This window comes from Podarcis melisellensis (genome assembly GCF_964234715.1).
Source record: "Podarcis melisellensis genome assembly, chromosome: 4".
NCBI classification, from domain to species: Eukaryota; Metazoa; Chordata; class Lepidosauria; order Squamata; family Lacertidae; genus Podarcis; species Podarcis melisellensis.
The window spans coordinates 88249975-88310922 of NC_138531.1; the positions used below are offsets into that span (position 1 = coordinate 88249975).

Genomic DNA, 60948 nt, shown 5'->3' on the forward strand with positions numbered 1-60948 from the left:
TTATTTGTACCCCGCCCATCTGGCTGGGTTTCCCCAGCCACTCTGGGCGGCTTCCATAGAAACCAGAAAACACTAAAATATCATACATTAAAAACTTCCCTGAATAGGGCTGCCTTAAGATGTCTTCTGAATGTCAGGTAGTTGTTTATCGTTTTGACATCTGATGGGAGGGCGTTCCACAGGGCGGGCGCCACTACCAAGAAGGCCCTCTGCCTGGTTCCCTGTAGCTTTGCTTCTCGCAATGAGGGAACCGCCAGAAGGCCCTCGGCGCTGGACCTCAGCGTCCGGGCAGAATGATGGGGGTGGAGATGCTCCTTCAGGTATACTGGGCTGAGGCCGTTTAGGGCTTTAAAGGTCAACACCAACACTTTGAATTGTGCTCGGAAACGTACTGGGAGCCATGTAGGTCTTTCAAGACCGGTGTTATGTGGTCTCGGCGGCCGCCCCCAGTCACCAGTCTAGCTGCCGCATTCTGGATTAGCTGTAGTTTCCGAGTCACCTTCAAAGGTAGCCCCACGTAGAGCGCATTGCAGTAGTCCAAGCGGGAGATAACTAGAGCCTGCACCACTCTGGCAAGACAGTCTGCGGGCAGGTAGGGTCTCAGCCTGCGTACCAGGTGGAGTTGGTAGACAGCTGCCCTGGATACAGAATTGACCTGCACCTCCATGGACAGCTGTGAGTCCAAAATGACTCCCAGGCTACGCACCTGGTCCTTCAGGGGCACAGTTACCCTATTCAGGACCAGGGAGTCCTCCACACCAGCCCGCCCCCTGTCCCCCCAAAACAGTACTTCTGTCTTGTCAGAATTCAGCCTCAATCCATTAGCCGCCATCCATCCTCCAACCGCCTCCAGGCACTCACACAGGACCTTCACCGCCTTCACTGGTTCTGATTTGAAAGAGAGGTAGAGCTGGGTATCATCTGCATATTGATGGACACCCAGTCCAAACCCCCTGATGATCTCTCCCAGCGGCTTCATATAGATGTTAAAAAGCATGGGGGAGAGGACGGAACCCTGAGGTACCCCACAAGTGAGGGCCCAAGGGTCTGAACACTCATCCCCCCCCCACCACTTTCTGAACACGGCCCAGGAGGAAGGAGCAAAACCACTGTATAACAGTGCCCCCAGCTCCCAACCCCTCTAGACGGTCCAGAAGGATGTTATGGTTGATTGTATCAAACGCCGCTGAGAGATCCAGCAGAACTAGGAAACAACTCTCACCTTTGTCCCCAGCTCGCCGGAGATCATCAACCAGTGCGACCAAGGCAGTTTCAGTCCCATGATGAGGCCTGAACCCCGATTGGAAGGGATCCAAATGGTCCGCATCCTCCAGGCGTGCCTGGAGTTGTTCACAACCACACGCTCAATCACCTTGCCCAAGAATGGAAGATTCGAGACTGGGCGATAGTTGGCCATACTGGCCGGGTCTAAAGATGGTTTTTTAAGAAGCAGTTTAACGACCGCCTCTTTCAGCGGATCTGGGAATGTTCCCTCACAGAGGGAAGCATTCACCACCCCGCAGAGCCCATCGCCCAGCCCTTCCCGGCTTGCTTTTATTAGCCAGGATGGGCAAGGATCAAGGAGACAGGTGGTTGGTTTCACGCATCCAAGCAGCCTGTCCACATCCTCGGGGGTAACGGATTGAAATTGATTCCATGCAACTTGACCAGACAGGGCTCCAGCACTCTCCCGCCCCAGCCCTGCTCCCACGGTGGTGTCTAGCTCCTTCCGAATATGAGCAATTTTATCTGCAAAAAACTTTGCAAAATCGTTGCAGGAGATCTTGGGGTCTTTACAAGGCCCCGGTGGTAAAGGTGGTTCCGTTAAATTGCGGACCACCTGAAAGAGTCTCCTGCTACTATTTTCTGCAGATGCAATAGAGGCGGTGAAGAAAGTCTTCTTCGCCGTCGCTATTGCCACTTGGTAGGCTCGACGTTGAGCTCTAACCTGTGTCCGGTCAGATTCGGAGTGAGTTATCTGCCACCGACGCTCTAGCCGTCTCAGCGATTGTTTCATCGCCCTCAGCTCCGAAGAAAACCACGGGGCTGTCCGGGTTCCATGCAATCGGAGAGGGCGCTTCGGAGCCAGACAGTCAATAGCCCTGGTTAACTCCGCATTCCAGCGGGCCACCAGGGAATCAGCTGAAAGGCCATCAACATGGGATAAAGCATCCCCTACCACTCTCTGGAAACCATTTGGATCCATTAAGTGGCGGGGGCGGACCATCCGAATTGGTCCCACCTCCCTGCAGAGGGGAAGGGTCGTGGAGAAGTCCAGTTGCACCAGGAAGTGATCTGACCATGGCACTTATTTGGTTTCACTTTTACTTAGTGTCAGATCACCCACGTCACTAGAGGTGAATACCAGGTCTAAGGCATGTCCATGACTATGAGTTGGGCCCAACTTATTCATGGACAGCCCCATGGAGGCCATGCTTTCCACGAAGTCCCGAGCGGCCCCTTGTAAGGTCGTGTCGGCATGGATGTTAAAGTCCCCTAGGACAACCAAGCTAGGTGTCTCCAGGAGAACATCCGCCACGACCTGAAGCAGCTCAGACAGGGAATCCTTGGTGCAGCGGGGAGGTCGGTACATCAAAAGGAATCCTGTACTGCCCCTATTGCCCAACTTCCAGAACATGCACTCAGAAAACTGGGTCTTCCCAGTAGGACGCCTTTTTGAAATTTTATCAGCTGTGGTGTATATATATTCTGAGAAATCTCTGAGTCCAAAAGGACTCGAAACTTGCATACAAACAACGTGTGTGAGAAAACAGGTTCTCCGAGTGAGGAATTTAGGAGAAGGAAAACTCTGATCTTAAACCTCTGCCTTATCGATACAGTGGTAACTCTGGTTACAAACACTTCAGGTTACAGACTCCGCTAACCCAGAAATAGTACCTCAGGTTAAGAACTTTACCTCAGGATGAGAACAGAAATCACGCGGCAGCAACGGAAGGCCCCATTAGCTAAAGTGGTACCTCAGGTTAAGAACAGTTTCAGGTTAAGAATGGACCTCCAGAACGAATTAAGTTCTTAACCGGAGGTACCACTGTATACTCATTCATGAGAAACGCTTTGGGAATAAACCCTGAGGAAAAACCCACACCCTCTGCCTTGCGGGACATCTTCAGGATAAGAAAAGGCCAAGGAGTAAACCCTACAGAAATGCAGAGTGGAGTCCCTAAGACAGTTGGATGGCACCTTGCACACCTCCTTCCAGCAACTCCTGCAGCCAAGCTGGTGCCAAATGTCTTGCTCTGCTTTCCTTTGGACAATATCAGCAAGGTGGTCTTGTCATCTGAGCAGCCCAGGACCTCCACACACACTGCCCAGGTTTGCACCCCGGGGAGGTCATTTTGGTGCGGTTTGCCTTCACCTCCAGAGGAGCACTCTCAAGGCAGATGTATGCCAACAACATACAGTCAAACCTCAGGTTTGCCAAAACCCGGAAGTACTGGAACGGGTTACTTCTGGGTTTCAGGGGTTGCACATGCGCAGAAGCACAAAATCGCGCTTTGTGCATGCGCCGAATCGCTGAATCACAACCAGTACGTGTGCAGACACGCCGCTGCGGGTTGCGAACGTGTATGCCGCACAGATCACATTCACAACTCGAGCGTCTACTGTACACACATACACCAACGTACAGAATACTTCCCTTCAGAAAATGTGCTGCTGATGCCCCCCCCCCCGGTGTCTGGTATCAGGGAGATAAAGGATGCAGTACAGTCGTTTTTAAGGCTGTTGGCTTATTACAATTAATGAACTCACTCGCTCTTGATGAACTCCTCACTGAAAGACAGTGAACTCAGTGGGACACCAGTTTAGGATCAGGTGGTTCACAGTGTGTCTATTCAGAGGCAAGACCCATTGTCTCCAATGGGGGTTGTTCCCAGGCAATTGGGTACAGGACTGTGGCAGCCAAGAAAAACCAAACTCTTACATGGGGGAGAAAAGGCAACAGTCAGCTCCAGTGCTGAAGACCCAAAATAGAGAAAAGAGGATGAGAGATGTCCTGTGATTTAATCCTCAGCATAAAGTGAGTCCAAACAGAGCCTCTGTGTTTTACAAATACAGGTTGGCTACCCTTCAACCCCCCCCCTTCTTTTTTCCATTTTTATTGACAGTACAATTATATCTGTATAGCTCATTCAAGTTTTCCATGACAACAGCCTGCACTTCACCATATCTAGCCAGTGGTGTTCCAGAAAACAAAAAGTATAAGAATACAAAGAAACTCTCATAGCAACAGCACAACAGTAAGAATTTTAAGGAGGCAAAATTAGGTAACACACAGAGCTGTTCACGTAGGTAATTGTATTAGCATCAACCGAGCGCAACAATAATATCTCCTCCATAAACACAAATCCCTTGCATGGCTGCTTCCCCCCCGCAGGTTAAATGCCTTGAATTTTGCCGTTCCTGCTGTTGGGTTTCTGAAGAGGCAACACCTACATGAATATATGCAGAGAACATAGAGAGATGCCTTACACAGAGTCAGGCCATGGTCCATCTACCTCCATATTGTCTGCACTGACTGGCAGAAACTCTCCAGGGTTGCAGACGGGAGGAGGGATAGAATCATAGAACTGTAGAGTCAGAAGGCGCCCCCAAGATTCATTCTAGTCCAACCCCCTGCAGTGCAGGAATCACAGCTAAAGGCAGCTGGCCATCCAAGCTCTGTTTAAAAAACCTCTAATGAAGGGGCATAGGGACGTGGGTGGCGCTGTGGGTTAAACCACAGAGCCTAGGGCTTGCTGATCAGAAGGTCGGCGGTTCGAATCCCTGCGACGGGGTGAGCCCCCATTGCTCGGTCCCTGCTCCTGCCAACCTAGCAGTTCGAAAGCACGTCAAAGTGCATGTAGATAAATAGGTACCGCTCCGGCGGGAAGGTAAACAGCGTTTCTGTGCACTGCTCTGGTTCGCCAAAAGCGGCTTAGTCATGCTGGCCACATGACCCGGAAGCTGTACGCCAGCTCCCTCGGGCAATAAAGCGAGATGAGCGCCACAACCCCAGAGTCGGTCACGACTGGACCTAATGGTCAGGGATCCCTTTACCTTTAATGAAGGGGCAAGTCTCAATTGTTTTAAGTTGCATGATACTGCTTTAAATGTATATTACAGTCATACCTCATGTTATGTCTGCTTCATGTTACGTTCTTTCAGGTTGCGCCCCGTGGCGACCTGGAAGTACTGGAAAGGGTTACTTCCGGGTTCCACTGCTCGCGCAAGCGCAGAAGCGCAAAATGACGCCACGCGCATGCGCAGAAGTGGCGAATTGCAACATGCACATGCACAGACGCGCCGCTGCAGGTTGTGCTCTTTTCATGTTGCGAATGGGCCTCCGGAATGGATCCCGTTCGCAACCAGAGGTACCACTGTATTATTATTATTATTATTATTATTATTATTATTATTATTAATTGAATTTATATACCGCCCTATACCTGGAGGTCTCAGGGCGGTTCACAGAACAAAAGTGCAGATGGGACTCAAATTAGGCATTGCAAAACAAAATATACATTTTTAAGAGAGATGGTAGGCTTCTGATGGCAGTGCGCCTTCGGGGGTGAAGTCGAACCACTGCGCTAGCAGCACCAAAGTGATCTCCCCAGGGTGCAAGCCAGGGCAGTGTTCATGGAGGTCCTGGGCTGCCCAGACAATGAGACACCCCTCACAACCTCGCTGGCGTGGTCCAAAGCACAGCTATGCATTTGGCATGAGTAGCCAGAAGGAGGCATACAAGACGCCATCCCACTGTCTTAGGGACTCCACTGTGGATTTCTTTACCCCTTAGTCTTTTCTTTTCCTGAAGGTATCCACGAGGGAGAAAAGGTATGGCTCAGAGTTTTCCTTCTCCTAGATTGGCTACTTTCCCAGGTTGATGAACCCCATCTGCCCCTCATTTCCCTCTACAGCATTTGCAGAAATCATCATCATCATCATTTATTTGTATCCCGCCCCTCTGGCTGGGTTTCCCTAGCCACTCTGGGTGGCTTCCAACAAAGATTAAAAATACATTAAAATGTCACACATTAAAAACTTTCCTAAACATAGTTGTTTATTTCCTTGACATCTGATGGGTGGGTGTTCCACAGGGCAGGTGCCACTACCGAGAAGGCCCTCTACCTGGTTCCCTAAAACTTTGCTTCTCGCAGTGAGGGAACCGGCAGAAGGCCCTCGGAGCTGGACCTCAGTGTCCAGGGTAAACAATGGGGGTGGAGACACAGTCATGGTTCCTCCAAAGCATTCTGGGAGTCGTAGTTTGTGAAGGGTTCTGAGAGTTGTTAGGAGACCATCTCTCTTCTTTGGCGATCACTCGTAGCTGAGTAAGATTGTCTTCCATGAACACGGTCTTAACGGTGTGTCCGTAAGTGACTGTGGAGGCCAATTCTGGATCTGCACGTCCTTCCACAGTGGGGACAGAGGTTTCCGGGCAGAGATCTACAATGACCTGAGTTCCCTGAGAAGAGGGATGACTGTTAATTTGCTCTGAACATTGTCTGAAACAGACAAAGCAGCAAAGTGAGGAAGGGAGTTCACAAACCCACATCTTGTTCCTGAACCTTGTTGCCAGGTTCTTCTAAGGACACCAGACACCAGACTGAACTGCATTCTTGTGCTTTACCCAGGAAGGTCTTCAGTGGCGACACAGCACTCTTAGAGATGCAGCTGCAAAGAAGGTGGAGAAAATCCATCAGGCACTGTCTGGAGAAGCATTACTTGCGGACCTCAACTCTGTGGCCCCCTGAGGGGTCCGTGGCTCGCAGGCTGGGAGTCAATACTCCACAACACCAAATAATGCAAACAGCTCAGCAGGCATCCCAGAGAAGCCAGGAGAATTAAGTCTTTAATAGTCTATTTATTGCATCTAGGCAGAGACGGGGAAAATCTAAGTTGACCCCGTGGAGAATGTTCGCTTATTAAAGGCCAGACGCGGCTCTGTTTATGTTTCATAATTGAAGATTGCCCTAGTGCCGCACAGACGTGTTGACACAAAATCTATGCAATCTTCACCTGAATGTTCAATCCGCCATGATAAGAGCGAAAAGTCATCATAACAGCCCAAGTAAGAGATCTTTTCTCTCTCTCTCTTTCCTGGGCGGCTTCAGCTGCAGTTAAAAGAACTGCCACCCATTTTAAGAACACGGGAAGCTATCTCATACAGAGTCAGAGCACTGGTCAGTCTAGCTCGGTCCTGTTGTGTTGTCACATGCATAAAAACATTGGCCATTTTCTCCAGAATGACCACCCCTAATCTCACTATGAGAAGAAAGAACTAGCAGCTTTCAAAAAGAAACCAGCCTGTAAATTGTGGGCCTGCTTCCTTGAGAGAGAGGCACAATAAATGTGATAGGACTTGATTTTGAATAGAGATATATATAAGGGACGCGGGTGGTGCAGTGGGCTAAACCACAGAGCCTAGGGCTGCCGATCAGAAGGTCGGTGGTTCGAATCCCCGTGACAGGGTGAGCACCCGTTGCTCAGTCCCTGCTCCTGCCAACCTAGCAGTTCAAAAGCACGTCAAGGTGCAAGTAGATAAATAGGTACCACTCCAGCAGGAAGGTAAACGGCGTTTCCATGTGCTGCTCTGGTTCGCCAAAAGCGGCTTAGTCATGCTGGCCACATGACCTGGAAGCTGTAAGCTGGCTTCCTCGGCCAGTAAAGCGAGATGAGCCCTGCAATCCCAGAGTCAGTCACGACTGGACCTAATGGTCAGGGGTCCCTTTACCTTTTATACCAGTATATAGGTCTGCCGTGTTAACCCCTAGAAACAAGGACTACCTGCTATGTTCTCTTTGGATTTTGATATAAAAAGAAGGGTTGTGTTGATAGATGATAGATAGATATAGATGATAGAAGATAGAATAAAAACGTACCTGGCCAACTAAATGATGGAGGGGGATGGTTAGGATACTGAGATAAAGATGTTGGCTGCACAGCCTACTCTTATCACTTGGGCTGTTTTTCCCAAGCTTCTGAAGGAATATAACAAGGAACTGCTATGCACCACTGTCACGCATGTGAACCTTTAAAAAAAAAATTGACATTTTATTGAAAAAATTCAGTGAGAAATAAAAAAAGAAGAAAAAGAAAACAGATACATTACAAAATATGGGTATAGAAGTAATACTGTTATTCCAACTAATAAAAATCAGTAAAACGTTTTAAATTTTATAAATGCATTCCAAATATCATTGTATTTATCAACAAACAATCTGTGCCGAAAAGCAATCTGTCCATATGTTGTGAGAGCTGTCATATCCTATGCAGTGCTCAAAGGGGGGGGGCATAATATTATCTTTCCAATGAATCATAGAATCATAGAGCTGGATGACCCAAGGGTCATCTAGTCCAACCCCTTCAACACATCTTTTGCCCAATGCAGGGCTTAAATCCATGACCCTGAGCCACTATCAAACCCCATATAGTTGGTATGGGGTTTAAGATAACATTATCAATTGAAAATTTCAATCCCCTACCCCAGCAAGTAGTGTTTTTTTTTTTAGAAAATCTTTATTAATTTTCACATAGACAAATATACATAACATATAATACAAAATACAAAAGAATTGATGCTTTTGAATAATGGTGCTGGAGGAGTCCCATGGACTGCAAGAAGATCAAACCTATCTTCTGAATAAAATCAGCCCTGAGTGCTCACTGGAAGGACAGATCCTGAAGCTGAGGCTCCAATACTTTGGCCACCTCATGAGAAGAGAAGACTCCCTGGAAAAGGCCCTGATGTTGGGAAAGATGGAGGGCACAAGGAGAAGGGGACGACAGAGGACGAGATGGTTGGACAGTGTTCTCGAAGCTACCAACATGAGTTTGACCAAACTGCAGGAGGCAGTGGAAGACAGGAGTGCCTGGCGTGCTCAGGTCCATGGGGTCACAAAGAGTCGGAAACAGCTAAACGACTAAACAACAACAACAGTGGTACCTCGGGTTACAGATGCTTCAGGTTACAGACGCTTCAGGTTACAGACTCCACTAACCCAGAAATAGTACCTTGGGTTAAGAACTTTACCTCAGGATGAGAACAGAAATCACGCGCTGGCAGCACGAGGCCCCATTAGCTAAAGTGGTACCTCAGGTTAAGAACAGTTTCAGGTTAAGAATGGACCTCCAGAATGAATTAAGTTCTTAACCTGAGGTACCACTGTAGAAGCATGCCCATCACCTTGACTTTTGGGAAGAATGCTGGGATGTAAATAAAATAAATGTGAGGTACCAGCAAGAGAGGATACTTAAAGGTGACTTCTCTTCCCAGTAAGGTCTAACAAGCTCCCATTCTTCCCAGTTTTTGATTCATGTTGCACCTACTGGACACACCACTAAGACTGTGTTCATCTTACTTGGCTATGAGCGTTCGGCAAAGAAGATGAAGAAGCTCGTTTTATTACAGTGAGCATTTTATAAGCAATTTCTGTGGTTTTAACAGGCTTCCCCCCCCCCTTGGCTGGTTTTTAGTGCAGCTGTGGGTGGCTCTCCCCCCCGCAAAAAAAACCTCGCTATATTTTTTAATATGTTTATTACTAGTATATTTTTATTTGGATGTGCCATGCTGCTTTGATTGCTTGGGCAAAACGCGGGATATAAATAATTCGAAAGGAACAGAAGTATTTTTAGATCCCGCGTTTGATTTCCTCTGCTCACAGGTTCCTTTTTGAAGTTGGTTCTGTGTTCAAATGTGCGGGGTGGACTTCAAAAAACAAATAAATCTATTCCTCCGCTTTAACATTTCACGCGAAATGCCTTAATAAAGACCAGTGGGTGAGAGGAGACTAGAGATGGGTCAGGAATCTAAAAAAATCAAATCAAATCCCTGCGTGTTTCTTCTTCTTCATCATCATACCCCTCTGCCTAACACACCGCGATCGATCGCCTGCAAGTTTAAATCTTGGTGGGGAGCGCAAACGCGCTTTCCGCCGGAGGCTTTCCAGTAAAAGAGACTTGGCGATCGTGCGCTTGGAGCAACAAGGAAACCAGGAGGAGGCGAAGCTTGCCAGACCAGAGCAAGGCGGCAGCTCAACGCAGCGCTTGGCCAGGGGGCGCAGGCGGCGCTCGCTCGGCAGAGGGCGTCCCGCTTGCGGCTTCGAGCGGAGCCGGGAGGAGCCTCGTGCCTTGCGCGCTTGGGCCGGGGAGGAGCTGCGCCACCGCCGCCGCCGCTTGTGCCACGTCCATCGGGCTGAGCCGAGCCGGGAAGCGGCTGGAGCGCCCGCACGTGCGCGCCGGTGGTGAGTCCAGGCGGGGTGGCGGGGCGGCCAAGTTGCAGGAGCGCGGCGATCTCCGTTCTTCTCTCCTCCTCCAAAAATTTAAAAAGGAGCCAAAGACCCGCAGCCCCGATCGCTGCCTGCCCGGGACTTTCTTTCCCAGCTGTAGATTCCGCAGGCGGCGTAAGTCGTGGGCTGGGGGGGGGGGAGGAGCGCGTGTGCATGCTGGTTACTCACGAGTAGGAGCCGCCCCGAGCCCGGCAGGCCACTTTGCGCCCTGCGTAAAAACAACCCGATTGCAAGCCTCCCCAAAGCCTTTGCGCCGAAGGAGGGCCAAGTCCGGGCCCGGGGAGGAGGGTGGGGGGAAGAAAGCGCTGCCTGGGTTTGTAGCCCGAGACTGCGTGGCGCGCTTTACTCGAGAGTAGAAGGTCGTCTGAACTCGTGCATAGGGCGCGCGCGTGGGAGTTCACCCGGGTGTTTACTCGGCGGGGAGTTCCGCGGTGCCGGCGAAGGGGGGGGAGCCTTCCAAGAAAAGCGTGCGTTAGGTAGGATTGAAGCTCCTTTTTTTGGAGGGGGGGAGCCTAGGGGGAGCAGGAAAAGTGGCGCGAGGTTTCAAAACGCGTGGAAATCGGAGGGCAGAGAAAGAGTTGAGTGTGTTTGGGCGGGATGAGGCCTCTTTCGGGTTGCGAGGAAGGCGAGAGGCGGGAGTCCCGTTGGAAACTTTGCAAAGCAAAGGGAAGAGGCGTGTTTAAAGCTGGGAGGGGAGGTGGGTGGAGGGGAGGAGAGGGTTAAAAGGGGGTCGCGGATCAAATTGCTGCCCTGATCGCGACCCGGAGACTAGTCCCTCCCTCCAACCCCCCCCCCTTTAAGTCACTTTCCAGACGCGCAGCTGCTCGGCTTTGTAAGCGCCCTAGTAAGCGGATCTCCAAGAGACTAGTTGCTGTGTGGATCGAAATGGGGAGTCGTGCAGGCTGCAACTTCCTGCGCAACTTGGCCAGGACTTCCCCAGCCCGGATTGGGGGAGAGAGGAGGATCCGTACACGTAACGCCGCTTTGCTGCTGATCCAAGAAGGCGCCGTCCCTCTCTCCTTTTTCCCCCCGCCAGCGTGTTTTGGACTTTGCGCTGTTGCATGTCTGGGACGATTTTCCCGGTCCCTTTTAAAGGCTGCGTTTTGGGGGAGCGGAGATCAGGACTGCAGTTTGCTTAGGCAGGGGCGTCTCATGGATGTTTTCCTCGGATGTAAGCCCAGCTATCTTCAGCGACATATGTTACGCCTAGTCGCGTTGCAAATCCTAAACACCGTTAAGATTTAGTGCAGTTTTGGGGAGCAGAACTTGAAACAAGAGACTTGATGAATATAGCAGCGCTGCATGAGACTCTGGGAACTGTAGTTCTTTTAAAATCAAATTTAGCCTGGCCCTAAGAAATATGAGTAAAGGGGAAGAAGTCGTAGCGTAACAGCCCAATAAGTTGAGGTTAGTGGGACACCAAAGGCTGCTTTATCATTTTCGCTCCAGTAGCTGTGAAACTGGCGACTGCTTTTGATCTTTGGACACAGTGACATTCGTCAGGCACACATTTCTTTGGTTAATATTATGCTCAAAGTGTATGATTTTCTTTATTGCATTTATATCCTGCCCTTTCTTCCGAGGAGGTCAAGGGAATGCACATGGTTCCTACTGTTTTATCCAAGCAACAGCCCTGTGAGGTAGGCTCTGCTGGGAAAGAGCGACTGGTCTGAACTCTCGCAGTGAGCTTTGTGGTTTAGGATGCGATCCTATAGCAAAATCCACTGGCATGAGTGGGTTTGGGATTGAGCCAGGAAGTTCCTGGCACAGCTGGGCTTTATCTTCCCCCATCCCAGCTCAGCTTAAGCCAGCCCTGAAAAACGGGGGTGTTTGGGGATGTGAGGTGGTGGCAGGAACAGAGAGGGATCTTAGGCAGGATCTCACGCCACTTCATCTTGGTCACATGACCTGGCAACCCCGGCTACCTTTGAAGGTGACTCAGAAACTACAAGTAATCCAGAATACGGCTGCCAGACTGGTGACAGGGCGTGGCTGCTAGGACCGTATAATGCCAGTCCTGAAAGACCTATGCTGCCTGCCGGTACGTTTCTGAGCACAATTCAAAGCCTTTAAAGCCCTAAATGGCCTCAGTCCAGTATACCTGAAGGAATGTCGCCACCCCCATTGTTTGGCCTAGATACTGAGGTCCAGCTCCGAAGGCCTTCTGGTGGTTCCCTCCCTGCGAGAATTGAGGTTACAGGAAACTAGGCAGAGGGCCTTCTCGGTAGTGGCGCCCACCCTGTGAAATGCCCTCCCATCAGATGTCAAGGAAATAAACAACTATCTGCCCTCCCATCAGATGTCAAGGAAATAAACAACTATCTGACTTTTAGAAGACATCTGGAGGCAGCCCTGTTTAGGGAAGTTTTTAATGTTTGATGTTTAGTTGTGTTTTTATATTATGATGGAAACTATCCAGAGTGGCTGAGGCAACTCAGTCAGAGGTAGTAGTATTAGTAATAATAATAATAATAATTTTAAGTCGGCAGAAAAGGGCAGTGTTACTCAAACACTATTTTAAAGGATTGTTTTGCCTCTGCCAGGCTCTGCCACCCTAAAGCAAGCCCGTTGCTGAACAGAGTTTGGATCTGCCAGCTTAACTTTCACCAACTTGATTTACATCAACTTATTATGCGAAAGGTATTGTTCCCGTGGTGTGGATTTGAATTCGGGCATTGCCACCCTTTTTTGGCCCATGGGCACATTTGCACACCAGAGAATCTGTTGTGGATGCGCCCCACTTCTCTTGCACACCTAGACAGGCGCTGCAACCTGTTCTATTGCCTATGCAGTAATGTAATGCTACTTTCAAAACTTTCCTGGTCAACTGGTGGGGTGAGAGCGGGGGTACCAGGAGGGCATTAGGGATGGCCTTAGTGGGCACATAGGTGCTATGTTGGCAATAATAATAATAATAATAATAATAATAATAATAATAATAATAATAATTTATTATTTGTACCCTGCCCATCTGGCTGGGTTTCCCCAGCCACTCTGGGCGGCTTCCAACAAAGATTAAAAATACATTAAAATGTCACACATTAAACACTTCCCTGAACAGGACTGCCTTCAAATTTCTTCTAAATGTCAGGTAGTTGTTTATCTCTTTGACATCTGATGGGAGGGCGTTCCACAGGGTGGGTGCCTATACCAAGAAGGCCCTCTGCCTGGTTCCCTGTAACCTCACTTCTCTCAGGGAGGGAACTGCCAGAAGGCCCTCAGAGCTGGGCCTCACCATCCGGGCAGAACGATGGGGGTGAAGACGCTCCTTCAGGTATACTGGGCCGAGGCCATTTAGGGCTTCAAAGGTCAACACCAACACTTTGAATTGTGCTCGGAAACGTACTGGGAGCCAATGTAGAGAAGGCAACCCCTTCTCTGAGCATTGCCTCATTCTGGTTTGAAGGAGGGGAGCCTGCAGCAGGAAAAGAGAAGGAAATTTGTGCGTTCCCATTGACCTAAGAGTTATTTTTAACCTCCCGCCTGTGTTTTTGCACCAACGTTGTGTTTTTCAGTTGGGGAACCTGTATTGCATTGTGCTCGGGACTGGTTTCGTTTGGGGAGGTTGCAGCAGGCCCCCCCATCCCTCTTCGCACACCCATGATGGAAGTTCCACCTGCTTCCTCTCCCTATAGGCCAGGTGTGAGGAACCTTTGGCCTTCCAGGTGCTGCTGAACTACAACTCCCATCAGCCTCAGCTAAGCTTGACCAACCAAACAGTCAGGGATGGAGGGCGTATCACTTCCTTTTGCAACCGTGCTTTAAGCTTCCAATAAAACAAATGCAAGCTTCAAGGGGGGGGGGGGGAATCAGCACCTGGAAGGCCGAACGTTCTCCATCCTTTGCTGAAAGTGTGATGGGACGTTGCATCTCCAGGTCCCTGTTTTTCAGGCTGTGTGTGGGAAAGGTGTGGGAGGCAGGCAAAGAGAATGTAAACCTGGCACCGAATACTTTACAAAGCCTTAAGTACAGGCAGGGCTCTGAGCTGGCAGCAGGAAGGTAGCTGATGAGTAGGGGTTGTTTCAGAGATCTGGGAATGATTGGCCAAGGAGCCAATCTTTTCAACATCTGAAGGGCAGAAGGCAGAGCAGACTATTGCTTCCTGTTGTTTGAGAGGGCAGGGCCAGGATCAGACGGCTAGAAAGTCGTGTTTTTCAAGGTGAATTTGGGTTCCTGAAATTCGTTCTGATTGTGCAAATAAAATACAACAGATACAGTGGTACCTCGGGTTACATACGCTTCAGGTTACATACGCTTCAGGTTACACACTCTGCTAACCCAGAAATAGTGTTTTGGGTTAAGAACTTTGCTTCAAGATAAGAACAGAAATCATGCTGCGCAGCAGGAGGCCCCATTAGCTAAAGTGGTGCTTCAGGTTAAGAACAGTTTCAGGTTAAGTACAGACCTTCGGAACGAATTAAGTACTTAACCTGAGGTTGTTGTTGTTGTTGTTGTTTAGTCGTTTAGTCGTGTCCGACTCTTCGTGACCCCATGGACCAGAGAACGCCAGGCACCTCTGTCCTCCACTGCCTCCCGCAGTTTGGTCAAACTCATGCTGGTAACCTCGAAAACACTATCCAACCATCTCGTCCTCTGCCGTCCCCTTCTCCTTGTGCCCTCCATCTTTCCCAACATCAGGGTCTTCTCCAGGGAGTCTTCTCTTCTCATGAGGTGGCCAAAGTACTGGAGCCTCAGCTTTACAATCTGTCCTTCCAGTGAGCACTCAGGGTTGATTTCCTTCAGTATGGAGAGGTTTGATCTTCTTGCAGTCCATGGGACTCTCAAGAGTCTCCTCCAGCACCATAATTCAAAATAATTCATAATTCATAATTCAGGTTATAATTTGAATTATAACCTGAGGTACCACTGTAGAATTCTACAGGCTGTGTTGCTCTAGCCTGTGGAAACAGTCCGGGTCCAAGGATCTCCAGGCATACACCTCCAATGGTGGAGACGTCAGCCACCATACTGGGCATCCTCACTTGGTCGCAAGCAGCCGACAACCAGGTGCAAAGGACGCCTGTCACCGGGGGAATTACAATCGCTGCTCCAGATGTTTTGAACTTGCCGTGGCTGGTGCTGATGGGAACCGTAGTCCAAAACATCTGGAGGGTGCCACATTGCCGATGTTCTAGAGCTGATGATGTGGCCGTGGTGCCTTTAAGACCAGTGTGAGTCTAAGGTTCTTGGCTCCCTTGCCCTGGTTTTATTGGACGCTGGGCAGCTTGACAACAGCACGTTAACCATGATCCAGGATTTAATCAAACCCTCTTTTCTCACTTCCTTTTTTAATTTCAGTCATTCGGCTAGCACCCCGTGGGGCTCCGCATTAGGGAACGTGGGGAAAACAGTAGCCTCGGATTCTTGGCTGCCATCACTAACACAGATTAAAAACCCCACAATTTGCTAATGAGAATGTGTGTGTGGGGGGGGAGTGGGTAAATCTAAAAGGCAGGCAGGTACTCCCTCCCAAAGACATTTACCTGGCTGCTGAATCCAGCACCCATAGATATTTGGCAACCCGGGCAGCTGCACAGTTGGCCCATGTGGTTGGTTTCACTCTTTAAATATTGCGTATAAGGGGAACTCTGTTTCTTCTATACATTTATTGAAGCATTGTGATCCTAAGCAGCTAATTATGACCTGGAAGCGGAAGAGAATTTCACATACAGTGGTACCTCGGTTTGCAACCATTTTGGATTACAACTGCGTCAAACCCTGAAGTGTGTGTCCCCCTTTTTTTGGATTACAACCCATTTTTTTTTGGAGGCCCCATTGGCGAAAGCGCGCCTTGGGTTACAACCTGTTTTGGTTTACAACCGGACCTCCAGAACGGATTATGGTTATAAACCAAGGTATCACTGTACAGTGGTACCTCAGGTTAAGTATTTAATTCGTTCCGGAGGTCCGTACTTAACCTGAAACTGTTCTTAACCTGAAGCACCACTTTAGCTGATGGTGCCTCCTGCTGCCGCCGTGCTGCTGGAGCACGATTTCTGTTCTCATCCTGAAGCAAAGTTCTTAACCTGAAGCACTATTTCTGGGTTAGCAGAGTCTGTAACCTGAAGCGTATGTAACCTGAAGCGTATGTCACCCAAGGTACCACTGTAATTGCATTTTGAACATTGCAACGGAGTCAGATCATTGGCCCATTGTGCTCAGAGCTTCAGGGGTTTCCAAACATTTAAGGTTTGTGGGCACCACCCCCTTTGTTCACTTCTCCCCCCCCCAAAAAAAAACAGAGAAAATGTGTACGTGCTCCCTTTGCTTTTTCAAGAGCTCTGAGTATAAGATCCTGTAGAATTAACCTGAGCCTTGGAAAGCACATAGAGTTTTAAAAGGAAGTGGGAAAATGTCACTCTTCCAACTTCCTGTTTCAGCACTATGTAAATTTCAAGGGAGAAAAAAATGTAGACACCTCATGGCCAAGGGGGCAGTGAGTTCTTCCAGTTGCTTTGGACTACGCCTCTCATCAGGCCCACCCAGCATGGGGATTGTAGTCTAGAAAAGCAACCGGAAAGCCCCAGATTGGTGAAGATGTTGGAGAACTTCTAGATGTTGGAGAACATTGGTGGCAAAGCATTTTTCTTGCAAGCAGAAGGACCCAGGCTCATTCCTTAGCCTCTTCAGCTGTGGCTGGGAATGTCCCTCTGTCTGAAATCCAGAAGCGCCACTGCCAGTCAGTGTTGACAATACTGAACCAGATGGACTAAAGGTCCAACTCTTTCTAAGATAGCATCCAGACCCGTTGCTTAAGATGAGGTTGCTAATCTAGCAAGCGCACGTAGATCCACTCTTTAGCTGTTTGGCGGTACAGTTGCCATCGTCCGAAAATAGTTCTTAAGTGCTTTGAAGAGATTAAGCGGGGAGTACTTGGGAAAGAAAAAGAGAGCTCCATTGTTAGGCTTTAAGAATTAAATGTCCTAAACCGCCAGAATTGTTGTAATTGAAAAGGAAAAGGGGGGGGGGTCAGAAGGCTCATATTAACACAGCCAACTAAAGAATGTCGGGAGATTATTAAAAGGAGAACCCTAATAATTTGCAAGATAATCCGCTCTGAATGTGAGCAGTACAGCTTTGCTTAAGTTTCTAGGCACAGTTTGAAGGGGGCACAGATATTAATTGTTTATTGAGCCAAGTTTAATTTACAACTTTCCCTCCTTTTAAAAAATATTCCGAGTTTGACAGCTACCTGCACAAATGAAAAAAGAGCCCATCTTTTTTCTTTTTGTAAATTGCACACTTCCTTAATATTAACAGATCTTACCTACCTGCCCCAATAATACTTCAGTTGTGCAAAACCCCATTGCAAAACATCCGGCCTGTTGGGTGAACACGAGACCTTGTAGCTTTTAATGTCTAAAGGAGTGATATTGTCAGTAGCACCAATTCCATCTGTTGTTGGATGCTTCCTTTGAACTGGAGGTTGATACTATACGGGAGATTAAGTGTCTCTTGAACTCATAAACTTGAAAGATGTGGCTCAGTGCTTTAGATCTGAAAAGGAAATATGATTTGGTCCACTTGGGTTACATAGTGGTTTAGGATTTGACTTACACAACTTGCAGCCCATCAAGTTGAATGCAGCAGCTGTTTAGCGTTGACTGCCAGGTGTATGACAACACATGCACAGCCTGTGTAATAATAATAATAATAATAATAATAATAATATACATTATTTATATGCTTCTCATCTGACTGGGTTGCCCCAGCCACTCTGGGCTGCTCCCAACAAATTATAAAACCACAGTAAAACATCAGCCATTAAAAGCCTCCTGATACAGATGTCTACGGAAGGTCCTAATAATTGTTTATCTCCTTGGCCCAGAGGGCGTTCCACAGGGTGGGTGCCACTACCGAGAAGGCCCTCTGCCCGGTTCCCTGTAACCTCACTTCTCGCAGCGATGGAGCCGCCAGAAGGCTCCCGTAGGCTGGATTCAGTGTTGGAAATTAGCCTGGCACCTGGCTGTAGGCAACTTGCAACAGTCAAGATCCAAGGATCATGGTACGCATGAACATCCAGATGATGGAGATGTTGGGCGCCAGGTTGGAACTAATCCCATATCCTGTGGAATTCTGCCTGCGATGTTTTATCGGAATGAATTTCAGGAACCCAATTTTTTTTTTCTTTACTAGAAACAGGGAGTAGCTCTAACCAGCCTAGCCTTGTGCTTCTGTTGCCTTTGGACCGCAGTGTGTTACTGAAGCATCGGAGAGGGAAGGCGTAAGTGGAATGTGCCTGATCTACCCTCCCAGTCACTTAGTCGGGCGCTGCTTGTGTGTGCTTGGAAATGCAAGGACTGTTATTGTGGTGGAATGAGCAAAACAAGATGTGGGCTAAGCAATGTAATTACTTTTCCAAACACTCAAGGCCCCGGTTAGCTTGCTGGCGGGAACATACCTAGAAGTGTTTGTCATGCATCAGGCTCTGAGACGACGAAATGGGATCTTCTTGTCCCTAGATGAAAGAGGCATGCAAATGAGGTGCTGTGCTCAGGTAGACGCAATGAAGTGCAGTCTCCCCTTTGCTGTAGGCATCCCAGATAAGGACAATACCTGTGCTTCTGTAGTTGCCGTATTGGAGTTGCTGAGCTCATTCTTCTGGGCTCTGTATCTACAATAGGGCGGCAGGCGTTGCAGCAAAGAAGTGTGTTCAGCGTTAGAAACTCAGGTGTAGGTGCCCAATGGCTCCTTAAACCAGGGTTGCAGTCGCCAAAACAGAATGTCTAGTTGCAGTTTTGGGGCCAGACGGCTCAGAAGTCATATTTTTCAATACGACTTTTTGGTTCCTGACATTCGTTCTGATTGTGCAAATAAAATATCATGGGTAGAATTCGGCAGGATGTGCTGCTAGTGTGTGAAAACGGCCCAGATCCAAGCATCCCCAGGCAGGCAACTCGGGGCAGTGAAGATGTCAGGATTGCCTTGCACACCACCATTTGGTAGCCAAGCTCCAAACCCAAAGTCCTGTTCCGATGCATTTTGGCTTCCCTGTTGATGATACAGTGGTACCTCGGGTTAAGTACTTAATTCATTTCGGAGGTCCGTTTTTAACCTGAAACTGTTCTTAACCTGCAGCGCCACTTTAGCTAATGGGGCCTCCTGCTGCCTCCGCACCGCCGGAGCACGATTTCTATTCTCATCCTGAAGCAAAGTTCTTAATCTGAGGTAATATTTCTGGGTTAGCGGAGTCTGTAACCTGATGTGTCTGTAACCTGAAGTGTCTGTAACCCGAGGTACCACTGTATTGCTGATGCCTTTGCTCCTTTCCCTTCATGCCTCTTCTGGTTCTACGAGACCAGGTGGGAGGGGAGTTGGTTACAGCAGGAAGGGGAGACACCCTGTCTTCTTCACCAGCCGGACCCATCTCTGCCTCTTGGCCTCCCTCCTCTTCTGCTTCCTTTTCTACCTCTGATTCTGCACTTCCCTCTGCCACAGCCTCTTCCTGCTCACTAAACCCTGTTACCTCTTCAGCTCCTGACACCTCCACTCTCCAGCCTTCTCCCTCTGACCGCTCATCATCACCCCACCACCACTTCCCAGGATCTGAACCTTCTTCCTTGGAGGTTTCCCAGCTGGTTCCTCCCAACATAACTCTGTGTCCAGCCAGTCTTGAGACAGTCCTATCAGCAAACTCAGGTGGTGAGTGCCATTAAAACACGGGAACCATTTTCCAGGCTGAGGGCGGCATTCCCTTGTGGGCAACCTTCTAGAAGCCACTCCTTCTATCTGGGATGGTCGTCCTCTTCCACCGAGCGCGCAGCTTCGGGAGGGATGCACACGGAGCGGTGAGGGAGGAAGGACACACCCGCCTAGCCAGCCAGATCAGCCAAATCAACCCTGGTGATCAATGGGGTGACAGTTGTCGCATCCAGATCGCCCTCACATTACCTCACATGAGATCATTACCCCACTCTTACTTACCATCCCAGGCCGCCCATCTGAGGCCACATTGTTCTTTCTTTTATCAGATCAAAAGGATCAGACAACAGCAAAGGTTGCTAGGTTTATTGAGGGTGCAGTGAGATTAAGGGCCACTAAGGGACGCGGGTGGCGCTGTGGGTTAAACCACAGAGCCTAGGACTTGCAAATCAGAAGGTCGGCGGTTTGAATCCCCGTGACGGGGTTAGCTCCCATTGCTCGGTCCCTGCTCCTGCCAACCTAGCAGTTCGAAAGCACACCAGTGCAAGTAGATAAATGGGTACCGCTCCAGCGGGAAGGTAAACAATGTTTCCATGGGCTGCTCTGGTTCACCAGAAGCGGCTTAGTCATGCTGGCCATATGACCCGGAAGCTGTACGCCGGCTCCCTCCGCCAATAAAGCGAGATGAGCGCTGCAACCCCAGAGTCGGTCACGACTGGACCTAATGGTCAGGGCTCCCTTTACCTTTACTTTATCTGAACGACAACTTTGGTCATTTGATTGCCCTTTTTACCCACTGCTGTCTTTTTTATTTGTATATATTTTATTTGTATATATTGCTTGTTTTGTGTTGCTATGGCTGTTGGCTAATGCGAATAACGTTTCTCTCTCTATCTTCTAGAGGCTACATGTCAGAGGCGGGCATGGCCAGAGGCCATAGTGGGCAGGACAACAGGTGGGCCTCTTAGCTTTGTGCATCAGTTGAATCCCTGACTAAGGACAGTGGAACCCCTGCACAAGGACTTTTGCTTGTGCAATGGGGGCTTCCCCCCATCCTCCCCCTGCACCCCCCCCCCGAAATTAGTTCTGGAGAGGATGGTGGAGAAAAGCAGAGATCCAAACTTGAACAGTATTATCAAAGCATCAGTGACAGGGGCGAGTCTTCTGGGTCAAGGAAAGAGAGGTCTCTGAGATATCCGAAGCGGTTTGTGGCTACTGCTTCACTTTAGAACATAAGTAGAGTTCTGTGCTGGATCAGGCCAGTGGCCCACATTCTCCAGAATCCTGTTCTCACAGTGGCCAGGCAGGATCTTGGCGAAAGCAGGGCACACTCTCTGTTCAGATTTCTTGGCCTGTAGCCGCTGATAGACAAATCAAGCACGAGCCTCATGGCTTCCTCAAAAAACAAAACATCGAGACCAATGACCGTCGCTACCGTAGCAAATTAGATAAGTTAATTAAGACCAACTTGGCCCAGTTCTTCAGCACGGCTGCGTTTCAGCCATCTGCAGCTCGCCCGCATCTCCGCAGCCATCTGGTTAACACATTTTGTTAATCCTTAACTCCTCTCCCCTGCCTTCTGTTTAGCGTGGATTGTAAACTCTGAGTGGGGACTGTCCAGGATGCGGTGCCTAGCTCGTACGTGGGCAAAAGCGTCTGGCAACCCCCCCTCCCATGGGTCTCCCTATTTGTTTAGATTCAATCATTCCTCTCCGTGCAAGAACATTTCCCTCGGCACGTCACGGAGCTCCTCGCGTGCTGTTCTGGGATGCCGTGCCGAAACCAATTGTGCCGAGAGCTGTTGCGGTTGCCTGCAGCGCTGATGGCTTCCAGACTGGCTTGAGCTTATGAGTTATTTTGGAAATAAATTAGCCTCTCGATGGCTGTCATCATGCCTATAGCAAGAAGCGATCACAGGAGAGCCATCAGAATCTACGGGCAGAGGAAGGGGGACAAATGGCAAGTTTCCGGGCATTATATACTTTGGAAAGTCGTGGCTTCTCCCCTAGGAATGCTGGGAACTGTAGTTTAAGGGTGCCAAGAGTTGTCAGGGAGACCACCAACTGCATCTTGTGGCAGTGAGTGCCGTAGGTCCCCTATCCGTAATGTGAAAGTCATCCATTAAGTCCTGAGTCCATTGTCAACCAGCTTCAATGAGCGAACCAAATTTTTACGGTTAGAGAAGGGAGAAATAATTCCTGCGTTCATTGCCATTGTTAATCTTATAGATCTTTGCCATATCTCCTTTTGGACGCATTTCTCCCCCCACAAAAAAACCCTTAAAAGCTCACAGATGCTTTACAGTCTTTTCCTTAGGGAAGACGCTCCAATCTTTCTATCATTTTAGTTGCCCTTAGAACAACACCAGGAAGGTGCCTTATGCATTTTCAGACTATTGGCCCATCAAACTCCGTTCTGCACTGAGCCAAAGTCCGCAGTTCTTCTCTGCCCCCACCCCCCTTCTGCTAACAAACTTCATAGAACCAGCTGCATGGAATTATCAAATAAATCCTTAATCTGCAGGCTTAAAAAGTTTCTTTCTAAACGGATAAGATTATCAGAGACTGGCAGGGAGGAGGGATAAATTCTGTGGCAGGTTTAAGCAAAGTACACGGGGACTGTGTGTGCGGGTGCTTTTTGCAAAAAAGCCTTAAGGGAAATGCTTTAACATTTGTGGTGAGATCCCAAGCAACAAGGCTGGAAAACATCACAGCCTGAGACCTTGAATAGCCACCACCTGTTAATGTAAGTAGCTCTGGGATCTGTGGGCCAATGGTCTAACTTAAACTTAGGCAGAGCTGGTGCACATATTTTGTGCGCGTACAGACATACATCTTCTTCTTGGTAAGCCTACTGTGGATTTTTGCATATACCGAAGATTCATGCCTTGCAGGGGGTCAGACTAGATGACTCAAGGTATCCCTTCCAACTCTACAATTCTATGAAATCAGAAGTGCCCTTTCAGCTTTTGTGCTGCCCTGGCCTCAAGGAGGAAATTGGAAGCTTCCACTTCCTGCCGTTTAGGGTTTCATAAAAATATCGACGCACTGGAACATGTCCAGGAGAATTTGACATACTTGGTGATGAATTGGGGGATGGGAGTTCCATGAGGAGCACTGGGGATGTTTAGTCTGGTGAAGAGGTCAGAAGACAGTGTTTCTCATATATGTGAAAGCCTGGCTCAGAAGGTGGAGCAAGTCTTGTTTTCTGTCATGGTTAGGAACAGGGCTGGATTTAGGTTTGATGAGGCCCTATGCTACTGAAGATAATGGGGCCCTTTATATCTCCAGCTGTCCTTTGTCAACAACAAATTGTCACTGTTTTTTGTGTGGAATATATGCTATATGGTAATTTATGGACCTAATAGGTATCTAAAGCCATTTGCACATAATAAAATATGTATTTTCTCAAAGTAATTTGTTTTTTATCTTATATTTTGGAAATGTACATCCAGATTTTCCCCCCTTTAAATTTTTTGGGGGCCCCCAAGAGAGTGAGGCCCTAAGCTATAGCTTGTTTCGCTTATACAGTGGTACCTCGGGTTAAGTACTTAATTTGTTCCGGAGGTCCGTTCTTAACCTGAAACTGTTCTTAACCTGAGGTGCCACTTTGGTAATGGGGCCTCCCGCTGCTGCCGCGTTGCCGGAGCACGATATCTGTTCTCATCCTGAAGCAAAGTTCTTAACTTGAGGTACTATTTCTGGGTTAGCAGAGTCTGTAACCTGAAGCGTCTGTAACCTGAAGTGTCTGTAACCCGAGGTACCACTGTACATAAATCCAGCACTGGGTAGGAACCAAACCAGCAAGTTCAAATGACAAGAACTCTCTGATTGCATGAGTTGCTCAATAAGAGTGTACTGCCTCTGTAAGCAGCAGACTATTCTTGTTTAGATTTTTTAAAGCAGATTCTGGGTGGCTGTCAGCAGGCACCAGGCATATTTTGCACCTGTCTTTCGACTATAATGGTACCTCTACTTATGAGCACCTCTGGTTACGTATCCTTCGGGATACGCATGTGGCAAACCCGGAAGTATTTTTCCAGGTTTCGCCGCATGCACAGAACAGGCACCTCCAGTTGCAAAAACCTTGGGATCCGACTGGAGCTCCAGAACGGATCCTGTCTGCAACTGGAGGTACCACTGTACTTGTGACCAAGTGAATATGTTGCTCCAGACATCACCACCATTTGGTGGCGCATGCCTAGGGATCATTGGATCTGGACTGTTTTCACACACTAATACCCCCATCCTGTAGAAATCTATCAGTTCTGTTTTACCTGCCCAATCGGGATGAATTTCTCGAACCAAAATGTGTTTTCTGTGCATGCTCAGCAGGAGCAGTGACCATTAAGAAAAAGAGGTCAGAATAGGCCAATCTATATGTGGACTGTCCCTGGGTGAAGTGACTTTTCTTCTTTAAGTTCTCAGAGCTCTTAACCTAGCTCAAGGTTATCATCTGAACCAGCCAGATGTTTCACTAAGAATCAATCACAGTCGTTCCAGCATTTGAAAAACAAAACTTTCAAGCCAACTAGCCCCAAAATGGCAACTAGACCAGGAGTAGGCAACCTAAGGCACTGGTTGATGATCTCCGGCGGGCTAGGGACAAAGGTGAGAGCTGTTTCCTAGTTCTGCTGGATCTCTCAGCGGCGTTTGATACCATCGACCATAACATCCTTCTGGACCGTCTTGAGGGGCTGGGAGCTGGGGGCACTGTCATACAGTGGTTCCGCTCCTTCCTCCTGGGCCGTGTTCAGAAAGTGGTGTTGGGGGATGAGTGTTCAGACCCCTGGGCTCTCACTTGTGGGGTGCCTCAGGGTTCTGTCTTCTCCCCCATGCTTTTCAACATCTACATGCAGCCTCTGGGAGAGATCATCAGGGGGTTTGGGCTGGGTGACCATCAATATGCAGATGATACCCAGATCTACCTCTCTTTTAAATCAGAACCAGTGAGGGCGGTGAAGGTCCTGTGTGAGTGTCTGGAGGTGGGTGGAGGATGGATGGCGGCTAACAGATTGAGGTTGAATCCTGACAAGACAGAAGTACTGTTTTGGGGGGACAGGAGGCGGGCAGGTGTGGAGGATTCCCTGGTCCTGAATGGGGTAACTGTGCCCCTGAAGGACCAGGTGCGCAGCCTGGGAGTCATTTTGGACTCACAGCTGTCCATGGAGGCACAGGTCAAATCTGTGTCCAGGGCAGCTGTTTACCAGCTCCATCTGGTACGTAGGCTGAGACCCTATCTGCCTGCGGACTGTCTCGCCAGAGTGGTGCATGCTCTGGTTATCTCCCGCTTGGACTACTGCAATGCACTCTACGTGGGGCTACCTTTGAAGGTGACTCGGAAACTACAACTAATCCAGCAGACTGGTGACTGGGGGCGGCCGCCGAGACCATATAACACCAGTCTTGAAAGACCTACATTGGCTCCCAGTACGTTTCCGAGCACAATTCAAAGTGTTGGTGCTGACCTTTAAAGCCCTAAACGGCCTCGGTCCAGTATACCTGAAGGAGCGTCTCCACTCCCATCATTCTGCCCGGACGCTGAGGTCCAGCGCCGAGGGCCTTCTGGCGGTTCCCTCATTGCGAGAAGCAAAGCTACAGGGAACCAGGCAGAGGGCCTTCTCGGTAGTGCGCCCGCCCTGTGGAACGCCCTTCCACAGATGTCAAAGCGATAAACAACTACCTGACATTCAGAAGACATCTTAAGGCAGCCCTGTTCAGGGAAGTTTTTAATGTGTGATATTTTACTGTATTTTTGGTTTCTATGGAAGCCGCCCAGAGTGGCTGGGGAGGCCCAGCCAGATGGGCGGGGTATAAATAAATTATTATTATTATTATTATTATTATTATTATTATTATTATTATTATTTTAAGGCCCATGGGCCACAAGCGGCCCATGTGAGTCATTTAACCAGCCCACGACTCACCTCCACGGTGCCAGAAATCGCATCTGCGCAGACGCCGGAAATCGCGGCCGCACGTGCGAAATCCAGCCTACAGAGGGTTCTCCGCTGGAGTGAACCGGCCCAGGCAAGGTAAACCTTGCCGACCCTGAACTAGACATTCCGTTTTGGCAACTATAACCTTGGTTGAAGAAACCATTTGGCACCTAGCTCCTATATCTTGAGTTTCTAATACTGGCTGTCAGTCAGGGATTCTACAACATGGATTTCCTACGTGATCAGGGAATCCAGCGTCATAAGTCTGTGGTCAATTGAATGCAGAAGTGAAAGCCTCTGAACTCTTTGTGCACTGAGGGGACAGCCAGACACAGGCAGAGACCTCGGATGATATAGGTAGTCAGTAGCTTTTGGTTTAAGTGTTAGACATATTTAAAGAACATATTGTCTCGTGATATTACGGAATTGAATAAATCAGCCGTTTTGAGTCACAAGTAAATAAAATATGTAGCTTGTATTCACCCGGGATGTCTCCTAGCAAACCTGCTTGACTCTTAAATGTCTAATTTCTTCATTTGCAGTACAAATTTGATGTACTGCGTTTTTTCCTTCTGAGAAAATGGCTATAGAGAGCCCAGCCCCTCACCATATCTCCCACGACAGTATAACTTCCCTGAGAACATTGGATACAAATTCAATAAATAATAATATTAATAATGAAAGCTTGAAATGTGGACTATTATTTCACCATTGTGGGGAGGGCTGTGACCAGCTGACCGGTGCGCCTGATCATAGAATTGTAGCGTTGCCAGGGACCCCAAGGGCCATCTAGTCCAAACCCCCCACAATATAGGAATCTCCTGTCCAAAATGGGACTCGAACCCACAACCCGGAGATGAAGAGTCTCCTGCTCTATTGACTGAGCTATCCAGGCACAGCGTAATCAGTATGCATGGTTTGCCTCTAAGGACATGACATGCAAGTTTGAAAAAAAGTTGCGTGAGCTTGAGAAGGTCCCTTATACCCCTGGTCCAACCTAGCTCAGTTTGAGGGCATCTCTCCATGGATATTGACAGAGGACTTCCCCACTTCTCCCATCTGAGCTCCTTTCAACTCATGGTATGAGTGATACGAACCTGAGACCTCTTGCATGCAAACCAGGTGTTTTACCACCAAGCTACATTCACCTCCTTGCCCGAGATCCTTCTGAAATATCTTGAATGCCTCTTGAGCTTTTCTTTCAGTGTGGATTAAATTGTTTCCCCGCTCAGTTTTATTCTAAAATTCCATTTTCCACCCACTAATTGTATTTCCACCCCCTCACTCCCCACCTTGGTTTCATGTTAAGTTGTCCCCCTTTCCCCAAGTGCTGCCTATTAGCAAGCCTTGCTCAATTTTTTTTGAAATGGCTAATCTCACGGTTTCTGCAGCTCCCGCCCAGCGTAGACTCTCCCCGTCTTAATTTTGTTTAGACTTCGATTTTAGACTTCGATTTCTTGCCTTTCATCTCCTTTATATATATATATTTCGACCCTCCCTCCCACTTTCAACTTTCATCCTCTCCCAGGGAAGGCACTTGTACCTCTTTGCTTTTACTGAAACTCATTTGCATTCTTGAGACTCATTGTTTATGGCAGAAGACTAGTAATTTCCGAATAAAGCGTTCCCTTTTCTCTCTCTCCCGACACCTCGCGCCCTCCAAAGGCTTTGCTCAAATTTTCCTCTGTTTGCACAAAGAAATCGCAAAGAATAAAGAGCGGTACTAGATTTTATTTATCTTATTTTCAAAAGGATACGGAGAAGGAGAAGCGGTCTTCCGCCTCAATCAATGTGCTGGGAGCTTTGTCACTGGGAAAGTAGGAATGCAATAACTCTCAGTCTGCCTTCTCCCCAAATGATTTGATAGGGGTGGGAGCAGTGCAGGAATATCCCCCCCCCCCCAGTTTTGGCTTCCGTGTTTTCATCCTGAGTTTGGGTTTGGAGAGTGGTGAAACTTTTGGTTTGGTGAGTGGTAAAATTTGGGATAATTGATGTAACCGCGTCTTTCCCTATTTTGAAGTCAATACAGTGGTACCTCGGGTTACAGACGCTTCAGGTTACAGATGCTTCAGGTTACAGACTCTGCTAACCCAGAAATAGTACCTCAGGTTAAGAACTTTGCTTCAGGATGAGAACAGAAATTGTGCGGCGGCGGCAGGAGGCCCCATTAGCTAAAGTGGTGCTTCAGGTTAAGAACAGTTTCAACTTAAGTATGGACCTCCGGAATGAATTAAGTACTTCACCCGAGGTACCACTGTAGTTGTTGACTTTGGCCTCATATTTCACATGTTTGCAATGTGTGTATGGAAAAAGTGGAGTTATTACTATATTGTTGTTGTCGTTTAGTCGTGTCCGACTCTTTATGACCCCATGGACCAGAGCACGCCAGGCACTCCTGTCTTTCACGGCCTCCTGCAGTTTGGTCAAACTCATGCTGGTAGCTTCGAGAACACTGTCCAACCATCTCATCCTCTGTCGTCCCCTTCTCCTTGTGCCCTCAATCTTTTCCAACATCAGGGTCTTTTCCAGGGAGTCTCCTCTTCTCATGGGGTGGCCAAAGTATTGGAGCCTCAGCTTCAGGATCTGTCTGATTTCCTTCAGAATGGATACGTTTGAAATCTTCTTGCAGTCCATGGGACTCTCAAGAGTCTCCTCCAGCACCAGAATTCAAAAGCATCCATTCCTCGGCGATCAGCCTTCTTTATGGTCCAGCTCTCACTTCCATACATCACTACTGGGAAAACCATAGCTTTAACTATACGGACCTTGGTCGGCAAGGTGATGTCTCAGCTGCTCTCTGACAAAGGGATTGGGCTGGTATATAGTAATATAATACAGTGGTACCTCGGGTTACATACGTTTCAGGTTACAGACGCTTAAGGTTACAGACTCTGCTAACCCAGAAATATTACCTCAGGTGAAGAACTTTGCTTCAGGATGAGAATAGAAACCGTGCTCCGGCGGCGTAGCAGCAGGAGGCCCCATTAGCTAAAGTGGTGCTTCAGGTTAAGAACAGTTTCAGGTTAAGTACGGACCTCCGGAACGAATTAAGTACTTAACCTGAGGTACCACTGTATATTACTATATACCAGCCCAATCTCTTTGTCAGAGAGCAGCTGTGTGCTTCTCAGCCCTTTCCAGTTCCTCCTCACCGGGGGAATTTAGAGGAGCAGAATGCAATTACCGGTGTTGAATTGTAGGCAATCGTTGATCAATAGGTATTTTCCTTATAATCAGTCAGATTCTCTTGTTTGCCTTAGTCTTGTGTGGCTCAGTCAGTGCAGGGCAATCAAATTGCAATCTTGCTAACTCCACTGTCTGTGCCACTCGCTGTCCGTGCTGTTGGGTTATCAAGTATTTTGGAGAAAGTAGTGCTAACTTTAACATCTTCAAGTGCCTAAGGTGAGAAAAGATGTGTTTTGCTGGGCTGATTCATACCCTAGTTGCTCGTGTGCAAGCATGATGCAGAGGTGCATGTTTCTGAATGTGCGGCAGTTGTGCTTCTGGCATTAGGGATTTCTGGCGCATGGCCACAAGCCTGCTTGAGAGGCACACTTCCTCTTACAGTCATACCCCGGGTTACAGATGCTTAAGGTTGCGTTTTTTCGGCTTACGGACCGCCGAAACATGGAAGTACCAGAATGGGTTACTTCTGGGTTTTGTCGGTCGCACATGCACAGAAGCACTAAATTGCGCTTTGTGCACGTGCAGAAGCACTGAATCGCAATCAGCGTGCGCGCAGATGCGCAGCTGCGGGTTGTGGATGTGCATCCTGCGTGGATCACGTTCACAACCCAAGCATCCACTGTAGTTGGATATTTTCTGGTGTGGAATGTACCTGTATGAATAAAGTGGACATTTCTGCTGCTCTAAAAGTACAGATTCATACTTGTGGCAGAGTGGCCATGTTTGTACAGCACAATAAACCAGGGTTGCTGGCTAACCATGGTTTTCTGGTTATGAGCAAACATACAGGCAGTGTCAGAAGCTGGGATAGAAAAGCGAGGAGCCAAATGGCTCCTGAGACCTGGGTTGTGGGCACCAAAACAGAATATCTAGTTGCCAATTTTGGGGGGAAGTTGGCAAAACATTTTTTATTTATTATTTTGATAAGCATGAACCAATACAAAATTAACCCAAGTGACAAATTGTTCATATCACATTTTAAACAGAATTTGTTAACACATGTTTAATTTGGTGTTTGCAATTTAAAAAAATCGTACCGTACTTCAGTTTTCAAAACACTCTTTCTCTTTATTCTTAAACTCCTTAACATATTGTATATCCTTAACATATACAGTGGTACCTCGGGTTACATACGCTTCATGTTACATACACTTCAGGTTACATACACTTCAGGTTACAGACTCAGCTAACCCAGAAATAGCACCTCGGGTTAAGAACTTTGCTTCAGGATGAGAACAGAAATCGTGCTCCGGCGGCGCAGCGGCAGCAGGAGGCCCCATTAGCTAAAGTGGTGCTTCAGGTTAAGAACGGTTTCAGGTTAAGTACGGACCTCCAGAACGAATTAAGTACTTAACCTGAGATACCACTGAAGCTTCAGAGCACATACATTTCAGTAATCCTTGAGTGACAGCCAGGTGCAAAAAAATGGCACCCTGACTTTCGGAGGTTCTCACCAATGGAGAATCTTTAGGCGTGAAATGCGCCTGGCGCCCTGCTAATTTCGAACCCTGCCTACTGGTGGACCCTGCTTGGCTCTTCCTGTGGAACAAGTGGAATAAACTGACAGTGGATAGCTCACTGAGTGGAGCATGAGACTCTTAATCCCAGGGTTGTGGGTTTGAACCCCACATTGGGCAAAAAGATTCCTGCAGTGCAGGGGGTTGGACTAGATGACCCTGGTGGTCTCTCCCAACTCTACAGTTCTGTGATTCTATGCAGGAAGCCACAATTAAAGTTGGTTTCCTTTGACGTCTGAGCCTAGGATAGTTGTTTGTTGCTCCCTTTAAAAAAAACCAGGATCGCTACCCAGCCTTATACCATGCTAGTTCACAACAAATGATGATAAACCCTAGTTTATTGTGGTCTGTGAACATGGCAGTGTCTGTCTCTCCATGAAACGGATGCCAGTTGCAAATACAATATTAGACAAACTTGCTAGCCTCCAATTAAAATATTTTTAGTAATTAATGTTTCTCAGGTGATTACCCCTTTGCTGTTGTCCCTGGATTTTTGCACCTATTTCAAGAAAAGCATTCTACATTTAAACCACACTAACAGTGTAGGGAGGCAAAATAAAATTAACATGGGGGTGCTTCTTTTGAAAGCTTCATTTACAGATTACAAGCTGAATTAATACGCCAAATTAGATCACTCATTAGGGCATGGGAACATTATCCAATATAAATGGAAAATTATCCAATGCAAATTGCCCTAATTTGCAGAGAAGATTTTCAATTTGATTTTTGATTTTGATTTGAAAACCCATATCATTTCCTGCCACCCTAGAAACTTGCACAGGTTATTTCAAGGGTCAGCAAACTTACTGCGCCTCGGGCCGGTGTTTCCGGCGCCGATCGCGCGGAGGGCGGGTAGCGCGTGCCCATACGTGTACGCACACGCTATTTCTGGCGCACTTCTGGGTTGGCGGAGCACCGGAAATAGCATGTGCGCATGTGCACAGGCCTCCTCCGACTCCGATGTGCAACGGAAATAATGCTTGCGCATGCACACAAGCTATTTCCGTTGCTCCTCCAACCTGGAAGTGGGCAGCTGCGCAGTGCAGCGCTGGTAAGAGCGGGTGGCGGCAGCGGGCGGCGGGGGTTGCAGCAGGCCGGATAAACGAGTCCCTCGGGCCTTATCCTGCCCGTGGGCCTTAGTTTGGGGACCCCACATTCTAAGAAATGTGGACTATGGCATCTTTCTAGCAAGAGAATCCCAGGCAGCCAGTGATCTGCGGAAGCTGTGAAATTGATGCTTAGGAAATGGAAATATTTCTCTTTCAGCTATCATACCTAAGGTCACAGCCACCCCATACTTTTAAAACTCAGTTATGCCACTTTTAACAGTCACGGGGTGGGATTTGCCTAGCCACCCCCCATCATTGTAAATTCTGCGCAAGGACTTCTGCTTGTGCAATGTGACTTCCCCCTTCTCCTTTGCATGTGGCCCTTGCACCCCTGAAATTGGCTTGGCGGGGTCGGGGGGACCTCCAGAACAGCATGTGGGGGAAGGAGAAGGGACTCAAGCACAAGAACACTCCCTGCTTCTGAGGTTTGCAGCAACTTGTAACAGAACCTTAAAGTCGGCTGGGGTTGGCCACCTGTGTAGCAGCTTCAGGAAAGGTGTTACATGTGTGTGAATGGAAAATTTAAAAAATCCTTCCAGTAGCACCTTAGAGACCAACTAAGTTAGTTATTGGTATGAGCTTTCGTGGTATCCGAAGAAGTGTGCATGCACACGAAAGCTCATACCAATAACAAACGTAGTTGGTCTCTAAGGTGCTACTGAAGGTGTTCTCTAAGGTGCTGGAGGAGAATCCTGAGAGTCCCATGGACTGCAAGAAGAACAAACCTATCCATGGACTGCAAGAAGAACAAACCTATCCATTCTTAAGGAAATCAGCCCTGAGTGCTCACTGGAAGGACAGATCCTGAAGCTGAGGCTCCAATACTTTGGCCGCCTCATGAGAAGAGAAGACTCCCTGGAAAAGACCCTGATGTTGGGAAAGATTGAGGGCACAAGGAGAAGGGGACGACAGAGGATGAGATGGTTGGACAGTGTTCTCAAAGCTACCAGTATGAGTTTGACCAAATTGTGGAAGACAGTGGAAGACAGAAGTGCCTGGCGTGCTCTGGTCCATGGGGTCACGAAGAGTCGGACACGACTAAACGACTAAACAACACACAACGTGCTACTGGAAGGAATTTTTTTATTTTGTTTTGACTAGGCAGACCAACACGGCTATCTATCTACCTGTGTGTGAATGGGTCAAAGAACCATAGAATTATAGAACTGGAAGGGGACCGGAGGGTCATCTAGTCCAACCCTTAGCAATCTTTTTGCCCAGCGTGGGGTTGGAACCCACGACCCTAAGATTGAGAGCCTTGTGCTCTACCAACTGAGCTGTTCTGCAGTAAGTGGCCCCGCTGTGGTATTCTGTCCTGGTTGCCGTTCCCAAACCAAATCAACAAGGGCAGCTTCACACAGAGATCATTTGTGTTGAATGATCTGTGGCTTTTCGTGTAAGAACACTAGATTGAGAGAAACACTTTCTCTGGGAGAAAAAGTGGCCTTTGGTCCTGCCGGGCACAAGCTTGAGCGGTCAAGTGATAACTTGCGCAATGGGTTTCAGATCATTTGGAGACTCCGTTCAGCTGTTATCAACCTTCCATTCAGCCAAAACTCTATGAGTTTAGTGCAGAAATAAAGGAGGGGAGACGGTGTTGTCTGTTGTATTACGAGGACACAGCTGGGTGAATCGCTAGAAGATGAAACTCTCAAAGTTTGACCAGCGCTTGCTACCGAGAGAACATTGTTTCTTCAGCTGCAATGAGCCTTGAAATACCAATTGCCTAGTAAAATGAAATAAAGAGGTAGAATTCGTATCGTAGACAAAATAAGAAACACTTGAACGCCGGCTACTTTTTAAATAAGATTTGTGAAGAGGATTTGTGGCTTGATCAAACATTTATATGGAGTGTTCATTAACTACTTCTTATTTAAAGAATGCGGGGTGGGGTACAAAAGCACGAATAAAAAGTAATCCTGCCCCCCTTCGCAGCATATTAATGTAATTTAAAACCAGCAAATAACTTTTAACAAAGTGCAAGAAGACAAAAGCAAATTAAAAATGCCAAAAAAACAACCCTTAAAGCAGGCATGCTCAAAATCTATTATGGGGGCCTAATCTGGCCCTCTGGCCGGTTTGATCTGGCCCCTGTGGCAGTTTATTTATTGGGCTTACCGGTAAATCCCCAAAAAAGCTCAAGAAGTTCAATCCTAAAAAAAGGTCAACCTTGGTCAGCCCTCACGTATGTTCACTTCATCAAATCTTCAAATCTGGCCCTCTTTGGGAAAAGTTTAGGCACCCCTGCCTTAAAGTGAAAAATCGGGCAAACAACTAAGGGCAGTTTTCAACTAAATTATTGCATTAGTAGGGCGAGTACTAACACTAGTGCAAGAGGATTTCCCCCTCCAAAGAATCATGGGAACTGTAGTTTCCCCCTCACGGAGCTACAATTCCCAGCACCCTTTACAAACGGCAGTTCCCAGGATTCTTTGCAGGAAAGCTACACACTTTAAGTGCATGGGTGCACATGCAGCTGTGGGTTGCTAATCTGGAGCAACAGCTAAAAGACTGCTGTTTCCTTCATTCTGGCAAGGCCAGCCTTAACAGTGGCTTGAATGAGGCGCCTCAGGCGGCGAATGCAGGAGGGGAGAAGCACAGGTGAGGGGTTGGTGTGTATGTGTCACATAGCGTGCCCCACAAGCAGAAGGTGTTATCTTGCCGCCAGTGTTGAAGTAAGGTCCAGCTGTCCGTTCGGTTTGCTCCAGATAGTTGGGCGTTGGTATCTTTCGCCTCAGGTATCAAAATGCCTTGGACCAGCCCTGTTCCGTTTAGCTGGAGCTGCGGTTTGCATGTGGAATGGGTTGTGTTGTTGTTTAGTCGTTTAGTCGTGTCCGACTCTTCGTGACCCCATGGACCAGAGCACGCCAGGCACTCCTGTCTTCCACTGCCTCCCACAGTTTGGTCAAACTCATGCTGGTAGCTTCGAGAACACTGTCCAACCATCTCGTCCTCTGTCGTCCCCTTCTCCTTGTGCCCTCCATCTTTCCCAACATCAGGGTCTTTTCAAAGTATTGGAGCCTCAGCTTCAGGATCTGTCCTTCCAGTGAGCACTCAGGGCTGATTTCCTTCAGAATGGATAGGTTTGATCTTCCTACAGCCCATGGGACTCTCAAGAGTCTCCTCCAGCACCAGAATTCAAAAGCATCCATTCTTGGCGATCAGCCTTTATGGTCCAGCTCTCACTTCCATACATCACTACTGGGAAAACCATAGCTTTTACTATATAGACCTTTGTTGGCAAGGTGATGTGTCTACTTTTTAAAAATACCCATTCCCCAGAAGGAAAAGCTGACGGTGCTCAGAAGCCTTGCCCCCAAACAGGCAACACATCTACTACACCACGCTTGAAAACAGATCAAACAGACACAAAAAGCAAGCAGCAATCCCTTAAAACAGGCAACCCTCCCCAAAAATAAAAAATGCAGTTGTAGAAAAATGAGAGGGGCAGACAGAACCGGAGGGTGCCATGGCGTTTTGTTTTGCAAGTGGGATTTATGGACCTTCACCCCCCCCCCCATGCTGGTGGCTGTTTTTTTGCTGAAAAGCACCTTAATTTAGTACGCTGGCTCCCTGCGTCGGAAAACCTCATCAGTATACACTGGGCAACTGAAATCGCCACAGGAGCCTGGGATAAGCCTGTCCTCCTTTAACTCCAGAACAGTGCCCATGATTAATATTTATGCAGAATGCTTTCATGTTTCCACAGCAAAATTGTCTTTCTATCAAAGGAAGTGGTGACTTTCCCCTGTTGAATCTGGGGTGTGTGTTGGGGGGGGGGGACAGGGGGGTGGAGAAGGGATGAGATCCTTTTTCATATGTAAAAAAATGGTTTTCTGTATCTAAGACAGACATCAAGCCAGGGAGGAGGGGAAACACACACAAACCAGGCTTTTCTCTAATTTGGTGTTTCATTTTGTGAAATTGCCTATGCGGAGAAAAATAAAGCATTTACATGTATATGAACCAATGTTCACCAGCTCTTGGAAGGATGCCAGCACTCCCCGGGCCCCAAGAATGCTCTACGCTGAATGAGTAATAATCTACTGTTGTCAGTCCTGATTTATGGAGGGCTAGGCGAGAGCAAGTGTTTGCCGTCTCAAGTCGTCCCGCGCTCGGCGCGTCATCTCTGCAGTGCTGGCTTTCAAAAGTAGGAACTGGAAAAGACCCGAATATGCTTCTGTAGAGCCAAGAGGTAGTTACAGGGAACTGATTTCACATGTGCACGTAATGCAACAAGGTATAGCTGTGCATGCCAATTGCCGCTTGCTTGGAACAGCCTTGCGCCTTTTATTTATGTTATTTCACGTGCTTTGTGGGTACGGATTTTTTTTAGCAGGGGAGAGCGGCAGCCGTCAGGCTGGTGGAATCTTACCTGAGCCAGCTTTGGAAAAGACATGCACTCAGCATCAAAGAACCCGGAGCCCAGGAATTCCTTTTGAGGACCACAATTGAACTCGCAGTCCTTTCTACACAAAAACTTCCTTGCCAGAGCTTTCTCCATCTCGGCTGAATAATTGGAGGAAGTGCTATTGTTCTCGTTGCGAAGCAGTTTGGAATCAGGTCCTTGCCAGCCTACTTCAAATCGCCCAGAGCTCCTAACCTATCTTCTGTTTTAAAATGTGTTCTGAAAGCCGTGAGTCATAGCCTGTGATAGTCATGATATTCAAAATCTGCCCATAGTAGCTATTTTCACACATTCGGGATATCACTTGTGGATAATTATTGAGTAATAAGCTGACAGGTGTCATGACTCGCCCTTAGAAATAAGTTCTGTTGGAATTTTAATTGTTTCCTTTGTTTATAATATCTCCTTTTTTTGTTGTTCAGCCCCCAAAAGTCCCTCTGTTGTCTTTCAATTATAAACATAGATAAACACACACACACACACACACACACACACACACACACACATGGCATTATGATAGAGCCATTTAATACACACTCAGAAGGAGAAAAGAAATTTGATTCAGATCAAATGCCTGGCAGAATAGTAAAAGGTAAAGGTAAAGGGACCCCTGACCATTAGGTCCAGTCGTGGCAGACTCTGGGTTTTCGGCGCTCATCTCTCTTTACTGGCTGAGGGAGCTGGCGTACAGCTTCCGGGTCATGTGGCCAGCATGACTAAGCCGATTCTGGTGAACCAGAGCAGCGCACAGAAACGCCGTTTACCTTCCCGCCGGAGCGGTACCTATTTATTTACTTGCACTTTGACGTGCTTTCGAACTGCTAGGTTGGCAGGAGCTGGGACCGAGCAACAAGAGCTCACCCCATCGTGGGAAATCGAACCGCTGACCTTCTGATCGGCAAGCCCTAGGCTCTGTGGTTTAACCCACAGCGCCACCCGTGTCCCGGCAGAATAGTAAACCTGCCCAAAAACCATCAAGGCTGAAGCTAGCTGGATCTTGCGAGGAAGGGAGTTGAACCATCTTGGGTCTCACAACAGAACAGGCCCTGTTCGGAGTCCTCTGAAGGCAACAATAAAAGTCTCAAATGCAGAATGCAGTGGGTTGTTATTGTTGTTTAGTTGTGTCTAACTCTTAGTGACCCCATGGACCAGAGCACGCCAGGCACTCCTGTCTTCCACTGCCACTTCCAGTTTGGTCAATCTCATGCTGGTCGCTTCGAGAACACTGTCCAACCATCTTGTCCTCCGCCGTCCCCTTCTCCTTGTGCCCTCCATCTTTCCCAGCATCAGGGTCTTCTCCAGGGAGTCTTCTCTTCTCATGAGGTGGCCAAAGTATTGGAGCCTCAGCTTCAGGATCTGTCCTTCAGTGAGCACTCAGGGCTGATTTCCTTCAGAATGGATAAGTCAAGAGTCTCCTCCAGCACCATATTCAAAAGCATCAATTCTTTGGCGATCAGCCTTCTTGGTGGTCCAGCTCTCACTTCCACACATCCCTACTGGGAAAACTGCAGTGGGTAGGAAAGCTCATATGAAGGAGAAGTGGTCCTTTAGATATCCCGGTGCCAAGCCGTTTAGGGATTTGTGGATAGTAACCAGTTCTTGGAAACGAACTGAAAGCCAGTGGTGTGTTGAACAAAACTGGATCAATACACTTCAGCCAGTGCTGTTTTTCAAGAAAAAACAGGTGCAGGAACCCACCGTGAAGTTGTTGCAGTAAGCCTGCGGGCGACTTGGGGCAGACCTTGAACAGATGCTGGTTTGACAACAGCCACGTTCACCGCCTAGCTGGTTTAGGAGTCGCCCCTGGTTCTGGTGAAGGCCAAATCAATGCGCCCCTGACTCTCTCATTTTCTTAGATTTGGGCGGATGGCTAGGGCAGCTCAGAATGGCCATTGTGCAAGTGCGCACACATGCAGCAGCAGAAGCCTTGCCGGAAAGCTTCAAGCCCACCGCCGCTACATGGGAGACAGGTGGAAGAAAAGGAAATAGCTTGGAAAGGAGCAGCCAGGAGCGAAGTGGAGTCCTAGATCTTGAAAAAGTGTAGACTCACACACACTGCCTGTTTTGACTTGGAGTGTTCGTTTTGGGCTTCTCAGAAGTACGTAAAGGCAAGAAGCGGACGGGGGAAGCACCTGCCTGCAATGGCACACACCTGCGAGGTGCCGCGACTGCGTTCTGGTGCGCTGCAGCTGAAAAAAGCCACTGGCGGCAGCAACGCCTCAACAGAGCCCTGTGACTGAGCGCATGCTGTATAACCTAAACTGGATGTGACCTGGAAATGATGAAAGTCTTCAGTGTTAGCTGCAGGATAATTTTGATCAGGTGAAATATTGGCACACTGACTTTTGCTTGCTTTTCTACTTCAGTAGAGGAACCAGCTGTAGCCAACTAAATAATAATAATAATAATAATAATTAATAATTATACCCTGCCCATCTTGCTGGGCTTCCCCAGCCACTCTGGGCGGCTTCCAACAAAATATTAAAATACAGTAATTCATCAAACATTAAAAGCTTCCCTAAAACAAGGCCTGCCTTCAGATGTATTCTAAAAGTCTGGTAGTTGTTCTCTTTGACATCTGGTGGGAGAGTGTTCCACAGGGCGGGTGCCACTACTGAGAAGGCCCTCTGCCTGGTTCGCTGTAACTTGGCGTCTCACAGTGAGGGAACCACCAGAAGGCCCTCAGCGCTGGACCTCAGTGTCCAGGCAGAACGATGGGGGTGGAGACGCTCCCTCAGATATACTGGACCAAGGCCGTGTCCAGCGTGTTGTTGGAGAGAGATCACAAATGATGGGTGGGATGTTGTTGTTGTTGTTACACTCCACCCCCCTTTTCCAAATACATTTGCTGTGCAAGAACCTATTGATTTGGATTTTTTTTTTTTAGAAAACATATTGGTACACCCACCTGGGTGACAATTGCAGCCATTTCAGATAACCGCACTATCCGAAAAGCATCTTGCATTTTAGCACGTTGCCACAGAGAGCCAGATCAGAAACGTGTACTGTTCTGGCATGCATCTGCGTGCGTGATGCGGAAGACCTATTGCATTTTAAAAAAGGAGAAAGGCAGCCACCCTCATTTCCATGCCTGAAGCCAATTGGATGGAGCTGTTCTGATGCCTCTTCCCTATCAAACACAGGATTCCACCTGGAAATTCCAATCCTGGCAACAGATTCCCTCAGCAACCAACTATCCGTAGCTCAGTCTTTTTTGCACCAGAGAACCGCATCCGTTAAGAGTCTCTTCATTCAAATTCAGGATAAATCAGTCGCGTAGGCCTCATGTTCTCTGTAGGTCAGTCTATATATCTGCCTTTAAAGATATCCTTGTATTTGGCAGGGTTCGAGGTGTTCCCTGTGCCAGGTAGCTCAAGCCCTTGACACAAGCTCCCGAGGAACTAAAAATATTATTTCCGTTCACCTCGATATATAACCGGTTTGCAAGGCAAGGTTGAGGGAGAGTTCTATATCTGGCACAGCGGTTGAAGCCGCAAAGCTTTTGGAAGACACACTAGCCCAAGGAAGATGTTTCCTGTCAGCCTTGGCTTAGCCTTTAAAGCGCTGGGGATTTATAGCAGAGAAGAAGTGCTTAATAAATGCGCCCTTGTTTTTCCTTTTAACGAGGATTGTGCCGGAATAGAAACAAGAAAAATCGCCGCAGGCCGTGAAGTGATTCGAGTGTGACACTGTGAAAAGGCAGAACAGAAATCCTTAGGTCAGCTGTGGGAAACAATGTCCCTCGGGATATTGCTGAACTACGACTCCCATCGTGCCTGGCAAGCATAGCCAATGGCCAGGGATGATGGGAACTGTAGTTCAGCAACAAAGGTCCCCCATGCCTTCCTTAAAGGTTAAGAGGCCTGGAGAATGTATTGTTGCATTAGTGCAGGGTTTGCCAAACTTTGTGTCTCCAGCTGCTTTTGGACTACAAATCCCATCATCCCTAGCTAGCAGGACCAGGGATGATGGGAATTGTAGTCCAAAAACACTTTTAATGGCCTTAACATATGCATGCAAGATATGCCTTAGGTTAGGAGTAGCCGACAGGGTTCCTTCCAGAGGCTCCCACCACCCTCTGCCAGTGGGAGTTGTAGTCCGAAACGCCTGGCAGACAACCAGGTTGGCAAAAGCTGGCTCAATAACTGTGAGCCGAGGAGCCGTTGCTGCACAGCCAGTGGGAGGTAATTTTCTTTCATTGGTACAGCGACAGGGCGGACGGAAGAATGAGCTGCGGGATTTTGTTCCAAGCCTCCTGTTGTTCTTATTAAAGGGCAATTATGTCTCTGCCTTACCTGTCTATACCAGGCAGAGTCCTGCTGCTTGCTTATTTTTTCTTCTTCTGAGAAAAAGGAATGAATTTCAGCAAAGGGGATTCGGTTTCAGTTTTATGGGTTTTTTTTTTTTGTTCTGTGCTGTCTTTATGTGTAGGATTAAGAGAGACTGGTGGGGATTTGATTGGCCACCTCCCCCTTTTTCTCTCTCCCGGTGCCCCCCCCCCCCAAAAAAAATCTGTTCTGGGCTGGAGGATCCCCCAATCCTCTGGAGCAGATTTGGTGGGGCAGGGGGCAAGGGGAGAAGAGAGTAAGAAAGAAAATCTTGTTGCACAGGTGGAGGTCTGTACACCTGTTGACGTGGTTGGAAACACTCCAGCCTAATGTCTGCATTAGATTTCCCCCTCCCCACTCCCACCCCCAGCCAGTTTCAAAGCATTGGCATGTCTCCAGTGCTGTATGTGTGGAGTTTCACTTGCATGGCAGGTCTCCCTCTCCTCTCCTTGCAGGCCCCCAAAATCTACTTTGCAGGGTCCCCATACCCTCTGGATTTTGAGGGGTTTGCCGGGGGGGCTGCAAGGGAGAGGAAGGGGCAGTTCTGATGCTCTAGCAGAACAGCACTGGATACTACCCACTGCTGCCCATATAATAATAGTGACAATAACAGTAGTATTTAAACCCCGCCCACCTGCCTGGGTTTCCCCAGCCACTCTGGGCGGCTTCCAGCACGTATAATAAAATGCCAAACCCAGAGACCCAGCTCTCTTTCCCGGGTCGATGATGCTTAGAGCCAAGCTACACATGATGTGTCTGAAGCAGGCATAGGCAGACTCCGGCCCTCCAGATGTTTGGGACTACAATTCCCATCATCCCTAGCTATCAGGACCAGTGGTCAGGGATGATGGGAATTGTGGTCCCAAAGATCTGGAGGGCCGGAGTTTGCCTATGCCTGATCTAAAGCAAGGCTTCCCAGACTTGGACCTCCAGCTGCTTTTGGACTACAACTTCCATCATTCCCTAGCTAGCAGGGCCAGGGATGATGGGACTTGTAATCCAAAAACAGCTGGAGGTCCAAGTTTGGGAAACCCTGATCTAAGGTGTGATATATATGCAACCTGCTCTGTTTGTCTGTCTGTCTAATAATGTGTGGAACTGGTAATTAACAGAATCCAAGCAGGTGTGGAAGGGGAAATTTAAGCCCCTGGCCTCCATACCTGCTCCGATCCCATTTATTATCAGCATCCTTACCAGCCGATGCAATAATAGGCATTTATAAAAACGAAACAAAAAACACCTATTTCCAGCCTTTGAAGTTGCATTACTCTCCTGCTGATAAATTGGCTGCTTAATTTGCTTTAGAACCAAACAAACACTTTGATTAGGTCCTTTCCACACAGGCTCGGGGCATTGGAGAAAGATGAGCGTCACCTCTTCCTCCTTAATAAAGCTAAACCCCAACATCTCCCCTGCCAATCTGACAAGCTGGAAGAGACTAATCAAACAAGCTTTCCTTCCAGTCGGGAAGCTCCCTGCGGGCAGCTGCCTAGGCATCGCTTGGCAATTAGGGCTGAATTCCTCCGTCTGCTCACAGAGGAAACTCCTATCCAGGTGAATCTAACCATTCTTCTTGTTCAGTTCTGCTCTCACCGGCCTGTTACATGTGGAGCAGGAATCAGGTGGTCTGCATTTCAGCTCCAGTCTCCAAAAGTCCTTCTCCATAGATGGCGCTGAGCTGTCTTTGGCGAGAGTGCATGGGAAATAAACCTTGAATTAATAAGGATGAGATTCTCCTCCATCGTGTACAGTGTTCGAAATTAGACAGGCGTGTTTTGCAACCGGCACAGGTCCAGTTGCGGCTGTGGAGATCTCTGGGTGTTACGTATCTCCACCTGGCTGGTCCCTCCAGCTTTCTTAAGCAGGTAAGCAGAAGAACTTATTCATTGCATTTATCTCTCACCTTTTTCTCCAGGGAATCCATGGTTCACCCCCACCCTCCTCAGTTAATCCTTGCAACAGCCCTGTGGGGTAGGTTAAGAGCAGGCATAGGCAACCTCGGCCCTCCAGATGTTTTGGGACTACAACTCCCATGATCCCTAGCTAACAGGACCAGTGGTCAGGGATGATGGGAATTGTAGTCTCAAAATATCTGGAGGGCCGAGTTTGCCTATGCCTGGTTAAGAGGCTGCGACTGGCTCCAAGGTCAGCCAGGGAGCTTCCTGACTGAGTGGAGATTCGAACCCCGATCTCCCAGGTCTATACTATAAATTAAGTAGGTAAATAAATCCAGGGAAAGCAAAATGTCAAAGAGAAGGAGCTGAAATATTTTCCTTGAAGCTTGGAATTGGTTTTATTCTGGATTGTTTTATTTGATGTTTTAATGTGTTGTAAACCACCTTGAAACTTTTTCTTTAAAATACAAAGAGACATAGAAATGAAACGAATAATAAAAATAGAATTAATAAACCTCACTGATTTATTTATTTATTTATTTATATTTTAAAAAGGCGCGTAGACATTCTGTTTTGGCGACCGCAACCTAGGTTTAAGGTGCCATTTGATGACTAACATATATTATATATCTGAGTTTCAAACTTCTCAGTGTACCCTTTTCCCCTGGCATGCGGGCAGAGAGAGCGATTTCAGAAACCAATATCATCAAGGAGGTTGGGAACATCTTCTCCATAAGGCAGGGATGGGGAGCCTGTGACCTTCCGGGTGTTTTGGATAATTTGTGTTGCCAGTTAGGTACCGGGCTAAGTTCAAGATGCTGGTTTTGGTACACAATTTGGTACCAGGATACCTGAAAGGTTGTCTCACCCCTTATATACTACCTAATCGATCATTGTGCTCTGCTGTTGAAGGCCTCTTAGTAAAAGTAAAGGGACCCCTGACCATTAGGTCCAGTTGTGACCGACTCTGGGGTTGCGGCACTCATCTCGCTTTGTTGGCCGAGGGAGCCAGCGTACAGCTTCTGGGTCATGTGGCCAGCATGACTAAGCCGCTTCTGGCGAACCAGAGCAGCGCACGGAAACGCCGTTTACCTTCCCACCGGAGCGGTACCTATTTATCTACTTGCACTTTGATGTGCTTTCGAACTGCTAGGTTGGCAGGAGCAGGGACTGAGCAACGGGAGCTCACCCCGTCGCGGGGATTCGAACTGCCGACCTTCTGATCGGCAAGTCCTAGGCTCTGTGGTTTAACCCACAGCGCCACCCGCGTCCCTGAAGGCCTCCAACAGGTGCCCTTGTACCTGGAATCGGGCCTCTAGCGTTGTGGTATCCATCTACCCTTTGCAATTCCCTCTCCTTGAAAATCAGACAAACATAGTCTTGGTTGTGTTTTCACTGTTGGCTGCAGAACTCTCTCTTCCAACCAAGCTTTTATGAGTTGACCTCTTTCCCAGACTGCATCTGTATTGGAATTGCTTTAAAGAGGTTTTTACAGTTGTTTTATCACTTGTTGCCTGCTACCCTGGGCTCCTTTGAGAGGGAGGGCGTCTCATAAATGCAATAAATACATGACTCAACTCTCCATCATTCATGACCTGGCTGGGGCTGGCGGGTGGTGGACTCAAACTTCATCCAGAGAGCAACAGGTTAGTTCCTTTGGCTGTAAGGAAAGGTTCTTCTAGTGCATTTTTCATGGAGAAGCCTTCCAGCTTGCAAACTCTGTGCCCTACAGTTTGTAGTGGTGTAATCCAGGAGCGGTTTCACCAACCTGCGCAATGGGTTTGGATAAAATAATTAGCTTGGGGCAATCACGCAACCCACGCCACAAAAAATAGATGGCCGTCTAAGTTGGCTCTCTTGAGTCCAACTCTTTTCGTGCTACCTGGATTAAATTGGCAGTGGGCTACCTGGATTAAATTGGCAGGATTTTGGGAGTTTGGGGTGGTGTGCAGGAAGAGAAAGGCAGGGCAGGGGAGAATGTGGGCAGCACAAGAGATCTTTTGCTGGCTCTCTTGGCCTAAAGTCCTGGGGCTTGTTTTCGTACTGCTTTTCTTCCGTGCCAGAATCCCCTTTGGTTTTGTGGTTTTAGAATTAACAGCCCGTTTCTGCTGTGGGCCCGGTCCTGCCAAGTCCAGAGCCTGAAAGGGAATATCTGTGCCAGGATTTTAATGACCAACTGAGATCAGAATCAGAAGCGCCGATGGTTCTTTATCTTTGCTTTCCCCCTTTTTTGCAAAACCATGAAGGCAAATGAGGCCAACAAATTCCTTGCACAGATGCTGCATTGCATAGGATGAAAGAACTGATATAGCTGTGAAAGAGTGTGTGTTTGTGTGCATTTTTGCAGATATGTGGAACCAGACGGGCGTTTTTGTCTAGGCTGTTTGTTCCCTTATCTCCAGTGCCCATTTCCATCAAGGGTGTTATCCAGATCTCCAGCGATGTGCTACAGTTTGCATGCGTGCCTTTCCCGCTTCTATAAATGCTGTTGGGACAACAGTTGTCTTTGTTCAGGTGAGCAGGAAGCTGATGGGCCAGCAGCTTGCTCACGAGTAGCCCAACCAATAATCAGCTCAGCCCAGCTGGTCTGCAGGTGGACAAGGATGGGGCGGATGAGAGGCTGCAGGCTTTCAGATTCCTCCTAGTGGCTTATAATCAGAGGGAATCGGGAACGTAGGGTGCTGCCCTATAGGGAGTCAGACCACTGGGACATTGTGTAGTACCTACGGGACCACCTCTCCTGGTATGCCCCATGGAGGACCTTAAAGTCCACAAATGACAACATTTTGGAGGTCCCAAGTCGCAAGGTGGTTAGATTGGTCTCAACTAGGGCCAGGGCCTTTTCAGTACAGGCCCCAACTTGGTGGAACGCTCTGTCACAAGAGACTAGGGCCCTGCGGGGCTTGACATCTTTCTGCAGGGCCTGCAAGACAGAGCTGTTCCGCCTGGCCTTTGGTTTGGACTCAGTCTGACCCTTATGCTTCCCTCCCCTTATGGTTTTGATCTATGGGCTACTTTTTAAAATGATGCTGCATTTTAACCTGTATTTTAAATTGGGGTTTCCCCCTTATTATGTTTTTACAGTAATTTTACTGGTGTTAGCTGCCCTGAGCCTGGCTCTGGCCGGGGAGGGAGGGGTATAAATAAAATTTATTATTAGTAGTAGCTCAGTTGGTAAAGCATGGGACTCTTAATCTTGGGGTTGTGGGTTTGCGCCTCATGCTGCGCCAAAGTTTCCTCAGCTCTGACTTCTGCCTAGCAGATATTGGTCATGTACAAACAATTGTGTAATTATTTGGCAAGTCACGCTATTCTCCTCATTTTATGTAGACAAATACTTCTAAATGATGGCGTGTCTCTTCCACCACCCCCTTTTTGTTGCTCTCAGTCATAAGTGGTTTAAGTGTCTTTTGCTAAGTGCAGTGGTTTAGTGGTATTTTGGTGGTTGGTCATCGTTCCGCCCCTTACTTTTGAGACGCTGAGTGAACTTGAGTAAATAAATGGACAAATTGCTCTGTTTTCAAAAGAATCCTTCACAGTTGTTGTAGATTTTAAACTGGGAAGCGCTGAACAAACACGCGATCCCCGAGTTGTGTTTGCATCGTGTAGTGGGTGTCAACGAGACGCCTTGCGATTTAGGCTTAATCATCACAGGTCGATAGCAAAGTGCAAATGGTTTTCCTTTCCTTTGCAGCCCCTCCTTTAAAGCGCACCCCCCCCCAAATGCATAGGGTTTTGTGGGGTATATAGGAAAGGAAAATGTTTAAAAGCAAAGCTTAAACCTGCCCTCAATGGTATCTGCAGCGCCCTGCCTGCTGTCCATGAAGCCGTGCGGTTTTAATTTGGTGCAAAATTGCACCGAAGCCTAAAAAAAGTATAGATTGTCAGGCTTCCGCATTCTAACGGTTTCCGAGCATCACATTTAGGAATTTCCAGTAGAAGTGGCTCAGTCTCCAAGGGAACAAACAATATCCATTCTCATTTAGACGTCCCTCGTGGCTGCTCTGCACCTGTTTTTCTACATAGAAGTGGCATTTGTGTAGAAACTGCGCACATCATTAGCACATGATTTACGCATCGTTCCCCCTTTAGAAGAGCAGAGTGGCTTGTTGCGAAGTAACATGCTTTTAGGATCGTTGCCCTGATTTTTGAGCAGGTGTCTTCCGTGTGAGTGTGCAGACTGGGAGAACTGGGATGGGGAAAGATAGGCCAAAGAGGGGGGTTTCGAACGCATAAGGAGATGCTTTTTGAAAAATTGCTCCCCCCTCCAATTTATTAAAGGGTCCTCCAAAACTGCTCAGATCGTGACTGTAGAGATCTATGCGTGTACCAGGTTTGCTGGAATTTGGATGGTATGGTGAGCAATTGCTTGCATCCTAGCCTGGGTCCAGAACAGAGGGAAGGAGTTGAAGGCATGTTATTATTTTTCTGTATAGGCCCATCGGTCTGCCGGTTCCTGCCCCAAGGAGCTTACAATTTAAAAGTCGTTGTAGGGAAACAACAGTAGTGGTAGACTCCCCTCTCTTGCAGGATTTTAAGCAGAGGTTGGGTGATGCACCTGTCCTGTACGATTTCTGCATTGGACTTGGGTAAAGATTTGATGGCGAATATGTTTCACACACTTAGGCTTGTTCAAGGTTATTTCAGTGCGTTCATCAGAATGCATACTAACACCAGGGAGCTGCACTATCAGTTAGCTCAATATTGTTTGCACTGACTGGTAGCAGCTGTCCTGAGATTTCAGACAAAGGCGTCTTTTCCAACCATACCTGGGGACACCAGGGATTGAAACCTGCATATTTTGCAGGTGAGGCATGTCGTAACCTTTCCCACAAGTGCTGTGTCACAGAGACGATATCCGTGTTGAATTTTAGTCAGGCATCCCTAAGACTGCAATATGACAACAGTACTTTGAACCGATGCACACACTATGCATTTCAAATAAAACATAGTTGCAGATTGCATTGCATTGCAGAAAAGGAATGATGGTGAAAGAAAGCTTCGCAGAAGTAGCTTGACGCTCCACAAATAAATTCCCAGTTGGAACGCAGAGTTCCTTTTTTCTCTGAAAGGTATCACAGAGTGCTTCTCCTTGCTGCGAGCTCGCGAGGTAAATCTATTTCACAAATTCAACAGTGCAGCTCAATTTTAGCCATCTCCTTAGATCTTTTAAGGAGTCTGAAAGGTCTTTTTAATGTTCTACTTGCCAATTCTAGTCCGGCAATCTCCAAGCCCGTGCCGATGTCATCTTTCCGACAAACGTTTCAGATCTTGTAGCAGCATCGCCACGGAATTCAGAATGAGCCAGGAGGGCTATGCTCCCCCTCAGCTGTTGAAGTCAGTACAGTGGTACCTCGGTGTAATGGTTATAGGGGTTGCTCGTGCGTAAGTTGCCGCCACTCCTGGCTAGGTTGCCTGGTTAAACCTTTTCTGTCTGGACAGACCTTCACTTTGTGGCTGTTTCAGTCGCTAGCAGAATCCGTCAGTGGGCGTCTCTTGAACCTCTTCCAGCAAAGAAGTTCTTTGACGCCAAGTCTCCGCCTACTCTCCCTGCGCGGAAGTCTTCTGCGCAGGGTGGGTGTGGGCAGCGGAGGGTCTCCCCGCTGGTCTCCGGCGAGGAGTCATGGAGCCACCTCGCCGATTCCCCCATCTGCCCCCCTTTATCCCTGGTGTTACGCTGATTTCCTTCCCCAGCCGATGAGCTGCCTCTCTCCCTGCTGGGCCCTTCTCCAGCATCGCTTTGGAGCCTTGCCTCCACCTCTAGCTCCGATGGCAGTTCCCTGACACTCGGGTTACAGACGCTTCAGGTTACAGACTCTGCTAACCCTGAAATAGTACCTCGGGTTAAAAACTTTGCTTCAAGATGAGAACAGAAATCGTGCGGCGGCAGCGGGAGGCCCAATTAGCTAAAGTGGTGCTTCAGGTTAAGAACGGTTTCAGGTTCAGTACGGACCTCCGGAACGAATTAAGTACTTAACCTGAGGTACCACTGTATTATTTAGACAGGGCTTTGAAGCATGATTCACCCCCCTTTTAAACCAACTAACGTTTATTGATGTTTTTATTTATGTTACTGAAATGTTATGTTTTATGTTACAGGCTGCTTGTTATATTTTTTATGCAACTGCTGTATACATATTTGAATAGGTAGTTGGTTCCCTGTTATTTCTATAATATTTTTCTCCTCAACTTCCCAAATATGGGATTTTTTAAACAAAATGTGACCACAAGCAGTTATCGTATTCTGCATTCCTCAAGGCACACTTCCTACATTATTGATCTGCCCTGATTTTGCAGGCGTTAAATAACGTCTAACCCCAAATATGGAAATTTCCTTTTTATAATTGTGGCAGTTGGGGATTGCAAATTCATCCCCTATAAATCCCTACTTATTTTGATGGCCTGCTTGTGAGCCCATAAATCTCTGTGTTTGATTAGCGGATTATTGGCTGTTCTTTGGATTTGTAAACGATATACGTTGCTCAAGAGACCCTCGGACCCTCGATAATACATGCAAAGGTTTTATCAGATAATTCCGGCTTTCTGGCAAGTTCCGTTTGTCTGCCAAGCATTTTTTCTTTAAAGTAAGAGAGCCTAATTTGCAGGAGTTGATAAAGGGTGGCCTTGAGATTAATCGTGAGACATACATAGTTATAAGTTATTAAATTATTCCTTAGAAAGAAATCACAGCATAGCACTTTTCATGCCTTCAATACATGCATCCGGTCAACCAGTGGGAATTGAATGGGGGTGGAGAGATTTGGTTCTGTTTCATGTGACTGACCATACCTGTAGCATTCAGAAGCCCTTTCCCACCTTTCACAGGCAGTTTCAGATTTATAAGCCAATAACCACATTTCAGATTTATAAGGGAATAACCAAATGGCACCTTAAACCTAGGTTACAGTCGCTACAACGGAATTCCTAGGTGCTGTAATAAATGAAATTTATCACAGTGTGGTTATTGTTCAGTTCATTTCTATACCGCTTTATATTTTAAAGAACATAATATCAAAGTGGTTTGCAACGCATTAAAACATAACTTTCCCAACCTTGTGTTGCTACACGTTAGTGTTGGGGCTGGTTTAATCTCTGTTTTGCTGGTAAAACTGAAATTACTGCACCACGAAATGATGCGTGTCTGCGGAGTGCGTCACCGACATGAAAAGTTTGGAGAGCTCTGCGTTAAAACATCAAATTAAACAGTCCAGAATAAAACAAATTCAGACTACAAGGAAAAATATTTCAGAACCTTCTCTGAGGGACGTTTTGCTTTCCCCATATTTGTTTTATCTATAGCTGCCCCAGAGCAGAAGTACTCTAGGGAACCCGGGTGCTGTAATGGCTAGAGTATTGGACCAGGACCTGGGTTCAAATCCCCAGTCAGTCAGGAAGCTCCCTGGGTGACCTTGGAGCCAGTCGTAGCTTGTTAACGTCACAGGGCCGTTGTAGGGATTAACTGAGGAGGGGGGTGAACCATGGACTCCTTGGAGAAAAAGATGGGAGATAAATGCCATGAAAATAAGCTCTTCTGCTTACCTCAGGCATCCCCAAACTCGGCCCTCCAGCTGTTTTGGGACTACAACACCCATCATCCCTAGCTAACCGGGGACCAGTGGTCAGGGGTGATGGGAATTGTAGTCCCAAAACAGCTGGAGGGCCAAGTATGGGGATGCATGGCTTAGAAAGAAAGCTGGAACGGCCAGCCAGGTGGAGATGTCAGTCGCCTACTTGGCATTCAGAGATCTCCATGTGGTCGCAATTGGACCCCCTGCCAGATGCAAAACGCGCCTGGCCCCTGGCTAATTTCTAACACTGTTCTGTTAGATCCATGGAGAGAGTAGGGTGGGGATAGGACCAGTCCTGCGCTTTTTTTCCCTGACAAATTTTGCTTACCAGAAACCTAACTCTGCTTGTGCAAACTGGGAAGGAAAGAGCCGGAAAGTTGTATTGCTTTTCACTTTTCATAATACAGTGATACCTCAGGTTACAGACGCTTCAGGTTACAGAGTCCACTAAGCCAGAAATAGTACCTCGGGTTAAGAACTTTGCTTCAGGATGAGAACAGAAATTGTGCTCCAGCGGCGTGGCAGCAGCGGGAGGCCCCATTAGCTAAAGTGGTACCTCAGGTTAAGAACACTTTCAGGTTAAGAACGGACCTCCAGAACGAATTAAGTTCTTAACCCGAGGTACCACTGTACTAGGTTCTGCCATACGTCCGGAATTTCCCGGATAGAGCCGGGATCCGTCTGTCGAAAATGGCGTCCGGGCGGAATTTTTGAAAGGCGGCTAAAATGTCTGGGGAAACCCAAGTGTATGGCAGTGTTTGATTTGGGGGCGATTTTCCTAAGAAACAGGTAAAAAGAACTTCATGGGGAGGGGAGAGATTTTGCAATACTCAGCAGAAAAAAGGTTTTCTTAGGGTGGCTTCTTCCCTGTGCCATTCTCAAACTATTCCCTGTAAACAGACAGTTTCAACAGCAGAGAGGAACCACATACGCCATGGAGTATTTCCTTGAAGGAAAAATATTCCTGCATTGCAGGGGGTGGGGTTGGACTAGCTGACCCCTGTGGACTTGTAAAAGGGTAAGAGTATTGGGAAATAATTTATAATGAATTGGAAAAAATGTTTAAACATCCTTCCCCCCCCCAAAAAAAAAACACAGAGTCCTTTTCATTGGGGATAATTCAGATAGAAATTCCCAGGTGTCAAAAATGGCTATTTATGTATGCCACCACTGCAGCCCGTGTTTCGTTCGCCCAAAAATGGAAAACGAGCGAGGTCCCAACTAAAAAAGAATGGCGACTCATGGATATTACAAGCTACCGTATTTTCCGCTCCATAAGACGCACTTTTTTCCTCCTAAAAAGTAAGGGGAAATGTGTGTGCGTCTTATGGAGTGAATGGTGCTGCGCAGAGATGGAGAGATTTTATTTTTATTGTTTTCCTCCTCTAAAAACTAGGTGCATCTTATGGCTGGGTGCGTCTTACAGAGCGAAAAATACGGTAACTGCTTCTCAGCCTCTTTCTCCCCCGCCTGTAATATGCAGACCATAATAATACGGCTTACCTTACAGGGGCGTTGTAAGGGTAATTGAGATAATATATGGGAAAGTGCTTTGAGCACTCAGAAAGCTGTAATGCGAATGCTAAGTAGGGTTACTGCATATGCGATGGCCGCAGGCAGTGATCAGGGCAAAAAAAAAATACCTTCTTCCTTCATCCCCTGCTATAGAAGAGATGTCACCTACAAGGCAGTCCCGAGACACTTGGAATTATTAAAACCTCATTGAAATAGCTCTTTCCTCCCTTTTTCTTTCTTTCTTTTTTTTACTTCCTGTCATTCTGGCAGAATGTGGAGATTATTTTCATTTCTTCCAAATGCAATCGGAAAGCCCGGAAACTTTCCGAGCCGCACTTAACTGTAAAAAGCGATGTTTTTGTTAATGGCAGGTCAATTTTGATTTAGGCCTGTAATTTGGCGGGGGCGGGTGGGTGGGGGGGATACATATCTCCCGTCTGAAGGATGGCAATTTCATGTGCTCTCCTAATACTCCTAGAATTGCCGTGCATATAACTAAAAGCTTTTTACCCTTGAAAATAACGGAACTGGGGAGGGGGGGGGGACACGAACAGATCATAATACTTCAGTGGTATGTAATGGGCTGCCGGAAATTTCTGTGATATGCTAGAAAATTTATCTTCATGCACTAGAGGAAAGTTTGTGCTCTGTGTTGCAGCGCAGACAGAATACTAACAGCCACTCAGCCATTTTTAGGAATTGGGGAGTATGTTATGGGGTCTTCCGTTCCCTCCTACTTCCTTTGCGGATCCCTCACTGCAAGAAGTGAAGTGACAGGGAATCAGGGAGAGGGCCTTCTCGGTGGTGGCACTCTCCCTGTGATGTCACCAGATGTCAAGGAGATAAACCATTATAGGACTTTCTGTAGACATCTGTATCATGTGTCAACTTTTTTTTTGAATTTGCATTTTATTTACTTGTTAACATTCTTATATTCCATCGGTAAACGTTGTCATATTGCATTACAGGACTTACTATAATATAATTTCCAACATGTATACAAAAATTATATACAAATTTTATATACCTAGAAAGAAAATGAAACAAAAAAAAGAACAAAGAGGAAAAAACAAAAACAACCCCCCCAAATCATATAGACTTCCTGTCTTTCCTGTTGTATATTCCTTTTTTACAAGTGAATGTACTCTTATTATTGTATATTTCTTTACATATTATCTAATACATTCCTATATCAATATGTGCTCTTAGTCTTATTTCTCAACTCAGTGTCACTCCAACGTCAATCAAATGCTAGCATAGATAGCAAACCTTTACTGTATTTTTGAACATACGTTTTATATCTATCCCATTTTCCCATAAATTTTTGTTTTGAATTGCCTCTCAGGGTATTTCTTAGCTGCGCCATTTCAGCAAATTCTTGTAGTCCGAGTCATGTGTCAACTTTTAATGGTTGTTGTTTTACTGTGGTTTTATAATTTGTTGGTAGCAGCTCAAAGTGGCTGGGGCAGCCCGGTCAGATGGGCGGCATATAAAGCAGAAAATTATTATTCTTACAAATTCCCTTTGTTAAGTGTGGTGCATTATTATTACACCTGAACCAAATGTGAAAGGGCACAACATAAATGGCTTCTGAGAATAGGTTTTCCTCCCCACACCTCTTGTAGGTATAATTCTTCAATACATTATTTTTAAATGATGCTTCAGATAGATTTTATTTTTTAAATCCAAACCCTACTGACCTTGATAAACAAGAAAGTTGTTAGTATTTTTTTTTTTTTTAGAAAGAAAGAAAAAGTTCAGTAGCATTCAACGCAGTGACTTGAAAATTACAAGTATCTGGTCTTTTAAAAATGCATAGTGGAACTACTCAAGGACAGTTCTTTATTTTCCTGGTCATTTATTTCCTTTCAGCATTTGCTTGTAGTCTGAGCCAGCTTTGGAGATAAAATGGAGCCGCTGGCATCAAAAGCTCCTTTCTGGATTGTGAGCACTTAATAAAGCGAAGGAACGTCTAGCTTAGAAGTAGGTTTCATCACCACCAACCTTATAAGAGACAAGACACACACAAAAAAGATGCCATTCTGACAATTCCAGGGCTTATTGGCACTTTGCAATACGTTCAAAAGTGGTTAAATTTCATCCATTGTGGGGCTATAACCTTCTTTCTAAAGCCTTCCAAGTTGGTGACCACCACTAGGTCTTGTGATGGCAAATTCCATGCATGGTATTGGGTGCTCCAGTAGTTCCTTGAGGGAAAGACCTCAGGTTATGGACCTCAAGTTAGAGAGACACTGGTGTAGACAGTACTGAGCTCCATAAGGCAGCCCCCCCCCCCCCGTATACATAGGAAGGGCCATAGCTTAGTGCTAGAACATCTGGCCTGCATGTAGAAGACCCAAGGTTCAATCTTTGGTATCTCCAAGGTAGGAATGGGAAATGTTCCCAGTCTGAGACTCTGAGCTTGATGGAGCAATCTAAGGCACCTTCCTCTGTTTTGACCGCTTCATTATCTTCTCCAATCTGATTTCCACTGTATGTGTTGGAATCATAGAGTCTTAGCGTTGGAGGGGATCCAAGGGTCATCTAGTCCAACCCCCTGCAATGCAGTAATCTCCGCTCAAGCATCCATGGCAGGTGGCCATCCAACCTCTGCTTAGAAACCTCCAAGGAAGGAGAATCTACAACCTGACCGTTCCACTGCAAAACAGCTCTTACTGTTTTTTTTCCAAATGTTTAGTTGGAATCTCCTTTCTTGCAACTTGAAGCCATTGGTTCGAGTCCTACCTTCCAGAGCAGGAGAAAACAAGCATGCTCCCTCCTCCATTTGACAGCCCATAAGATATTTGAAGAAGGCTATCATACATCCTCTCAGTCTCCTCTTTTCCAGGCTAAACATTCCCAGCTCCTTCAAGCGTTCCTCATAAGGACTGGTTTCCAGACCTTTGATCATCTTGGTCACCCTCCTCTAAACACATTCCAGCTTGTGAATATCCTTCTTAAATTATGGTGCCCAGAACTGGACGCAGTATCCCAAGTGTGTCTGATCAAGGCAGAATAGAGTGGTACTATGACTTCCCTTGATCTGGATACTAGACTTCTCTTGATGCAGCCTAGAATAACATTAGCTTTTTTTTGCTGCTGCATCACACTGTGGACTCACATTAAGCTTGTGTTGTGTTTCCATACATTGCAAAATAAGTACAGTGGTGCCCCGCAAGACGAACGCCTCGCAAGACGAAAAACCCGCTAGACGAAAGGGTTTTCCGTTTTGGAGGCGCTTCGCAAAACAAATTCCCCTATGGGGTTGCTTCGCAAGACGAAAAAAATCTTGCATCCCCCAAGGGTTTTTTCGCTTTTTTCGCCCTTTTCTTAAGCTGCTAAGCCGCTTATCAGCTGTTCCGCTGATAAGCCGCTTAACAGCTGATCGCTGGAAGCCGCTTGACAGCTGTAGCGCTAATCCGCTAAGCTGTCAATGGGCTTGCTTCGCAAGACAAAAAACCGCTATACGAAGAGCCTCACGGAACGGATTAATTTCGTCTTGCGAGGCACCACTGTATAGCAACACCGCAGCTGACTTGGAACAACCATATTGCAAGTCTTGGCGCACACATGTGCAAACTCCACAGAAGCTGGCTTTGCTCTACTTACGAAGCAAATCCTTTCATGGTCTCTTTTCCTCACGCAGATCCATGCTTCCCATCTCTTGGTTTTCTTTCTGCTGTCTAGATAATAGCCATGCGCCCAGGAGATGTGGAGAGCTTGCCAATGTTGCAGGAAACACTGACAGAAGGCGCTTGCGTTGTATTCTTTCAGGAGCCTTTGTGCGAATTCTTTCCTGCTACATTCTTTCCCCATATGAGTCTAGAACATTTGCTTACTCCTTTACAACTTTTCCATTTGGCCCCCCTCACTGTTTTGATGCTGCTTAACAAAAATTATTTTGAAAACAACGCGCTGCAAAACCCAGCACTTTGGGGAGAAGAGAGGGGGGAGCAAGCTCTCGTCCAAACCACAACACTGCTCAACACCGCAATTTGGACTGCCAGCGGTCCCCTTCTGCAGTGGGGTCCCGAGAACCCATTCTTTGCGTGAACAGCTCGCGATGTATCGGTTTGGCCACCGACTTCTCAAAATCGTGGGGCATACGACGGCGCATTCTGCAGATACACAATTATGGATGCTGTGCAAACATGTGGGCCAATGAATACCCGATCCCCTGTCTACATCTGTGAAATTTTCCTGACAAAGCCTGTTCTCTTGAAACTCCAGGCGTGACCATTCTTTCGCAGCGAGCTTTAATTCTCCTGCCCTTGCCAGGGGGGGGAAATGAGCTAGGTTTTGAGCTGTCCACAGAAAGCCCTTTGATTCCTGCTCCTCCTGCCTTGCAGAAATGATGAATGCACCTTGGGTCTGAATGCAGTGAGAAAAGATCCATGTTTCCTCCGTGCACCTTCTGCCTTGCATATAAGCAGAAGGCTGTAGACCTGTGGCTGGGACCTGTTGTTCAAGATGGCAGCCGAGGCCCCTGTTATCGACAGGACACTTAATTCTCGTTATTGCCATCAAGCCCTTAGCTGGTGTTATCTTGTTTGTTTGTTTGTCTGGCTGCCTGGAATGAATGGGGTCCTGCCTTGTAGCTGAATTAAACTCGGCCACAACTTTGGTGGCCTTGGAGAAGTGTCTGCCGCATGATGAAGTGCTGTAATTTTTACACAAGGAGAGCATTGTTACGGCTGTCTGGGCCTTGCTTTCCCAGAGAGACAGCCTGGCTTTTTAGGAATGCTTTGGGTAGAAGCTCCTGAGCTATTCTAGGTATTCACAACAATGTCGGGGTGAGAGGATCCGGGTGCAAGGAGCACAGGGCTCCTATGATTTCAGAAAAATAAAAGTCATGTACAGTGGTACCTCAGGTTTCATACGCTTCAGGTTACATACGCTTCAGGTTACAGACTACCCTAACCCAGAAATAGTGCTTCAGGTTAAGAACTTTGCTTCAGGATAAGAACAGAAATCGCGGTGCGGCGGCAGCAGGAGACCCCATTAGCTAAAGTGGTGCTTCAGGTTAAGAACAGTTTCAGGTTAAGTATAGACCTCTGGAACAAATTAAGTACTTAACCTGAGGTACCACTGTATTGGGAAGCTTTTTATTGTGACGTTTTATTATGTTTTTATATTTTTCTGGAAACTGCCCAGAGTGGCTGGGGAAACCCAGCCAGATGGGCAGGGTAGAATAATAATAATAATAATCAGGGGAAGACAGGTTTTATTTACTTTACTTATTTTACAAAGCCAGTGTTATTTTACAAAATAAAGTGAGTTGTTTGTTTTACATATTGTACAAAGCCAGCCTTCGCCAGCATGATGTTGTGTACTACAACTCCCATAACTGTGCTGGCTGGGACTGATGGGAGTTGTAGTCCCAGGAGTGCACCTAGGGGGAGAAGGTGGCTCGTAAGTGATATATAGGCAAAGGAGATTTAAAATCTGAACGCAACCAATGCAGACGGTTAATGAATCAAAATGCACCAAAAACATGAAAGAAAAGGGCTTTCTTTTGTCCCCCTGTTGTTCAACAGGAGCATCAAAAAGTCTCCCCTCTTTCCTCCCTGAGAGTTATGCTGCTAAAACCAAGAAATATTTTGGGCAGCATGAGGATGGGAAACCCGGAGTAGATTTTTCTGTGTGTTAAATGATTGTGAGCTTGGTTAGGGTGCAGAAAACCAATTCTCGGGACGAACATGTGCTCAGTTTCTTAATTCTGGTTATCTGCCCCTACTTCCCAAACCACTAGTTTTCACGTGACTTAGGGTTCATGTTGATCTCCACAAGCCTCACGTCTGCCCAACCTTCCTGTTGAAAAAAAAAAATCAGTCTAGTTGTGATTGTAATGCTGTGGTTATATGGTTGCGACCTCCCCTGGGACACTTGTGGGATGTGCAGGGCCTTTGTGGGATGTGAACTGGGGGGGGGTAGTTCCAAGGTCCAGACAGAGCAGCTTTGAGGGCCGCATTCAGCAGCTGGGCCTGAGGTTCACCACTCTCCCCTATAAAAGCATTTACTCCTTGTCCAACACAATGGATGGAAGAACCTACTATTATCCAATATGGAGGAATAGTGCTGGGAACTAACAGAAACTAATTAATAACAACAACAATTTGGGATTCCCCTTGGGCTTCTCGTGGGAAGAAGAAATGAATGGCACTTTGACTATGGTTAAACAGAAAGTAGAAAAGATGGATGGACTGAATATCTTAAGTAATCATTTTTTAGTGTAACGTGCAGACGGAAAAGCAGAAGTTCCCCCCTTTATCTTTAATGTTTCTTATCTCTCTGTTCTTTTTCTCTTCTTTTTCTCCGTTCCCTTTCTTTCTTGTCTTTTGATTCTATCTGTTCCAGATATTGTATTGTGAAAACCGTAATGGAATTTTTTAATTTTTTTTAATCCTTGTTCAGCAGCTACCCTTGTCCTTGCCTAAGAATCATTTCTTTCTTTTCTGTTTCTTTTCCAGGTTTTAAATACAAGAATTCCTCAAAATCGGGAGGCGGAGAACTTTTGGCTCGTTCTTCGTTCGCATCCCGGCACAACCTTGATTCCCGTTTGTTCGTTTTGGCTGATTGACGGCGAGTCCCGGAGGAGGAGAATGAGACAGCTGAAAGGCAAGCCCAAAAAAGAGACGTCGAGAGACAAAAAGGAGCGAAAACAAGCCATGCAGGAAGCGCGACAGCAGGTCACCACCGTGGTGCTCCCTACGCTGGCTGTGGTCGTGCTTTTGATCGTGGTCTTTGTGTACGTGGCGACCCGCCCAAACACAACGGAATGATGCGGTTGTCGAACTCCGCCGCAACTTTTGCCTCCTCTTCTGCCCAATGCCAAAACCAAACCAATATGAAAAGCCCCCGAAAGGAGGAAGAGAAAGACAGCCTTTTCTCTATCTCCGAGTTTCATCATAATAATAATCCTTTTGCAAAAAGAAAAAAGGAATCTTCTTTCTTTGACTTGAACCAAACTCCACAGTAAACACTGAACGTATTTGCCGCCATGGCACAAAATAATTTTTCTCGCCCAGCTCATGTGCCTTTTTGACTTTGAGGGGGGAGCACAGGGACCTCTCTCCTTTTTTGAACCCTTGTGTCATAAAGGGGGGGCGGGGGGGTCACTATTGCTTTCAAAAATTTGTATAAATCGATTTTGAGCCTATCAATTTGCCGGCAACATTGCTAGTGTTGTTACCGTGAGTCGTCGTACGTTGGCTTCGCAACTTTCCAAAGAAACGAAACTGCCCCCCCCACCCCCTTTCAGAATGTTATAATGGCATTTGGAAAACTTTGACTAATATATATATATATACGTATATTTATTTTTGGAATAAAGAAGATGAGTCTTGCATAAAAGCTTTCTTTTCTACCTGACCCTCAAGAAACACAAAACCCAGCTCCGTTATGTAACGTTTTCCATCAAACACACGTCAGAGGGCAGACAGAAGGCTTCCCCATGAGGCTAAACTGGTGTTAAGATAGTTTTAAGATTTTGAGGGTGTCCCTGAAAAACTGCTTGTAATCAGTGATAACTGTAGCTTTAACTGGTGGCTGGAATGTTTTGAGAAGCTATAAGAAATAGCATTTTGGAAAGTGGTCCACATGCAGGTGACTTAATTTTTTCCTAAATAAAAATAAAAATGAAGTGACCTTACTTCCAACATTTACTGAGGGTCTGCTCAAAACACAGCGTAAAAACCACATACAGTGGTACCTCGGGTTACATACGCTTCAGGTTACATATACTTCAGGTTACAGACTCCGCTCACCCAGAAATAGTACCTCAGGTTAAGAACTTTGCTTCAGGATGAGAACAAAAATCGTGCTACGGCGGCAGCAGGAGGCCCCATTAGCTAAAGTGGTCTTCAGGTTAAGAACAGTTTCAGGTTAAGAACGGACCTCTGGAACGAATTAAGTACTTAACCTGAGGTACCACTGTACATTAAAACTGAGGGCAACGAAATTTAGCAAGCTGCCTCACACTGGCTCCAATTATTTGTCCCTCTGGTTGAGTATTGTCTTGATTGGCAGCTGCTCTCCAGGGTCTCGGCCTAGAAACTTTCTCCACTGCTTCCTTCTCAATGCTTTTAAATGGAGATGCCGAGGATTGAACCTGAAACCTTCTGCATCCAAAGCAGATGTCCTACCCACTGATCTACATCCCCTCCCTGAGCCTCCGGAGACTATGGTGCCCAATACAAAATGGCGCAAAGGAAGGAAAGGAGAACGGGTGATGCAAAACTTTTCGGGGGCTTAGAGTTCCAAGGAGGGCGCCTTCCCAGCCCTATTGAACCTGGAACCTTCTGCATGCAAAGCAGGTGTTCTGCCACAGAACTATGAGCCTTCCCCAACCATCAGTGGTCAATCTTCAGGTCCATTAGGCTGTAGGAACATATGTAGGAATCTGCTCTCTAATGACCAGGCCCTTCATTCCTCTAGCTCCCATCTTTCCCAAACCTGGGTCTCCAGCTGTTTTGGGACAACAATTCCCATTGGTGGGAATGGTTGGTGCATGAAACAATTTTTTAAAACACCGTATTTTTTGCTCTATAAGACTCACTTTTTCCCTCCTAAAAAGTAAGGGGAAATGTGTGTGCATCTTATGGAGTGAATGCAGGCTGCGCAGCTATCCCAGAAGCCAGAACAGCAAGAAGGATTGCTGCTTTCACTGCGCAGTGATCCCTCTTGCTGTTCTGGCTTCTGAGATTCAGAATATTTTTTTTCTTGTTTTCCTCCTCCAAAAACTAGGTGCGTCTGGTGGTCTGGTGCCTCTTATAGAGCGAAAAATACGGTATCTTCTGAACTCACGCAGATGAGAAAGAAGCAAGTGCAGTGTGCCTGCCTGAGCATGCATTCTCAGAAGTGACTCTACAAGGGGATCACTAAACTCTCCAAACATCATAAAAATAAAAAATATATTTACTTTGAAGATTTGCCTGCCATCATGCACCTCCAGGTGGTATACAAAGGGTACCGTGGCATCTCCCACCCAACCACTGTCTAGACCAGCATCCCCAAACTCGGCCCTCCAGATGTTTTGGGACTACAACTCCCATCATCCCTGACCACTGGCCTTGCTAGCTAGGGATGATGGGTGTTGTAGTCCCGAAACAGCTGGGAGACCCAAGTTGGGGAAATCCTGCTCTTGCTCAGTCTCGTCTACACTCACTGGCAGCTGCTCTTCACAGCGCCCCAAAGGAAACATTTCTAAGAGAGGGGGCCAAATGGTAGCTCAAGTATCTTCTGTATTGCAGTCTGTCGGCTGCACATCGCTTGCCCTTTTAACAGGGTTTTCTCCTACGGTAGAGAATCAAACGAGACATACAGTAAAGCTACTGTATTTTTTCCTCTATAAGACTTGCTTTTTCCCTCCTAAAAAGTAAGGGGAAATGTGTGTGCGTCTTATGGAGCAAATGCAGGCTGCGCAGCTATCCCAGAAGCCAGAACAGCAAGAGGGATTGCTGCTTTCACCGCACAGCAATCCCTCTTGCTGTTCTGGCTTCTGAGATTCAGAATATTTTTTTTCTTCTTGTTTTCCTCCTCCAAAAACTAGGTGCGT

At 47.1% G+C, this 60948-nt stretch overlaps 1 protein-coding gene across 4 annotated transcripts; it reads left to right on the forward strand.

Annotated features, from left to right (window-relative positions):
- The first annotated feature begins 10144 nt into the window (after positions 1 to 10144).
- Positions 10145 to 58745, forward strand: SMCO4 (single-pass membrane protein with coiled-coil domains 4). 4 transcript variants are annotated; one of them, XM_081910232.1, is made up of 2 exons: positions 10145 to 10241; positions 57863 to 58745. In XM_081910232.1, exon 2 carries the CDS (start codon positions 57995 to 57997, stop codon positions 58172 to 58174), a length of 180 nt encoding a protein of 59 aa, XP_081766358.1. In that variant the 5' UTR covers positions 10145 to 10241; positions 57863 to 57994; the 3' UTR covers positions 58175 to 58745. The 4 variants fall into 4 exon arrangements, with proteins under 4 accessions (XP_081766358.1, XP_081766359.1, XP_081766357.1 ...); XM_081910233.1 differs by lacking the exon at positions 10145 to 10241 and adding an exon at positions 10264 to 10400; XM_081910231.1 differs by lacking the exon at positions 10145 to 10241 and adding an exon at positions 39239 to 39384.
- The last annotated feature ends 2203 nt before the right edge of the window (positions 58746 to 60948 follow it).